At 42.3% G+C, this 72,089-nt stretch overlaps 2 pseudogenes; both read left to right on the top strand.

Annotated features, from left to right (window-relative positions):
* The first annotated feature begins 46,412 nt into the window (after positions 1-46,412).
* On the top strand, positions 46,413-47,178 carry LOC131752547 (ribose-5-phosphate isomerase pseudogene; annotated as a pseudogene).
* Positions 47,179-56,448: 9,270 nt separating this feature from the next.
* LOC131752915 (diacylglycerol kinase zeta-like) lies at positions 56,449-58,422 on the top strand (annotated as a pseudogene).
* The last annotated feature ends 13,667 nt before the right edge of the window (positions 58,423-72,089 follow it).

Below are 72,089 nucleotides of genomic sequence, written 5' to 3'. Positions count from 1 at the left end.
AAGTCATTCCTCCTAGGGGGTTCCGTTTCTCTTGGTAAGAATTGACCAAGTGTGAACTAAGATTAGTGGCTCTACAGATATCTAGGGCAGATAGAAACAGAGAGTACAAATGTAATGAGATGCTTGAGAATTTCTTCACAAACACTATTCCAATCTTTATGATCCGACAAAATTTCTCCTGAGTCACCTAAGGCAGTGGAACAGTTGATGTTGGAGAGTCATGGCCTGGAGTCTCAACTGCTTTCTTGGTGAATCCTATGAGTAATCATAAGGGTAATGCCCCTTTTCTACTTCACAAAGATGTTTTGCAGATTAACTAATTAATGATTGTGAAGTGTTACATCTTATTAAGTTTCTTATGATCATTAAGTTCTCATGATGAAGAGATAGATTTTGAAATTTGAATTTCAGTAAGTAGTATGCTTCCCTCTGGATCTGTCATGAATCCCAGCTATGTTCTAGGGACCATCTCTGACACCTTTTCACTCTCAATTGTTAAAACAACACTATCCACTAGCACTTTCTCCAGGCACAAGGAAGAGTTAAGGAAGATGTAGGTCTATTTGATGAATATCATCTGCACAAGCTTTGACACTAGTTCCCTAAATAATATAGTATGTCATCAATATACATTTTCTAGTATACTTTAAAAATATAATATAAATACTATATTAAATATATATAAAACAAATACGTAAAATAAATGTATATTTATTGTATAAAATAAAATACGTAAATAAAATATATTTCTATAAACATATAAATATAACAAATATAAGATTAGCCAACATTCACAGAGCATTTAGTTAGGTACTGTTTACTTGCATAAGTTATTTCACAAAATCTATTCAAAAATCCCCCCCTTTTTTACTGATAGAAATTCATTTAGTACTTTTATTCTATCTGGTAGCATCAGGTGGGTTGAGTTCACCTATCCTTTTACCTACTTTGGACCCGTAGGAACTCAAAACTGTGCTACCAGATCCCATAAATAATTTGTTCATTATACCTTTCACTTCATCAGAATCACCTGAATGGATCTGCTGAAATCATTTGTCTAAAGTTGCATCTCCCTCAACTTCTCATAACCTCTTCATTGAATTTGCCAATCAATTTACCCTAATTTCTTGTATTAAGATACTAGATATATGTTCTTTGCTTCTGTAATGAATTGTTCTGGCTTAGGCACATCTCTACCTGAAGGACATTTTAAAATGTTATTTTACACATGAGAAACTGAGGAACAGAGATATTAAGTAATTTTCCCCAGGTCACACAACACATAAACTGTGGAGCCATATATATGAACCCAGGTAGTCTGAATCCAAACTCCCACCTCAACTGCTAAGTCTTCCTCCTTCCTGACTGCCTTCACATACCTCGTCACCACCGGAAAATGCTTATGATCATTTTATTTTGCACACAGAAATACAATTTACATTTCTTCTATAAAAAATGGAAAATTTTGATTGAATATAGGCCAAAATTTGTTATGATGGTGATATTTTAGAATTACTTTCTTTAAAAAAAAACTCCAGTTAATGTTGTTTGTGTAATAAGCTTTTTGTTTGTTTACACACAAAAGTATATCTTCCGCTATTGCTAAACTTCTGAATGATATTATTGTCTTCTTTCCTTATTAATTCGGGGAGTGTCTGTGTGTGAACACTTTGGGATGGGGAGGAGAGCAGTGAGGGATGGATTGTTGGCTGTAGAACCTGTGGATGAAGTTTCCTGGCGATAATGACAACAAAATTTTGGCCTCGGGACATTGTTTAGGTGATGGAACTTACTGGCAAATGAACAGAGGAAAATAAGAGAGATGATCTCAGAATGCCGAACACCTCCACTGTACTATTTAAAGGATTTTTGGGCTTCCCTGGTGGCGCAGTGGTTGAGAATCCGCCTGCCGATGCAGGGGACACGGGTTCGTGGCCCGGTCCGGGAGGATCCCACATGCCGCGGAGTGGCTGGGCCCGTGAGCCATGGCCGCTGAGCCTGCGCATCCGGAGCCTGTGCTCCGCAACGGGAGAGGCCACAACAGTGAGAGGCCCGCGTATAGCAAAAAAAAAAAAAAAAAAAGAAATAAAGGATTTTTAATCCTTGATATCACTAGTGATCTCTTTAATATACCATGACGGTCGTGTGTGTGTGTGTGTATTAATTATTCTGTCACCTCCTCTGAAAAGACTAGAGCACAAATATTGATTTAGATTTTGAGGTTTTCTTCCAATGCAGAATATGATCAGTAACTAAGAAAAATAATCCAAAATATATGGATCTGACCTGTCATTAAAAAATATTGGAATCACCATCAACTGTTTTTTAAAGATAATTTTTTAGCTAGACGGCAGGCAAAAAAAAAAGTCCATATAGAAAACAAACTAATGGTTACCAAAGGGGACAGCAGGTTGGAGGGAGATAAATTAGGAGCTTAGGATCTTGGGATTAACATATAGATATTACTATACATAAACTAGGTAAACATAACAAGGACTAACTGTATAGCACAGGGACCTCTGCTCAATGTTATGTGGCAGCCTGGATGGGAGGGGAGTTTGGGGGAGAATAGATACACGTATATGTATGGCTGAGTCACTTTGCTGTGCCCCTGAAACTATCATGACATTGTTAATTGGCTATACTCCAATATAAAATAAAAAGTTTTTAAAAAAATAGGTAAACAAGGACCCACTGTATAACACAGGAAACTAAACTCAATACCTTGTACTAACCTAAAAGGGAAAAGAATCTGAAAACAATATAGATATATATGTATAACTGAATCACTTTGCTGTATACTTGAAACTAACATAACATTATAAATTAACTATACCTCAATTTTTTAAAAGTATGTTTTATTTTTTTAAAAGTCCATAAAAGTGCTAGACTTCATAAAACATGCATCAGGAAAACAAATGCTTTTAGAACTTGTATAAAATTCAATGCAGACTCTACTTAAGAAAACTGGAAGAGTAACACCTTTTTTTTTTAAGATTTTTTTGATGTGGACCATTTTAAAGTTTGTTGAATTTGTTACAATATTGCTTCTGTTTTATGTTTTGTTTTTTTGGCGGCGAGGCACGTGGGATCTTAGTTCCTCAGCCAGGGATCAAACCCACACCCCCTGTACTGAAAGGCGAAGTCTTAACCACTGGACCGCCAGGGAAGATCACTAGAGTAGCACCTATTTTAAAGAAAGCAGGGAGAGTTTCTTGCTGTGACATCTGGTTCTGCTGCTGTCATTTCTGTGATGATGAATGGAATGTTTGCCTTCTGAAACTGAAGAGTCTAGAGGAAATCTGCCTAAAGTCAAGCTTGTTCAGCAGCTCCGAGATGAACCTCAAGCCCGGTATCTTTCTGTCTCTCTTTGCCTTTTGCTGGCTGACTGCACAGCTCCAGTGTGCTGCTACGTACCTCCTTATTTACCCCAGCTAGAAAGGGTTCGCTTTTACTCTAGAAATAAAAATAAATAGGACTCTAGGCCAAAGAGGTGAAAGATGGGGAAGAAAAGAAAGATATAACTGAAATACATAAAAATCACAAATTATATAGATAAGCAAAATGTGTTGCTTTTCATAATATAGCCCCAGATACCCTGAGGTCCACAGTTACAGATAACAGGGCTGTAATGAGTGACTCTGGAAAAATCAGAGATGTTAGGAGTAGTTGCTGAGTCTGTGGGAGTTGATTTTGCAAACACAATGTCTCAGGTAAGACCCCTTTGGTGGCTGTAATCCAGCATGGGGATCCTTACCATACCTATGACTGGTGTCATGGTCTCTGGATGCGTTCCTTGTGGTGAGGGGGAAAAAATGTGGCTGGGCTTTAAAATAATAGGCCTAATATTATTTTTTAAAGTGCATAGTAAATGAACTGTGACAATTAATACTACAGGTGACGCAGGTAAAATAAATCTTAACATTATATACCTTTTAACTTTGTTTTTCCAAATGAGCTATATGTCATACCACTATAGGTTTATAAATAAAGTTTCTCCAACTTATGTCAGATTTACAATCTTCACATATGAACTTGATAAAGCATCCTTAAAAGATTGCAAAGGGGGGCTTCCCTGGTGGCGCAGTGGTTGAGAGTCCGCCTGCCAATGCAGCAGGGGACACGGGTTCGTGCCCCGGTCCGGGAAGATCCCACATGCCGCAGAGCGGCTGGGCCTGTGAGCCATGGCCATTGAGCCTGCGCCTCCGGAGCAAAAAAGATTGCAAAGGGACAAACTTTCAACCGTCAAAGTAACTCTTAAATGGTCATTTTGCATTGAAATTATAGAATCTCATGACAAAAACTTAAGCGGTTTCACCTATATTTGTCACATATACAAATCACTTGTCTCTAAATCACTGATATAAAAACATTTATACTTGGATTGACTTGGGAGAAACATCATGAAATCTCAGTTATCTCGTCTATAAAGTGGAGATAAGAGGAGCTCTAGCAAAGTCATCAGGATTAGGAGAGTTTAGTTGGAAATTCACACAGAAAAGAAAAATCTGTTCAAACAGTCTTGATCCAAATTCGTCTCTTTCGAATTTGATGAGACTGTCATCCTCAAGACACGGTTGCTGGAGGATTACACCTGGTATGGGGGAGAAGGAATTGAAATGCCTAGAATAGGGCAAAGTCAGGCAGATACATTCTGGCCATTAACACGAGACAGACACTGAAGTCAGCTTGCTTTCACATGCACCTGCCTCCTACAGCTATCCCTTTGAAAAGTGTCAAAGTACCACACACATGCAAAACATTGGAGAGAAACATCCGCATTCTCAAAAGGCAAAGTTTAGCTCATAGAGCCAGGGATGTTTTATGTACCACCCATGGCAGATGGTCCTTCCCCTCTCCAAGAGCCAGGAAATAGTCTGACATTCTCTCAATGATCCCTAAGCCTCTACTTTAATAGGCCAAGTGCATTCCTACCTCAGGACATTTGCACTTGCTGTCCCCTCATCTCAATGGCTGTTCCCCAGGTCTTTGCACAGCTTGCACCTTCACTTCCTAGAGAGGTTAGGCAATCTGCTCTAGATCACAGGGCAAAACCAGGTAATCTATCACCAACCAACACTAATCAACTGAGCATCTCCAATGTGGGAGGGCATTTTGCTGGCTGAGGATATATAAATTGACCATACCTCACCTCTGCTCTCAAGGAACTTCCAATCCAGAAGAAAAGCCGGAACAAGGTTGTTTACAACATAGGATAAGTGAAAGAAACAGACAAAAACTGTAAGGACTCAAAGGAGGAAGGAGTCACTGTAAAACAGAAGCAGGAAGATTTCACAATTGTTACAGACTGAGTGTGTGGGTCCCCAAATTCGTGTGTTGAAGCTCTAAGCCCCTGTGTGATAGAATGAGGAGGTGGGAATTTGGGGAGGTAATTAGGTTTAGATGAGGTCATAAAGGTGGGGTCCTCAAGATGGAATTAGGGCCCTGATAAGAAGAGACCAGAGGGCTTGCTCTCTCTCCCCCTCTGTCCATCATGTGAGGACACTGAGAAGGCGAGAAGGTGACTGCCTACAAGCCAAGAAGAGACCCCTTACCAGGAACTGAATCAGCCAGCGCCTTGATCGTGGACTCCCCGGTCTCCAGAGCAGCGAGAAATAAATAAATGTCTGCTACTGAAGCAGCCCAGTCCAGGGTATTCTGTCATAACAGCCTGAGCTAAGACAACACAAGAGCTGTGATCTGAGCAAACCATAAGGAAAAGTAAGTAGCATTTTACTCAAGGAAGATGCATTCCAGGCAGGGGGAGAATTTCCTTTCACAACACAGTGATTCATAGATTGATAGCATATTAAATAAGCTCCAGGTAAAGCTAGATTTAAGAAAAAACAACTTAAGAAAAACAAATATCTGTGTTGCTTTTAAAAGATATTCAGAATAAATCTAGAACAAATATACATTCAGGGAGGTGGAAATAATATACCTGCATAAACTAGAAAAATGAATGGGTGAGATGGTGTCACGTGTAACCCACTGGAAAAGAATATTGGCTAATGTAATATTGGAGGAGAATCTTTGTTAAATCCCACATTTTCCTGTGGTAAACTGGAGTCCCTGATTATGATTTTCAGATGTATACATTTCATTTTGTCACAGAGTTTTAGAAAGAGGTTTTTTTATTCCCCCAAGAGAAGCACCCATAAGTGACATTTATTGTCTCTGTGATTTTAGCTCAAAACCAGTTCAAGTTATGACATGAACTTTCCAGCTGCCAACAGTGCAAAGTCAACTTGGGATCTGAAAACCTGAGTGAGGTTTTTCTTCCTCTTACATCATTATTACCAGCAAGAAAAACTGGGATCAAAAGTTAGCTGACAATTGAGTTCATTATGCCTACGGCAAAAATATCAAGCGCATTCTCCCACAGCTGTACCAGTTCTGCTCTCCTGGACGAGTGTAAAAACTTGCTTGAGAAAGCGAAGTTGGAAAGTGTGCCTTAAGACAACCAGGGACTGACTCCGTGCTTCTGAGTTTGGGCTGCACCATATCACCTGGGATCACCTGGGAACCTTTTAAAACTTCTGATGCTCAGATCGCTGGGAGTACGATGCAAACATCTACATATTTTTTAAAGCTCCCAAGGTGATGCCAATGTGCACTTAAGGTTCAGAATCACTGCTTCCATTTGTCTGGTTAGTTTCAGCCCTGCATGAACATTAGAATTACCTGGGGAGCTTTTACAAAGCAACGACGTCCAGACACCACCCTCAGAGACACTGATTCCGAGGGTCTGGGATCAGCAATATTTAAACACTCCCCAGAGGCTTCTAATAGGTACCAAGGGTTGTTGGTACTGATTCCACATCTGTCACTATATCATGCAGCTCTTTGTCAGGAAAATGTTGATTGAAAAATTATAAGCAGGACAAAACGTTGATTGAAAAATTATAAGCAGGCCCCTCCGTAAGACAAAACCCCAAAATGAGAGGGCTAAAATTTCCCCCAGGATTGCAAAGGAGAAGAGGAGTTTGTCCCTGGCTCTGAGTCAAACGTGTTCTTAGACCAATTAGACAAGTTTTACTACATCAGCTAAGACTGAGCAGAAATCAGATAGTGATGGAGAAAATCTGATAAGGGTAAGTTCTTTGTTACACAGAATTTTCAGGTTCTGAAATATCAAAGCTTCAAAAAGTTTTTCCTTAGAACCCTCTTCAGGTTAGAGGGAAAACAGGACTTTCTGATCCTCTTTATACTTTTTGCCTCCTTTTTCTTCTCCGTGTAGATGGCTTTGGATTATTGAACAGTCTGCTGATGCTGACATTCTGAGGGTCCATCAAACCCTAACCTTCAGGGCTTCCCCTGGTGGCGCAGTGGTTGGGAGTCCACCTGCCGATGCAGGGGACACGGGTTCGTGCCCCGGTCCGGGAGGATCCCACATGCCGCAGAGCGGCTGGGCCCGTGAGCCATGGCCGCTGAGCCTGCGCGTCCGGAGCCTGTGCTCCACAACGGGAGAGGCCACAACAGTGAGAGGCCCGCGTACAGGAAAAAAAAAAAAAAAAAAAAAAACCCTAACCTTCAGCATGTCCAAAGCTGAATTGTCCTCTGCTCACACTAAATCGCTTCAACCTTCCAATGCCATCATCTCCAGGAGTGGCTCCACAATTTCTTTCTCTGCCCAAACTCAAAGCTTGGGGGTCCCTCTAGGTCACTTTCCTTCTTTCCCTGGATCAAGTGAGAAATCACATGACGTGAATTTTCCCCTCACAACTCTACTGTTGCCCTTTTCTCTCCATCTGTAATAGGCTCTTGTTCTCTTCCAGACCTGAATTATTGAATATTATCATCCTTTTCTCCCTCACTTCACTTTTCAGTATCTTTTATTCGTCACCAACACATGACCTTGCTTGAGCACACTTTCATCTTGTTACTTTCTTGTTCATGAACCCCCCCCCCATGACTCCCTATTTTCTACCATTCCTAAACTAAACCTTCTTTTCAAGACACATCGTCCATCAATTTTACACTACTTTTCAAATCTTAGATTCCCCACGACTCCCAAAAGCATTTCTTCCTTTATTTCTTCATTGATGTCTTAAATCGCTCCACTGCCCCCTCTACTTACCCAAATCCTACAGACGCTTAAATGCCCAATAAAGTAAATATAAAAGCCACTGTCACAAAGAGCCCTTGTCTTCAAGTTTAGTACAAGAATTGAAACAGGCTGAGCTTAATGTTTAGATGACTCATCCTGTCAAGGGAATTATACACTGCGTTTCATGTTCCAGACAGAATAAAGAACACCCATGGAGGTGAAGGAGAGCTGACACCCATTTCCACTGGAACTACCTTTGCATACCCAGTTCTGCTGATCCAGCTCTGGTGACTCTTGTTAACTTCAAAGGCTGCTCATGCCAAGGAAGTCCAGAAGAGCAGGGAACAGGAAAGAGCGATGCCCCAAAAGAATTGAGCCCTGGAATGGTGATACATCCTGAAAATATGGTTGTTTTTTTTTGAAAATATGGTTTTTTAAAAAAGCCAAACATTTTAATTTTTTTTTTTTTTTTTTGCGGTATGCGGGCCTCTCACTGTTGTGGCCTCTCCCGTCGCGGAGCACAGGCTCCGGACGCACAGGCTCAGCGGCCATGGCTCACGGGCTTAGTTGCTCCGCGGCATGTGGGATCTTCCCGGACCGGGGCACGAACCCGTGTCTCCTGCATCGGCAGGCGGATTCTCAACCACTGCGCCACCAGGGAAGCCCCAAACATTTTAATTTTTTTGGTTAAAATAATTAACCAAAGTGCTCTGCCACTCAGGGAGTGGACCTCCATCTCAGGGAAAGACAGTCGAGACCCATGAAACATACTATCATGAAGCACACCACTTGAGCACTTTGTGATTTGAACATTTATAGGGAAAACAGAAATTATGAGCTGTTGGGACTTCACTTCACAGATCACTAGCCTCACACAGAATCCTTCTGGACTGCTCCTCCTAGGATGAAGAAGTTTCCAGAATGGCAGTTGCCACTGAGTTTCTGCAGAAAGAAAAAGACTCCAGTGGGGATGGTACACCGCATGGCACGCGATGCCTAGCAATCTGAAATTACACCACGGCCCGGAGCCTTAGGAAAGGGATACAGATGGTTCTCCAGGGTGTGTGTCTGTGTTTTCATTTTCAGTTTGGGGCCTGTCAGGGTGTGCAGTGCAGGCAAATTATTATCTCCTAGTGATGTCAGATCTTTGTAGAAAGTTTGTTTCCTTTGGATATTAAATCACCCAGGGTTGTATATGGCTCTTTCTATTAATAAAATATGTTCTGCTGAGTTTGGGGATATATTTCTTTTCATTATTTTCAAAAGAAACATTGAATTGCTTTTCTGGAGCATGGTTTTCAATCCCTTCTGCACTTTTCTTGCGTCTACGCTATTGTCATGGAGGTTAGGGAGCTGGGGAGAAAAAAATAATTTCAAGAATAGAAGTGAGAGTCATGTTATGAATAAAATTTATGTGTTGAGTCTTTTTTTTTACCTGAAGAAATCAATTTTCCTGTTGCTTCCCACATTTTAGAGCCTCCCCTCTCAGCTGCTTTCATACCGTGCCTAGTCCAATTGTAGCATCTGTTACACTGCGTAGTCATTTTTGTCCTTACCTTGCTCTCTCCCATCAGACACGCATCTCCTTTAGGACAGGGACGGTGTCACTCATCCCTGTATTTTCATTGCCTAAGATCGTGTTTAATAAATACGTGGAATGAGCCAGAGATAACAATTACGTGCTTTTAGACATACAGGAATTGGAAGACATATTTATATAAAGACTAAAGAAAAAAATGAAACTATGTTAAAGTGGAAAGAAGATACTGGAAATAGTTATAGGAAATTTTGAGATTTCTTTTTAACATCTCAGAAGCATGGAAGGGTCCATGCAAGAAAAACTGACATAACAGGGCTCTTCTGTGGGACAGGGTCTGATCAGGGGCTGATGGATCTCTACACATGCTTAACGCCCTAACTCTGGTGACACTTTAGGGACAAAAAGAGACCTGCACTTCTCCAGTCATGGGAGGAGATTGCTATAAGGAGCGAGCCAGTAAAAATAATTTTAAAAGTTACAAGTGGAAGGGTTACGATTTTTTTGTTGGTTTTTTTTTTTTTTTTTTTTTTGCGGTACGCGGGCCTCTCACTGCTGTGGCCTCTCCCGTTGCGGAGCACAGGCTCCGGACGCGCAGGCTCCGCGGCCATGGCTCACGGGCCCAGCCGCTCCACGTGGGATCTTCCCGGACCGGGGCACGAACCCGTGTCCCCTGCATCGGCAGGCGGACTCTCAACCACTGCGCCACCAGGGAAGCCCCGGGGTTACGATTTTTATTAGAATATAATGTATGTGTTAAAGTTTGTCTATGGGCAAATTTGGGCTTTTACTGAGATGAATAAAGTAGACTAAATCTAATGAACTTTTTGGCAGCAGATATGAATACTGTGGAAGCATTTGAATATAGGTAAAGCTGGACCTACCCAAATGGGAACAGAGAAATTCTTTGTAAACAAGAATTAGTTTTACATCGTTTTTGAGGGGCACAAACTCTGGAGTCACACAACTGACATTCAAATCCCAGATCTGCTGTTTACTAGCTGTGTAATTTGGCAAATGTTTCTTAATCTCTCCTTAAGTTAATTCAAATGATAGACCTGGTCCTATCTCATTTATGAGATTTTGGTGAGGATTCAGCAAGATGACACATAGTAAGCAGTCAATAGATATTGGTTCTTATCATAACAACATTTTTATTTAGTGTTGTTGCAGTTTATGTTCTACAGGAGACTATGAGATACTATTTGATAGAGCCACAGTGAAACTCTTGAGGAAGGAGAAAATCTGGTCCTCTGTGGCCCTTTAAGACTGACACGGGGTTAGGAGGGTCAGATCTTCCCAAAGATGTCTTTGGTTGTTCAAAAGTTGAGAAGTCTGATGGAACATAAATCTGATTAATCTGACAACAAATTGATTTTGTTAACAACTCATATTGTTTTTAAGCAAAAAGTAAAATTTCAAAACAATAAAGACAGATAAAGAATTAAAAGGTAATAAACCAAATTAACTAAAGTTATCTCTGGGTGAAGAAATGATATGTGGTTTTTGCTTTCTTCTTTATGCTTTTTCTATGTTCGTCATTTTTTGTCAAAATGAGATCCTGACAAGGAAATGAATTAACTTCAGACTATCTGGCCTACCTCAATAGAAGTTGGATTATTTTTCTTCATTGACTATGTTTTTTCCATTACTTTCTAGATTCTAAGACCATTATCTCTATAGGAACAAATCCTTATACTTTCCGTGTCAGACATCAAAAATTCCCCAACAATAAAACTGCCAACTTGATAACCAAGACCTACTTAGAATATACCCAGGGAACATCCCCTAATGTGTTCACTTATTCACCTGGAAAAATCATTGAGTTTCTCTACAACCTTGGAGCAGGTTTTGATATTCTTTGTGGTATCCGGACGTGATCACATCTATGTGTAGCTGATGCTTTGCAGGAAGAAACCCATCTGAGACGGTCAATTAGAAAGAGAGAAATTCAGATTGCATATCTGAGACTCAAAAATGTCCCTGAGAACTCTTAAAGACCTGGTAAAACCTATTAAGTCTTTTTATAAAGCTCTGTGTCAGGTAAGGAACACTTGTTGGCTGCATAATCTTAGGTTCCCATGATCTGGAGAGTGAAGACCACTTTGATAGCTCTGTAACCCAAGTAATTTGATCTGTATAAGCGACAGTTCTCCGGTTATATGCCCTTTGACAGTCCTCCAATGTTCCTTGGTTTTGTCTCTAAGATGATTCACGTTTATAAAATGTGTCTGTATCATTTTGCTGATGTGAATCAATAACATACATTGAAACAATGAAAATTTAGGCATATTTCATTTCTAACTTAACATCTTTTGTTCTATTAATTCGAGGAATGTTTCCCCCCATGGAAAGTATGAATGCGTATATGTGAGTCCAGGATGAACTATAGGCAGAAAAAAACGCATGAGGACAACTGCTATACATAGAAACCCGACTTGAAGAGATCATTTTTCTGTGATGGTGTGGCTGTGAAGAATAAGCAAAGAGGAAATTTTGTGCTTGAACTAGTAGGTTCTCTCCATGAAGGATGGCAGGTACCAGCACTGGAAGCAGCCAATACCCAGAATTGAACACAATACCTGGGGTGGAGCAGCCACTGAGGAAGCAGAGCCAGAATCAGGTGCTGGAAGAAAGTCTGGTCCAACAGGCAGAACATGATGTGTGAAGAGAACTGGAAATAAGCACAGATGGGAATCTAGACTGTCATTCTTGGGGGTATAGAAGTAGGGAAAGAGGTGGCATACTAAGAGGGAGGGCAGGAAGGAAAGGATTAACACACAGGAAGGGGGAAAATGGACATGTAAATAGAGAACAGAAGCAAGGAAAAGATGAGAGATGATATTTGAGATGATATTTAGAGGCACCAGTTGAAAAACTATTGGAGTCAGGAGCAAGCAGCAGAAGCCATTAGTTTCACAGCTAAGATGCGTTATCGAAGAGTAACAATAACAGCAAACATTTCTTGCAGTGTGTATCAGGCATAAGTGCATCCCTTGTATTAGTTCACTGTACCCTGTGCAATAATGCTATTGAGTAGCTACTATTATCACCAGTTTGCAGTTTAGAAAACTGGAGGTTCAGAGGGATTAGGGGACCTGCCCCAGGTTAGCAGCAGGGCCAGGCTTCAAACTCAGCATTCTGGTTTCAGAGTCATGTTCTTGGCCATTACGCTGCATTAGCTGGCTGGGGCTTGAGTACTGCCTATTTATGGAATATTTTCAAGAGAAATATTTTCCTGAGAGCTGATGCCTCTTCTGCAGCCCTGCTCTGGTCTCAGCAGGAAACAATCAAGTAGGTTTTCCCTTTTTAGGCTGTATTGAAAGGCACATCACAGTTCCAGAATTACATTTTGTTTCCAATATTTCAGGCATATAGAAGATAGAAGCACAAGAAAAGGAAGGGATGGGGAGAAACATCATCTTGCTTTCAGTATTTCCTCTATGAATAAGATATTTTGTTTAATTAAAAAAGAAAAAAAGACTGAAAGAAGGCAATGAAAACAATCATACGTGGTGTGAAAATGCCAGTTTTGCTAAGCAAAGCTAAAATGAAAACAAAGAAGCCAAGGTAATGCAAGGAGAGAAGAGGCAGGGATGAGCCCTAAGAACAGAGCCACCAACCCAAGTAACCACCAGCTTCAACCTCTGAAGAGACTTCCCCTTTGCTAGTAGGGAAAAAGAAAACTGCCAAACCCAGAAGTGAGAGAGAGGGGTGGGAAACAAAAGCAAAAACAACTCCTGGCTTAAAAAAAAAAAAAAGAAAGGGAGGGAGGGAAAGGTGAAGAGCAGTCTTTGAGTAGGTCAAGTTAAAGTAAAAGACACGGCTTCACTGACTCCAAAGAAAATTGGGACAAGAGAAAGATGCTGAACTGGCTGCATGTATGTCCAAGCCACCACAACACCAGTCATCACTTTGCCATAGGAAAACCACAGGTTAGGTTCAGATGTGCAATATGAATTTCAGTTTTACCAGGTTGGGAAAAAAATAATCATCTTCTTTAAAACGTGCATATTTGCTTTTTTCTTTTTCCTGTTTTTTCTTTCCTTTTTTTTTTTTTTTTTTAACTGGTGAAAGTGTTACTTCCTATGTAGAATTTGGGATTGAAATCTGTGGAATAACTTTCTAATTTTCCCAGCTAAGCTATTTTACTGTTTATAAAATTTGCTTTCCTTGGTAAAAATGTACCAAGAGCGCAAATATATTTATTATTATTATATATAACATATCTTATATATTTCAATGTATATATAATATATTTTATTGTGTATATATATATATATATATATATATATATATATATATATATATATATAAAATCCAGAGGTTTGAAACTATAACTGAAGTTTTGAAAATGACCAGGACGGTGTCTCAGTTGCACCAGCAATTTCAGCCATTTTAGGAATCCATATAGATCCCCACAGATCAATTCTACAATGGTAATCAGCATCGAGACAAGTGACCGTATCCGTTGTGCAGCAATCTGCTATGGAAATAAAATATATTGACAGGGTATTGACCAAAGAACTGTATATTGGCTCAGTTATCATTTAGAAAAATATGGAGCATGGCGATAAACTTAGAGTTCACAAGAATATACAAAGCACCAAGACCAGCATTTGCCCACGTTCTAAACCATGTTGGGGGATGCGCGCTCCCTCCAAACGCCACCGGTAACTAGCTGCGTGCTCCGCCATATACTCCCGCCCCTCCCGTCTGGGGGCTCCATAAATCAGGCTGACACGCGTCTCCAAGTTACGGCAGCAGTGTTGTATAGCATCGGGCCTCTCAGCACACTGAGCACGGAGACTCGTACTTAGTCGTGCTAAATAGCTATTTGGCTAATAACTGAGTGAGGGCTGCTTTTCAGGATCTCTTATGGATTCTTGTATAATAAGAGACTCGAGTTCCCAAAGTTTCCCCAGCCTAGTCGGGAAAATAGCCAGTTCTTATTTTTCATAATAGCAATAGATTTTTTTTTTTCATTTTGAGATCAGCAAGTGCACCAAGACAAGCTTCAAACAAAGAACCGTTTCCCACAGCCTATGATCATCCCCCAGCCCAGTTTGCAGAAAGACAGCCTGAGGCACATAGAGGTCGTACAAACCCAAAGGTCACAAATCTGAGCTCCCGTTTAAAGCTGTTCAAATATAATCTATGATATGCTTGGCCATCAATTTTCATTTGAAAAAAGAATTTAAAAGATCAGTATATAAAATACAAAATTGTTATAATTGGACCTCCCTAAAGAGAGAAATGACACTTTCCCCCAACATTGCTATACATATAGTATATTTACTTGTTTATACTCTGCCTCTTTCCACAAAGCCTTTGAGAAAGCTTATAGCTTGATATTTTCCACAGATGTAACAAAAAATATATATATAAGAAAGAAAGAAATAGTAAACACTTGCAAGTCCTGGAAATCCTCCCTAGGGCCCTGATGTCATGTACATTTGTCCAGTTTGCCCTATACATCCCACCCTGTTTACAATGATCAAAATCGCCCTTTTTACCTTTTCTCTGCAGAAGTAAAATTTCCATCTTTATTCTCCCCAAACAGGTGAAGAAAGAGGGTTGGGGGAATTACCATAGAAATACCAAGAGACATAATCAGAGCCAGAAGCCAAACTTTCTGAATCAAGTGGGCTTATATGCCATAAAAATGAGTGATTTCTTTATTATAGGCCTCTAATTAACAAAATATGGTTTTAACATACAGCCAACAGAGCATATTTCACTGTGTCCCTGTAAAACACTGCTGGCAAATTGGAAGTAACATAATAACTAAATCACTGCAGTTTTCACCACATGAAGAAGACCCAACTTGAATTTTACATGACATCTACCTGACATCAACCATAAAAGGAGCAAAGTCCAATATTTAGTCAATATTTAGTGCCTAATTCAGCGAATAAAAGCTTTCGAGTATATACTGTAGGCAAAACGAACATACATAAAATCATGGGAAATAAAAGCTGGATTCTATCTACAGCCCAAATTTCAGACATGCTTTTAAATCTTAACGACTTTGTTTAAAATTTTGTCAAATGACCATTTTGTAAATTGATTTACTAAAATGACTGTTTGGGGGCACAGGGTAGACAGGGCGTATGGTTCCTCCGTTGTCCCTTTAGGGAGTCGGTCTAATTCTAACCAAATGAAGCAGTTTAAATGTGGCTTCGGTACCCATCATCCCTTTCTTAATGCTGTTGTCATTGTATTACTGCTTAAACATGGTGATAATGGTTACGACGAGCATCATACATGGTAAAGTCCTTCATCTTCCAAGGGTCATTGATAATTGATTGAGGCGCAACCGAGCTATTTAGTTTTTTCACAATCGGCAAATGTATTTTCATAAAACCCAGGTCTAAAGAGAGAGAAAGCCCTTAACTGGCCACTGAGCTCCACAGCCTCTCTACGCAGCATTAGAAGGATAGCCCTGGGACCTGGCAATGTTATCTCCTCTGTTTCTTAGGGAGGTAGCAGCTGCACCACCTACAAGCACAGTGGTAAACAGCTGCCTGCGTCTGCCAACGAAGCTAATCTATGCTAAGGGAGAATGAAAGGGCATTGCCATTCAGCGCAATGACTGCTGTGCAGAGGGCTGGCTCTCAGCATTAGAAATGCCTGCAGCCTGAGGAGAAATGAGGATGAAGAACAGGTCAAATAAAGTGGTGTTTCTGGGGTCACACTTGGTTTTGAACCAAGAAGGTGTCCTGATTATATCCAGTTAACCACATGCAGGGCTGCTGTGTTTTCTCTGCAATAAAAATGCAGGTGTTACCACACCAGGAAGTTGGTTGCATGAGGAGGTTGCCTCAAAGCCCTGCCTCTAGGACCAAGGTCCTGCTTCTTTGCAGTCCTGTGCCCCCAGCAACCCCTCCCATTGTCTCTCAAGCCCCTTGTGGCATATGGAGTTTAATAAACAAGGCTTGATTCAGAGAAGACCAAGTCCTCCTTACACACATTCATTCCTGGAGAGCCATGAGCATTTCTCCTGAGGTGAGCACTGAGAATACTCTTTAAAAATCCATCACACCCGCAGAGCACAGCCTCTAGAAGGAGCTTCCTGGTGCTAAAGGCAACAAGGGTATGATTTCTCTTAATCTGCTAAAATGCAGTCATTCATTTGGAGCAGTGGATGGATACAAAACTCATCAGGGTATGCTAATGCCACGATCCTATTCATTTAGGTACTGTCTTGTAGGTTCCAACCAACAACAGGATATGAACACTAAGTATCAGTCACTCAGATTATAAGTACCAACTGATCGATACTTCTTAAGTATCTATTCTGCACCCAGAATATTACTTGGTGCTAGAAAGGGCTGAAAGATAAATATGAGACATTTCCCCTACCCTTTCTATAGTTAAAGAATACATAATTCACTTCATAAAAACTCTTGAGTATATACTGTAGGCAAAACTAACACATGCACAATCATTGGAAACAAAAGCTGGACTCTATCTATAGACCAAATTTCAGACATACTTCTAAATCATCCTTTAAATCTCCAAATAAATGTAATCCTTTTTTCCCCATATGAAACACATTCAAATATTTAAACATAATATGTGTATGTCTTATTTTTCCAGGCTAAAATTTCTTTAACCCCTTCTCACAAGACAAGATTTTAAAATTATTCCCCATCTTAATTGGCTCTTTCTAAATAGATGCTTGTTAAGCATCTCTCTCAATATGCTATGGTTCTGCACACGCACTCTATGAAATTCCGTCTTCCTATCTGCAAAATGGCAGAGCTGGGCTAGAATAATATGATCGTATCCTCCCACCATTAAAGGAGCTGATTTGAACTTCCTCACCCATAGCTCTGTTCATCTAGGGGACTTCCAGGGAATATCCACAGAAAGCACTGTCATCAGATCAAACGTGTTGAAAAGGGACCAGGGTTGTGTGGTAACCGCTGTAAAGGATGTGGTTTCCAGGGGATTTGTCAGGAACCAAGGTCTCAGGTTATAGAGTGTGACAGGTGGGCTGGCTCATTTACGAGGCCACCAAGTATATGATCTATGGAGCCTCTTAGAGCTCGGTCTCTTCGCAGAGTAGAAAATAGAGACCAAGGGCCAAGGAATGTGCTGAGGAGCTACTCTGAGCAGCAGATTGCATTTTCCAAAAATGTTAGCAGAGCATTTCTGACCCCAGCTGGTCGTTCAGGACCTTGTCACATCTCCATCAAGAAGTGGGGCTTATTTCCTATCCCCTAGTGATAGCTTTGAGGCCAAGAATGCTCTAATGCTTTTGTATGTTTCTCTCTCTGTCTGTCTGTCTCTCGCTGTCTCTGTCTCTAGCCATCTATTTATTTATCTGTCTATCCATCCATCTAGCCATCACATCTATCTATCTATCTATCTATCTATCTATCTATCTATCTATCTATCTATATCTATCATCTATCTATCTATCTATCTAGCCATCCATCCATCCAGCCAACCAGCCAGCCAACCATCCATCACATCTATCTCTCTGTCTCTCATCTATCTACCTATCTGTCTATCTATCTATCATCTATCTATCTAGCCATCCAGCCATCCAGCCATCCAGCCAGCCATCCAGCCAGCCAGCCATCGTGTCTCATCTATCTCTATCTATCTATCTATCTATCTATCTATCTATCTATCTATCTACCTATCTAGCATCCATCCATCCATCCAGCCATCCATCACATCTATCTCTCTATCTGTCTCTCATCTATCTCTATCTATCTATCATCTATCTATCTATCTATCTATTTATCCATCCATCCATCACATCTATCTATCTGTCTGTCTGTCCATCTATTCATCTATCCATCACATCTATATCTATCTCTATCTCTACCTCTATCTCTCTGCACATCTTTGGAGCCCTGAACCACCACGTAGTAATTCTGGTTTTCCCAAAGCCAACAACCTGGAAAGACCACAAAGAGTCATCTGAGATGCCCTGCTGTTCAGCCCCCAGCTGTCTGTGTCGTCCCAGCTCAAACACATAAGTGACAGAGCTTTCCCGAGAGATTCCCTGAGGGAGAGCCACCTTGCTGAGCCCAGAACCATCAGAGATAATAACATGTAGTTGTTTTACACCACTAAGTTTGGAGCTGGTTTGTCACCCGGTGACAGATAACTGGGACACTTCGTTCTTCAAGGAGGCAGGGATACCTTTTCTTCCAAGTCCCTCCATTCTATAGAACCCCATTTTCCTTCCCTAGAGTTGCCTCGACGTGTGATGATAACAGAATTTGGTCAGGCTGAGACTCCAAAGGAGAAATTCACTTTGGGAAGTGATGAGATCAAGTCCAAAATCCGGGTCCTTCATCACATGTGCCTTCCCCTTCCCTGACTATGTTTACACGGAGTTCTGCTTCAGTGGACCTTAGGAATAAGTGCCCCACACCGTAAAGAAAGGCACACGTCATTGGCCCAACTGGGTCCTTCATGGTAAATGTGGGGGATGGCCGCTGAGAACAGTGGACTCTTGAACCCAGCACAGAGATTTAGGTATCGGTGAACCTGGGGTCCACTGGGGGCTCTCCTTCTAGATGGATGGTCTTGGGAAACTGTGTAAACCTTTCAGAGTCTCAGTCTTTTCACCTCTCAGCGTGGCTATAAAAATGAGTGTGAATAATAGATGTAAACACCTGCCACCACGTAGAGGCTCAACAAACGTACTTGTCAATGTTGTTGCTGTAGCCTATTTATGTTATTGTGATACTTTAATTCATTTCCAATAATAAAATAAGAGTATTACAAAAAATGGAACCGGACATAATCCCCACACATTGAACATTGACCTCATAATTTCGGTAGGAAGGGGTGGGTAGAGTAATCATGAAGTGTTTATACCAAAAAAAAAAAAAAAAAAAAAAATGGGATACTCTGAAGAAATTATCTTCTGTAGTCCTTCACGATGAAATTAAGTCTGGGGTTTCTGGGGAAACATATTCAAGACTGCAGAGCTAGAAATTTTACAGATTTGCTGAAATAACCTTGCCTTCCTGTTGTTTATGGAAACCTAGATGAAATCAAGCAAAATATCTGAAGGAACTTGAGCAAAAATTAGGCTCTGGGATTTTTGTTTTCTTTCATCTTTCTTAGATTTTCTGGGAATTTTTGTTAGTGGGGAAATTGAGACACCGGCATTGATTACAGATGGAATATTCTCAGCAGCCCAAGTGGGTGTTGATAGCTGTACACAGTCATCTGAGAGCAGAGGAAAAGGGCAGAAAATGAGAATGTAGTCTCCAGAGAAAATTATTATGGTCCTGACAATCCTCAGTGGGTAAATGCCTGGGGAGAAAGGGTAAAAAAATAATACTGGGAAAATAGGAGCTTAACAATGGAGCTTATTAAAAGTTAATTTTTAACTGATTGCCAATACATTCTATACTGAAAAATTGTGGGAGATAATTTCTATTTAATTAGATGAAAAGATCTCCTTGCCCCCTAAAATCTGGCGCTAAGAAGATAATATTCTGGTGAGTAGTGGTTCTTCCAGGACTAGAAAAGAGAGTCCTTCAAAAGCAGCCCCGGGCTTTAGGCACCAGGCCGCGTGGTCCCTCTGTTGAAAGATGACTTGCAGTTTTTTATATCTCTTCAAAGGGAAATGAGCTGCAGGGACTTACCAGGGGACTTATTCCCAGGCTACCAGACATACCAGTCTTCTGTTTCTCATTGAGAAAAAGACTGAGGTTATGGAAAAAAAAAAAAAAAAAAAAATGTCAGGAGACCTAGTTCTAGTCTGTGCCCTGACAAAACCAGCTGTGTGACTCTGGGCTACTTTCTCTGAATTCTTCATCTGAAAAGGTCCTCATGGGCTCAAAGACTCTCCAGTCATGTCCAGCTCCTTCCATGACACACATGCAAGATGCCTTTCGTTATTCTTTCAGCACCAGTTTTCCTGAAATGTGAAATTTGCTTAGGACCCCCCCAAATCTCAAAGGAATATCCCTTTTAAATCTAAAAGGAGTGCTTGCTGGTTACTGCTCTTTGGCAGCTCGGGGTCCCTTCCCCACACACAATCTGAAGGCACCCTGGGCAGCCTCCCAGCACGGCCCCTGACGCTGAAGAATGCCACAGCCTTGGCCAAGCGGGCTGCCCTGTGTGCACTTGAGCCCCTCAGCGACCCAGCCAGCCTGGTCCTCACCCCACAGCAGGCCGAGCAGAATGGCAGGTGAGAGTCTGACGTGGGATTGGGATTCACTCCAGGACTGGGGAGTTAACCAGCTCAGGAGTGGGTGACTCTCCCCAAGAGGAAGCCACACTCAGGCCCCAGCGTTGTCACAACACCACCAAACTCCAGGACAGAGGAGGAGGGGGGCTTGAGGCTGAAGAGAGAGAGGCAGGGGCTGTCACAGTGAGGAGAGGGAGGCTTATGAGAGTATTTTTAGAAGGAGGCAAAGAAGATTTGAGTGTGGTGAGGAGTGGATGGGAAGGAAGCCATCAGAAAAGGCAAAGTCAGAAAGTGAGAATGAGGCAGAAAATTAAGAGATTAAAGACTTGACCCTGATCAGGGAAGTGAAACTAAAATAGTAAAAGGAAGAATGGATCTGATGGAGAGAGAGAGAGAGAGAAAGAGAGGAGGGAAAGAGACAGAGAGAGGCAGATACAGTCTAGACTGGTGTTTGGCCAAACAGCTGGGCTCCATAGCGAGTCAAGCTGACACATAAAATTAACCATCAAATGGGCTGTGTGGGAAGATGTCTTACACAGAGCGGGGCCCCCACAGAGCGCTCACCCCCTCTACCCCCTCACTCACGTTCTCTCTCTCTCTCTCTCTCTCTCAATGTAATTAACATTTACATCAGTAGATTTTCAGTAAAGCTGATTATCCTCCCAAATGTGGGTGAGCTAATCAGTCAAAAGCCTGAAGAGCCAAGACTGAGTTTGTCCTGGAAAGAAGGAATTCTGCCTCCAGAGGGCAAGATGGAAAGCCTGCCCGAGGTTCCATTTCCAGCCTCCAGTCCTACCAGCTTCCCACTTGCCAGCCTCTGCTATCACATGAGCCAATATCTTAAAATAAATCTCTCTATATGTGCATATACCACCTATTGGTTCTGTTTCTCTGGAGAATCCTGACTAATCTGGTACCCAAAGTACTGTTCACAACTGACCATTAAGAAAGGTATCTCAGGGCTTCCCTGGTGGCGCAGTGGTTGAGGTTCCGCCTGCCGATGCAGGGGATGCGGGTTCATGCCCCGGTCCGGGAGGATCCCACAGGCCGCAGAGCGGCTGGGCCCGTGAGCCATGGCCGCTGAGCCTGCGCGTCCGGAGCCTGTGCTCCGCAAAGGGAGAGGGAGAGGCCACAGCAGTGAGAGGCCCGCGTACCGCAAAAAAAAAAAAAAAGAAAGGTATCTTGGACCTATCTGACAGAGAAGAAAGCTTCAGAGACTCTACCTTCCCCCAAGACCCCCACCCCCACCCCAGCTACTACCTACCTCGATAACTCCCCCAAGGACTTTCATCTGGAAAGGAATGGACACTTATTTAAATCTAGGTCATCTTTACCTCCAGACCCACTGTGTCCTAAGCCTGGCAGAGGCTTTTGGAAGCCATTTTGACCCCTTAGAAGCATTTGAAGCTTTTTAGGAATGCATTTGGCAATATCAGACCAGAGGCGCCAACAGAATTCCTTTCCACAATTCTGTGGCTCTGGCATTTACGTGGTCCTGTTTCTAAAGTGGCCTGGCCCGTGGGGTGTAGCAAGGAGCATTGGACACACAGGATCTTAATCACAAATGCCAAGACCTAGAAAAAAAATAGCATTTCTAACGATGGCTTACCCACACTCAGGCTGTGCTGTAGCTAAAAGCCCATTTTCTCCTCATTATTTCCTACTCCAACTGGTATGAATTCCTTCATTTGGTCCGTCTTCAGCATCTCATATTCAGGGCCAAGGCTTATTCATATGTGTAGTTGAATTCTAAATTATACAAGAATGCAAAACCATCTCACTGTGAATTTTGCTCTTTTCTTAACTCACTGGTTTATCCCAGACTCTATGCACCATGCACGGTATTAATGAACTTGAACACGTTTGCAGCCCATAGTATCAGTCAGGTGTCTCACAGGAACCAGGAGAAGGGCAGGGGGTTAACCACCAACGGAAGCTCAAGTTCAGCCTTTATTAAGCCCACAAGTGAGTCTAACCACTGCCTTCAGAATACAGCAAGGGACCCGGTTTCCCTCACCACGTGAGTACCGCAGAGCTGATATTTAGGAAGGAAAAACTGTTAGGACACCTGTAGATGTCTCATGTGGCTTTTGCTACCTACCAATGTAATCAAAGTAATCACTTTTTCTCTTGATTTTGTTTTTCTGCCAGAGGTAAGTGATTTCTCCTACTCAGAGCTTTTTCTTAGGCTTTCATGAGTCAATACTGAATCTTTTAACTATCAGATTATCAATCAGCCTTTTCCTTAGACCTTGAGGATGAGAATTATAGAAATCTGATGAGGTAAACCAGCCTGGTGCCCTGAAATGATGCTGGGCACGGGAAACAGAAGATGCAACGTAATAAGTCAATCATTTAACCTCTTTAAGTTCCATCCAGTGTAGTTGATATTTATCAACTCTTCTGCATGCACTGGGCATTGTGTTGAGTGCTACAGACATAAGGACAAATAAACTACCGTCTTGCCTACGAGGGAACCTAAGGCTCCTGCGGGAGATGGCCATGTACAAAAACCACTGCAGTCCTGGGTGAGCCATACCTCAGCAGAGGGGCCGACAGTGCAGTAGGAAAAACTAGATGGAATGATTCATCCATTCAGGATGAGTTTTAGGGAATGATTCTCAAAGAAGGGGACACCTCAGCAGAACCTCATGTGAGGAACAAAACGGCTGAAGTAAAATATTTCCATGTCTCCCCCAGCCTTCTTGCAGCTCTGAAATTCAGTAATTATATGGTTAAATCCAAGAAATCCAGAAAACCAGGAACATCCAGGGGCAGGAGTTTTCTGAGGGGACTGGGGGTTCATGGGACTGAGGAGCTGCACAAGCCAATGCCTGCTGACAGCCAAGCTGCAGGGCAGAGCCCCCAAGACAGGGAGCTGCCTCCCACCCCCATCTCTCCCCAAACACAGGAGTCCAGGTCCTCCTCTGACCAGGGTACAGAGCCAATCCAAGAGGCTTCCCTGCAGACTCCAGGCAGGAGGAGAAAGCAGCATAATTTGTCTGTGCCGCTGATGAGCCCAGAGCCTGATAAAGAAGAAAGGGCAAAGGAGGGGAGGTGGAAGCTCTGACTACAAGCCCAGATGCAAAAGAGGGGCAGAGACAGGGGCAAACAAGGGGTTATTAAAGGGAGGGAAATGTTTGCTTCCAGAAGAATCAAAAAAAGTCTTCATGACATACAAACTTCCAACTTAAAAGACTATCAAGGGGCAGAGAGAGGAAGAATATTCTACACAGAACATGCCATATAAGCAAAGGTGGGAAATAAAGGCATTTTAGGAAGTCATAAGCCAAATCAGCTTGCAGCAATGGAATACAATAATACTTGTTATTAATATTATTGTAAACATTACTTGCTGAGTGCCAGTGTGCCGAGAATCCAAACATCCTAGCCCACCCTTTACTGCCAAATGGGATATGACCAGCATCCCCATTTTTCAGATGAGAAAACTGAGGCTTAACTGGCCAAGCTGGGATTTTTAATACAAGTGTTTCAGATTCCAGAGGCCACATTCTTAACAACTATGTTTGTTTAGGATGTGGTATTTGACACCCTGTTTGGAAACAGATGCTTAATCTAAGAGGCAATAGAAATGGTGTCACTGTTAAGGAGAGGACTAATAGAATACAGCAGATAAGTCTGGTAGCCATATGCAAAATGATCTGGAGCAGGGAGAGACTGGATAAAAGGAGATCTTTGACCTGAATGCCATTGTAATGATATTTATGCAAGAGTCATAAAGGGTTCTGGAGTGAAGCAGTAGCCGTCAAAAAAGAAAGGAAGGAAAGGTATATATGAAAAACATAATGGAGATAGAGTGACCAGGACATGGTAGATATGGTAAGAGAGAGGAGAATAAGGAGCTTGGAGAAAGTCCACTCCCAGGACAGAGTCCATCCAGCCTCCCAGATCCATAAGAAAGGGAGAGTGAGTTTTCTTAGTATACCAACATCAATCAGTTACTCTTTCGGTAAGGTCCAAGACATTTTGTGTAAGAAAGTTTATTATCTGGAATGTGGATAGGCAAAATTTTCCTTTATAGAAAGTCTGCCCCAATCTCCTATTTCTGGAGAACATCGCATATAATAGGTGTTTAATTAATATGCTTTAAATAAATAAGTAAATAAACCAGAAGGGCTTTCAACGTTTTTCCTTGTGAGGATTTTCCTCATACTTTTCTTTCAAATCAGAGCTCCTGAATCAGGAGTTAAGAAAAGCAATAAAGGACCTGAGCACACAGGAAGGGAGAAATGCACGATGTGGGCTCAGAGACCTCGGAAGAGGGGTCTTGGCTGGGTCTGTCTTCTGACATTTGCAGAGGCTCCTGACACACAGTAAGACTTCAGTCAGCCTTTGTTGAATGAGTAAATGAATGAGTGAATCAGATCATCTAAACTGGAAGATCTTTGTAGCACATATTTGAATGGGAGAGTTTGTGCAGCCACCAGTCCCATCAACCTTACATACCTATGTGATTTATGTTGCCTTTTCCAAAAGTCTTGGCCTGAAAAACTCAATACTGAACACCTGAAGAAAAAAAAAAAAAAAAAAAAGCCCATTGGCAAAGCTTTCTTTTCACAGTGGGAGACTCCCAGCAACGTTGCCAATATCCCGGAGGCTCAATACCTTCCTGACTTTGCAATAACTCCCAAGTCAAACAAATTGCCAAAGAGTTATAAGCTTCTTATTAGTTGGATGGATTCCTCCAATTGCTCTCTTGGCTTCACTTTCCCCGCACACATGTTGGTGAGTTGCACCGATCATTCGTGTGCCTGCAAGTTTGCTCTGTGACGGAGGAGCGCTGGCATTGCTGGGTTAGCATCTGCTCTGTGATCTATGATCTACGATCTCCACTCCCTCCTGCCTTCACTTTGAACCAAAGTGCTGTGTGAAGCAACCCCGCTACCCACCACCGAACAAGCCGAGACCTGAGTCTTGATGAGTGTTACAACACTTGCATTGTATCCCAGGCTAACCAGTAGCACCAGTATTCAAACTGCAGCATGAACTGAATGAAATGACCATGGTGGCCAGAGTCGGGCTGGGCACTGGAGATTGCCAGAACATGGATCACAGAGGCTTTGAACAGGAGAGGCCCTGGGGAACCCCACGCAAAGCTAAAATAGAGAATTAGCATTCTCATGTGGCCCTGAACTTACACAGGAGAGACTAAAATGGAGAACTGGTAGAGAAACAGTACACGTCACCCAAGTAAAGATCAGTTTGATCCTTTAGGGTAAAAATCCACTTTAGGAATGAAATTGTTCATTTCAGTTAACAGCCTTAAATTCATAAGTTGATGTCCAATCTTCTATCTCATTTTGAGTTGAGAAAAATTTTGCTACCATACCAATTTTTGTTTCTGCATGGATTTCTGTAGGATGTGAGATAGGTGTGATGATTTCATTATACGACGTGAAATGAGAACGTTCTGTCAAAATTTATTCTTCACTGAAAGCTCCTTGAAAGGAATGATAAGCTAAGTTTTCTGTTTTGTTTTTCTTTGAACAGCACACATTCTACAGTACACTGGTTCCATTCTTCCCCTTGGGTGAGACAAAGTTTATGACAGGGACCACAAGGTTGATTTCTATACACTTTTCCTATTGATTTAAGCCTCCTACCTGGGATTAGAAGAAACAATCATTTTATTAACTACAGTCAGGAGTTATGGAGAAAATGTGAGTCCACTAGATATCCATAATTCCATCTTTCCTCCTTAGTGGCATTCTCTTATTTCACCTAGAGTTTTTCCTAGATGTACAAACAAGATTTCAGGAAGTTGGCTGAGGAGTGGAAAGACAGAAGAGCAGGAGAGAAAGAGGAAGGGCAAAGTACCTGCACAAGGTGTGAATAAGCCAGCAAATTCCACACAAAGGTCTCTGATACTCAGGACCTGAATCTGAAACAGAGAATGACCTCAAATTGAAATGGAACAAGGTCATGACCCAAATGCTTCCTGAGAATCTCCCTCGCCTTGTCCTAAAAAGCACTATCACGTGGTGAGAGAGGACATTTCCTTGATAACTGCCTTCTCTCATCCGTGCCCTTATTTCAGCAACTCCAAGAAGACAAAGAGACACACATGACCTTCTTGGAGTCTATTCATAGCAGAGAGGCCTTTCCCAGTTCAGTCTTTCCTAATTCCTTGTAATTACTTTATTTTGTTAGTAGAATAAATCTGCCACCCAGAGTTTTCTAGAGGCTTCATTATTTATACTTCCACATCCAGAAATAGATCTTGATAAAGCAATATTATTTATAACTACTGTGACATTAGCCAAAGCTTTACCCATTTTATAGAAAGGATCGTTATTAATTCCAATCATATTAGTCTTAGTGGTGCATATATGAAGTAAAGAAAACTGCCAGATGACCAAGTAAAGAAAACTGCCAGATGACCAAGTAAATAGGAAGAATAAAATGTGTAGATTTTCATTTTCTATACTATAGTAAAATCCATCAGATTTACCCCTTTGTCATAAATGTTTGAGAATAATAATAATAGAAGAAAATAATTTTTAAAAGAAAGCTACCAGAAATAATCTGCTGGGGTCACACTGAAGAAAATCGTTACGATTTTTCGGAATGTAGAGATGGCCTAATCCATCAATATTACTCCTAAAAGCAGGAGAAGCAAATGAGGAATGGTCTAATTCTTGCTCACATTTCCTTAAGAAAATCATTTAACTCTTATACATCAGTTTGCCCACGTGAGAATAAACTTGAATACAGAGTTTTACTCTTAAAATGATAAAAAGAGCAAACTCCAGTTGGAGTTGGTTAAACAATTGGTGAAATACTAAGCATCTTATTTATTCTCAGCATTACTGGGATCAGAAAGCAATTATGTGGTTTCCCTTGGAGTAGAAAGGAAAATAAGCTCTGAAAATGGGATGGGGGTTCCAAAGTAATGTAAGATTTATAATGGGGGGAATTGGGTGCGGAGTAGACCAGATCCCTGCATTATCTGTTCAACTTCTCTCTAAATCTAAAATATTTTCACAGTAATAATGTATTGAAAAGAAATGGGGTGGGTATGAGAGATGAAAAGACTAAACCCAGAGCTGCAGATGCATCAAAGAGCTGATGCATAAATTCTGGCCTTCACTTGCAGATAATAACCAGAGGAGGCCCCACCTGAGATGCACAGAGCACCCACCCCTTTGGTAACATAGATCACCCATCTCTAGATTGTTCTGATCTCTAGAGAACAGTCCTCAACACCTCTGCTGGACAAAGAAGACCTCAATCATTTTGCGCCTAGTAGCCATGTCTCCACCTCTGCAATTTGTTCTCTCGGTGCATCATTTTATTCAGGTATTTTCCCGAGCTCTTTCTCTCCATATATACACGATGCTTTGACAAACCATTTCTTCCTTCGACAAACACAGCTTGTGTGTGGAATCAAGTCCCAGAAGTTACAGTGAACACATACATGGTATCTGTGAATCTCTTCTGTGTATGTTTGTGTATTTTAATCTGTTATTTAAATTGTAAGGCTCACGGGGGAGATGAAAAAAGAGTATAGAAGAGGGAAAGGCAATGATATCAGTTCTATGCAAACAAAGTAAATGTGGTTGGTGCACGCCAAGATTAAATGTGATCAAGTGCTTCTGTACAAGGGAAAAAAATCCCTGACTGAAAAATAGAAAACTGCCTCAGTCCTTCCTTTGCCAACCTTCTTAAAATAACTACCATCATGTTGGATTAAAAGGCATTTGCTGAAGATTTTGTGAAGAATTAAGCGTATTTGTTATTCTTTTAAAACAGAAACAAGAATAAAAGGAAAGCTGTTAGCCAACATTCTCTTAGAAGATAAAGCTTTCAAGATAGCAGAGTATCTGGGTCAGTGGAGAGCCTCTGCGAATGTTCTCTTGATTGGCAGCTCTTCAGAGTTTCAGCTGCAAACTTAACACTTCCTTCCCCACCCCCAGTTCAGAAGCTCATCAGACTTGATCACTGAGAAGTGGTCTGTTCCAGTGTCCTGTGGATGGGTGGTGTCAACCCGGCCCAAGGGTTAAACCCTTATCTTGCAAGTATAGAACTTGGGGACCAGGGAGAAAAAGAGAATAGTCAAATTTGACAGAGAGAAAAGAATTCCAGAATATCATAAGTGCTCTTAATTGCTTTGCAGCTGTGTCTGATGGTTCTTCTTCCATACCTCCATGACAAAAGAAAACAAAATCATTCCAGGATGCTTTCCCATACATGAGCCCCTGACAAGAAACCCAATGTCAGGTGTGGAGAAAGCAGCCTGTTCTAGAACAAGCCAGAGCTTCTGCAGCCAGGGAAGCCCTGGGAAAGCAGCTTGGACAACGTACAGGTCGTGTTGGTTCAGCACGTAGCCCTCGACAGCGTCCCCATGAGACCGACAGCAGGGAGGAGGGCAGTGTAGAGACAGCAACACTTCTACCGGTTGTTCGTTCTGCCCTATGATTGGGATTCATGTAGGCTTGGAGGGCTTTCCTCAAATACCAGAAAGACTTAATTTGACACCAAGTCTCTCTGTGCTTTCAGCTGGCCCTTTATATCAAAATGATTCCAGCGTGGACATCACTCTTGAACAGTGGTTCTCAAGTGAAGTGATTTTGCCCCCCAGAGACATGTGGCAAGGTCTGCAAACAGTTCTCGTTGTCACATCTGTTATTGGCACCTAGTGGATGAACTCCTACGATACACAGACCACTCTCCACCAGGAATGATCTGGACTGAAGGGCAATTTTGCAGAGGTTGAGAAACTCTGCCCTAGAGGATGGAATGAAGATTAGTTTCTACTTTTTTTTCCACGCAAAAGAATGTTGTGTAAATTTTTAAAACTCCACAAGAGAACGTCCCAGTGTTTAAACTCCTCTGTTTCTGTTATCCTATCATGTACACCTAGACCTTCACAACCTGCTCAAACAAAACGACTAACAAATAATCGCTGGTGGCAGGAAAAAGATTCTGAATATATACCACAACGTGTTTCTCTAGATACACTCATCAATGAACCCAACACACACATTGGATGCCTACCACATTTCAGGCCATTGCTGGTTACAATAGGTATTATAGAATGTAAAGGGGTATAGGAAGCAATTAGAATCAAAATAGAAGGAGGAACACACTTGTGGAAAATTAAAATACAATACAGAAAGCATTAATAAGAAAATCTAATAAAGCATACGTTCAGCTAAATATTAAAATTAGGAAGTTAATAGTGATGTTTTATCTAACCATTTCAAGGAAATTAAAACTTTAATGACAAGTAACAAGTTTAATACCTGCTGATTAATTTGCTTTGGGGGGCGGATTATTAAACCAGTGAATGTCTATCAGCATTATTTTTAATTTTCCAGTTCAATAAATGGGATTCTTTCTTCAAAACTACTAGAAGGTCACTGAGAGACTGAATTGGCCCAGCATTCCTTAAAAATAAAGTGACTGTTCCAGGGCAAAACTCAGAAAAAGAACTGATCAAGCTTAGGTTAAATCAACATAAATCGTTCTTCATGAAATCAAAGATTTGTAATTATACTAGAAAGCAGTATAGAATTAGGTGACAAAAGGGAAGTCTTTCAAAATAGACACACAAAACCCTCTTTTTAGCTTAACTTTGCTCGAAAATGAAAAAGAAACTTTGGATCACTTGAATTTAAAGTAGTAAATTCAAGAGAGAAGTCAAAAATAAAAATTAGATTAAGAGGAGAAAATTCATTTGAGTGAAAAAGAATTTTCCATGGCCTAACAAACGTACCGAACATACTCAACTAGAACAACACTTAGCAATTTGCACCTGACTCTTTTCCTCTTGGCATTATTACATCTAGACCATATAATGGCTCTACATGGTCAGAGGCAAGAATTTTACAGCAGATGGAGCCTCCAGTGAGGTGGAATGGAGCTGTTCCCCTTCCCCTGGAAAAGTCTCTGACCTGGCAAAGCCAAGCCAGGCTGCCCCACAGAAGCCCTCAGATGTGACATAGCAGGACTGGATGGGGGCACTGGTTTGTGGCTCCCGTTTTGTCCCAACACTTGGCAGTTGAGTGAAAAATTATGTGCTACATCCAAGAAGTTCTAGGAGCCACACAACAATGTTGGACTAATGAAAGGGTTTTTTTAGTGCATCATTCATGTTTCCCCATCCATCAGGCAGAAGAGGAATAAAAACTTGACAGCTCTGTGGGGAGTAAGCCCTGTGTCTGAAGTTGGCTGCCATCCTTTTGCTTCTCTAATTGTCTGCAGCTGGTTCAAGATGGGAGGGTCTTCATATTCCATTCCTACCAAAGTGGCATCTCACAGGTTCATGCCAGCATCTCAGTGCTGCCTGGCACACAGTTCGTTCTTGTTTGCACGCTTATACTTTACTTGAAATCTAGAATGATACCTGGCATGACAACAGACACTTTGAATAGCAGCACTCAGCAATTAGCATCTCTGTGCTAGATGTGAAAAACAAAGAGCCACGGAAGACGGACATCTGGTATACCGTGCGTCTGTCTAGGTCTGTCCCGGACAACACCAGTCTTATAAGAAAGACAGCTGTCACAAGAGATTAGAACCTCAGAGCTTCTCCTAATGGTCACGATATGGTCAGCTTTAACCACCATGTCTCATAGGAGTGAGCAAACTCAAATAAAATTAGTAGAGTCCTGGTTTTTAAAATTACAAGTATACAGAGGGATAAAGCCATTGACTTTGATTTTAAAACAAAACAAAATACCTATATATATTTATTTATGTATATATAATCCTTTTTACAATTTGACAGTTGCCAAAATAACTGCAAAAAATTACGTTCTGATTTTTTAAGGTAATTACAACCAGGTGACTTCTCAGACTAGCAATAAAATAAATAAACATTTCATGACCAAATGGGTACCCTAGACTATCTGGAAGTCAGAGAAGATTCCAACTTCGTGAAGGCATGGCTTAGGAACAGTTCAAGGAAAAAGCTGAACTTGAGGTAACTTTGAAAAATTGATAGCCGCAAAGTACACTTTTCGTTGCTTTTTATTGATTGTGGTGATCTCAAAAGCCACCAACGTTTCTGTCCTTCAGCGGAGAGTTTTGGCAAAGTGTCTGGCCTCAGTTTTCCCAAGTATCTCATGTCACCCTTAATATACCACCTCCTACCCCTGCGCCACTCCCACCAGCCTATTGCCTGATTTGTTTGTTTGTTTGTTTTGGCTGTAAGGCTGCATTTGCACTGTTGATACTCCTATCTTGTCAATTTTGATACCCACAGCTGCATGCTTTCCACAAAATCACTCATCAGTTGGAAGGGACACAGGTCGTGCCCTTAAAAAAAATACCTTTAGGGGCTTCCCTGGTGGTGCAGTGGTTGAGAGTCCGCCTGCCGATGCAGGGGACACGGGTTCGTGCCCTGGTCTGGGAGGATCCCACATGCCGCGGAGCGGCTGGGCCCGTGAGCCATGGCCACTGAGCCTGCGTGTCCGGAGCCTGTGCTCCGCAACGGGAGAGGCCACAACAGTGAGAGGCTCGCGTACCGCAAAAAAACAAACAAACAAACAAACAAACAAAAAAACCCTTTAACTACTATAATGTTCCACTTACCAAAATTTTTATCGTGTAAATCAGTTAATCGGCACAGAGAAGAGCAAAATGCTTTGACCCACATAGAGAATCAGATATGTAAACCCTGATCTCCTGAACTTGAAACTCTAGCCCTCAAAGCCAACCTGCTAAAAACTCCAGACAACTATTACCCCTTCGTTAAGATGATGCATACCATAATATTCCTTGTAGCATGTCGAAATGTGCTGACTAGAAGGTACACTGCATTTTTGTCCTTGAAGGACGCTGAGTGGTCCTAAGATCAAAACTGTGACATGACCACAGAGACAAACTAAGACACTACAACCTACTTAGGAACATTAAGCCTTAGAAAGGGAGTCACTTATGAGGCTGTTGAATATCGGCCTCCATGGATATGTTGTAAATTCCCTTCATAACACCGCAAAGTAGTGGCCTGACAGTTTGCTAGAATACCTGCAAATGATGGGGACCTCACCATCTCACACTGTCACCTAATCTGTATGCAGACACAGCTAATATTTACAAAGTTATTTCTATGATCAAGCTAAAATAGGCCTCCCCAATAGTTCTTTGTATTAGTCATAGTTTTAGCCTCTAGATACACTCGGGGTGCTGAGCTGCAGGCAAAAGTTCTGGCGATTCCATCTCCACATGCTGCTACCCCTGCTATCAAGACATGGGCACTGGGGACAAGGAATTTATTTGTATCCCAGCCCTACCAGGAGCAAACTCTTGTTGAAACCTGTAAAGACTTACTCTTCAAAGCAAATCAGAGTCCTTAACAACTTATAAGCAATAGTTTGTTAACGATAAGAACAAAATTGATTGGTGAGTCACAACATTTTTAAAAGAGCAAGAAAAAAAATAGACTGATTACATATAATCACATATGTTGAACTATTTCTTGCCTAGATATAATCTGAATATAATGAATATTGTTTCAAGAGATAAAGATAACAATGATAACAATAATTTTATTTATAAACCATTTTCTAGCCAATGTGCTTTGGGCATTGCATGATCATTTACAATGATTAAAACACTATTAAAAACATCAGATGAATGAAGCACAAGCTCTTCTTCAGATATAAAGTGAAGTAATGCTAAAAGAATAAGAGTGTAATACTAGAAGTACAGAAGAATTACACCAGGTAATAGGAAACATCACAGAAGGAACTTTTCTTTGTGTTTTTCCACTCTAGTTACTCTGAAAAAAAAAAAAAAATCTTTTAAATCCTTTTCACCATGTCTTCTAATGTGTTTATTTCCTAAATACTTCCTTCCTCTTTAGTTCCGGTTCTTTATATTAAATTTTTTCTCTTTCCTTAGGTCAAGATCTAATTTCTAGGTCCAGTCAACCAAATTTACATAACAAATGGGTTTATTTTAAAAAACGAAAACAAAGATATTAGAGTGATTAGCCATTGTTTTTAATAGTGGGATTTTCTTGTATTCATGATGTATTTTGGCTATATAACCAATGACATTTAAAAATAAAACATGGTCAATGACTGAGAGTAAAGTCCATACAACTGTAATTTCCAACCTTTTAGCCATCATGACATTCTTTCACTCTGAGTTTTGCAATAACCACTAACTCCCTCCTCCCTTTAAAAAAGATGAGGATGGTGTGAAAAGCACTGTTGGTTACCTACACCACAACCATTTCCTCCCTGCCTCTTCCTTGCCAACAGAACACTATTTTTGTCCAAGTATCAGGGGGTCATATACTCATGGAAATTGGGCGCCTCCCCACCCTCAGGAAGAAAATGTTGACTCTAAGTTCAATGCCAACTTCAGCCCCCCTTTGCCAGCAGCACGCTCGGTCCCAGCTACTCCATGCAACTCTGGCCAAAAAGACATACCAGAAAGCCTGATAGGAGTTTCCCAGGGAACATCTTTCCTCCCTACGTGCCTCAGACTCTGTAGGTGTGATCTTTGGAACCAGAGCAGCTACTGTGGGACCACAGGATGCAGAACCAAAGGCCCAAGCTAGCACACTGTCTTCAGTGGAGGGAAAAGATAGAAAGATACTGGGTCCCCGAGAAATTTATGAAGCCAAACTGAGGAATTTATGAAGTCAAACATTGCATTTCTTCTTATATAAGATAATTTTTCCTCCTTGTTTAAATCAATTTATTTGAGCATTCCCCCACTTGCAGCTAAACATCCTAACCAACTCAAAAGGCGTGTCTTTTTATATAACTGAAGTGTATCACATACTTTGGGGATTCATATTTTTAGGAAACACTCTCATACAACTGAAAGCACCTGGAATCTTTTAAACCAATTTGAATATCAGCCAGGTAAACTTTGCATGCCATTGGGTAGATATTAACCTACAGAGCATATTCACATACATCATATTTTTTAATTCCTATAATTCCATGTAATATAGGTATCATTCCTTTTTATAGATAAGAAGAACCAGAGAGGTCAAGGAATTTGCTGAAGATCACACGGTTTGGAAGTGTTAGAGCCAGGATTTGAAGTCAGATTTTCGGAGTCAAAGTCCAGATCTGTTTCTACGACATTTTCTGCTACATTGACCTGATTCTTATTCCTGGCTATGTTCCTAGACTGAATATTGACAATGATCTTAATCAACTTTAGGTTACTGTTGACTGACCATGGAGTTATATTAGAACTTTGGTTGAAATACTTTACTTACGTAAAGTTTTTTCACTTAGTAGGGTCTCAAAAAAAAAATTCTTGTTCAACATAATCAATATCACATTGGATGAACTTAATGGTCCTATAAGAATTTGGGTTCAACTGTTAATGACAAAAGCTAAAAATATATTGCCCACAATGGATAGAGTTTTCATTAACCAATAAAATTTAAAAGACAACTAAAAAAGATGCTGAGGGTCAACAAGACATGTAGATCCATGCTCTCATGAAACTTTTATGATTCTAAGGTGAGCAGACAATGAACAAGTAAGTAGGTAAATAAATAACTGTTCCAGATAGGAATGACATGATTAAGAAAAAAAAAAACAAGAGAAACAACATTGTAAATCAACTATACTTCAATGAAAGAAAGAAAGAAAGAAAAAGAAAGGAAGGAAAGAAGAGAAAACAGGAGAAAGAAGGACCAACCTTAGATAGGGTCATTGGGAAAGACCCCTTACTTCAAAAAGCTGATATTTGAACTGTTATATTCATGAAGGAGGTGCCTGTGAAGATATGGAAGAAAAACGTTTGACTCAGAGGGAACAAAAGGGCAAAAGGTCCGAAGCAGCAATAAGGTACGCATCTTCTAGGATGAGTGTTGACGTCATTAGTCCTTGACTCCAGCCTGCTGCATCTAGCTGCCCCTCAGCATCTCCACTAGATGTCTAAGGTATTTCAAACCTGAACTTCTCCCCTCCACACCTGACCCTGGAATCTGCTCCCCTGTGGTCACCTCTCCCCCAGGTCATGGCAACCCCATTCCTGCTTGCGCCAAAGCCCTGAAAGTCATCCTTGATTCCTCTCCTTCTCCTTCTCCTGCCTGATCACAGAAGCCTGTGACTCTGTTCTCCCAGTAAGTCCAGATCGGTTCTCACCACCTCCAGGGCTGCCACCCAGTGCAAACAACTGTTATCTGTAACCCAGATTATTACAAAGGGCTAAGAGGAAGATGAGGCCAATTCTGCCCGCAGGGTACAAAATTTAAGGAAGTACTTAGTCTCAGGGTCATTTTCCTGTTACAGGACTGGATAAGAGAGAAAAGTAGGTGTTGAAGAGATTAGTGCCTTAGTCCAGGTAATGTGTGATATACTTGGATCAGAGTGATAGCAGGAAAAATTGGGAGAGATGGATGGCTATTTTAAAAGTCAAGCCAACAGAATTGCTGGTGAATTATAGATAGGAATTACCTTAAAGAGAGGAAGGCTGATATGGTGGAAAATGGTATCAGGTCTGTGGGAGGCTGAGGTAGACAAGTTTTCAAGGAAGATGGAAGAAAAAGATCTATTTTTTTAAATGTTAAGATGCTTATTAGATATCCAAGTGGAAATAGAAGAAAGTGATTGAAGAAGCATGGTATACAGGAAAGAGAAGAGACCAAGCTGGAGGTAAAAAGTCATGAGTCCTCAGCACATGGAAGCCATGAGCCTAGGTGAGATCACCTGAGAAAGTTACACATGGGTAAGAGAAACACAGAGAGCCCAGTAGTAAAGGTATAAAATGTAAATGACAGGGCTTCCCTGGTGGCGCAGTGGTTGAGAATCTGCCTGCTGATGCAGGAGACACAGGTTCGTGCCCCGGTCCGGGAGGATCCCACATGCCGCGGAGCGACTGGGCCCGTGAGCCATGGCCGCTGGGCCTGCGCGTCCGGAGCCTGTGCTCCGCAACGGGAGAGGCCACAACAGTGAGAGGCCCGCATACCGCAAAAAAAAAAAAAAAAAAAAAAAAAAAAGTACTTAAAATGTAAATGACAACATCTGGGAGACTTCCCTCATGGAGAAGGTTTCCCTCTCCTTGAAATCTTTGGATTTCACCTATCTCCAGAAATCTGCATTTCTCTGGCCTCTTTCTGTATATTTGCATTCATTTTAAATTTCCTTCCTTGTCAATTATTTCCTTTGGTGCATTCACTAATCCTCCGACTTGGCTTTATAGACCTAAAACCATTCTCAAAAGTCTTTAAACTCAGACAATTTGTCAGTTAATTCATTATGACATATACATGAAAACAATTACATAAATGAAAATAGGATTTATTTCCTAAACTAAAAATTATTTTTTACCTCCTTTTCTTTCTGACTGAAGACAATGGTATCTGGGCCAATGAGAGACAAGGAAAATCATCACTAGTTTACACTTTTCAAAAATATTCTGGGGGCTTCCCTGGTGGCGCAGCGGTTGGGAGTCCGCCTGCCGATGCAGGGGACGCGGGTTCGTGCCCCGGTCCGGGAGGATCCCGCGTGCCGCGGAGCGGCTGGGCCCGTGAGCCATGGCGGCCGGGCCTGCGCGTCCGGAGCCTGTGCTCCGCAATGGGAGAGGCCGCAGCAGTGAGAGGCCTGCGTACCGAAAAGAAAAAAAAAAAAAAAAAAAAAAAAAAAAAAAAAAAAAAAATTCTGGGTGCTTGATATTTCACTGGCACACCCAGTCTGCTGTATCTTTTTTTTTTTTTTTTTGCGGTATGCTGGCCTCTCACTGCTGTGGCCTCTCCGGTTGCGGAGCACAGGCTCCGGATGCGCAGGCGCAGCGGCCATGGCTCACGGGCCCAGCCGCTCCGCGGCACGTGGGATCCTCCCGGACCGGTGCACGAACCTGCGTCCCCCGCATCGGCAGGCGGATTCTCAACCACTGCGCCACCAGGGAAGCTCTGCTGTATCTTTTTTTAATTGAAGTATAGTTGATTTACAATATTGTGTTAGTTTGAGGTATACAACAAAGTGATTCAGTTATATATATATATATTCTTTTTTCAGATTCTTTTCCATTATAGATTATTACAAAGTATTTAACATAGTCCCCTGTGCTATACAGTAGGTCCTTGTTTGTCTATTTTATACGTAGTAGTATGTATCTGCTAATCCCAATCTCTTAATTTATCCCTCCTCTCCCTTTCCCTTTGGTAACCGTGAGATTATTTTCTATGTCTGTGAGTCTGTTTCCATTTTGTAAATAAGTTCATTTGTACCATTTTTTGAGATTCCACAAATAAGTGATATCATATGATATTTGTCTTTCTCTGCACAGTCTGTATTTTAACCTCACATCACAGAGGTGGCCCAAAATCCTATTCCTAGAACAACCAAGCAGTGTTTTGATGACCTTCTAGTAGTTTGTTTCTACAAAACAGAAACAGACTCACAGACATAGAGAACAGACTTGTGGCTGCCAAGGGGAAGAGCGGGTCAGGGAGGGAAGGATTGGGAGTTTGGAATTAGCAGAGCCAAGCTATTATATATAGGATGGATAAAAAACAAGGTCCTACTATATAGCACAGGGAACTATATTCACTATCCTATGATAAACTGTAATGGAAAGGAATTTGAAAAAGAATGTATATATATATATATATATATATATATATATATATATAAAACAATCACTTTGCTGTACAGCAGAAATTAACACAACATTGTAAATCAACTATATTTCAGTAAAATATAGTAAAAAGAGAAAAGAAAAAGAAGACGGAGGAGGAGAGGAGGAAGGTGAGTGACTCCAAGGGGAAGGTAGACTTGTTAACTGAGGAATCCCTGGAGGCTCTTTCTAATGACTTGATCTGCTATCCAGCTGAGGTCCCTGATGCTAGACAGAATACAGAATTTATGGTTTGAATCTGAATTGCAGGCTAAGAAATTACGTTTCACTTTATTTATCCATTAACGATATCACACACCACCTGTGTGTGGCCAGAGGAAGCTAGAACTCTGCTCCAAAATTCTAAACCCCTGAGTCCAAATGCCGTCACCTCCCTAATCTTGTGACAAGCCCTCGGTGGGCATCCCCAGACCCCTCTCCGGTAGTATGGCTCCTCCAGCCAACAGCAGGTCATCTGTTCCTAAAGGGTCTTTCCACTGTTTGTTTTCTCTTGCCCTTATCACAGAGGTGGATGGTATTAGATATGTTTCTTTTTAGCAAGTATGAGGTAAGCAGAGGTCAACCCAGTGTCAAACAGAGATGTAGAAAAGCAGATATCGTTACAGTGCAAACCCGCCAGCTTGAAGTACAAACAAAAGAATTCTTTCAGCGACACTTCAAAACCAATTGAAACCATAGTGAGGCTCTGGGGGCCACTTTCTAGATAGAAGTCAAGCCAAATCTTCAGGCTCAAGGGCTCTTCTGTCCTGAGCTGACGGAGAGAAACAGGCTTCTCAAGCAACCCTTCATTTTCTCTCCAGCTCAGACCCAGCTATGGGGGTCACTCTAGGGCCTGTTTCAAAAGGCAGTTGAATGTGACAGAGATTGGAAACCAAACCTAGAAAACCATATGGTGTCCAGCCTGTCATCCTCTAGTGCTGAGTCTATGCCAACCCCTAAGGTGGGAGAGAGGCAGCCCACTTCCTCAGAGCTGCCGTTGACTCAAGCCAAGAGAGGAACGCGAGCACGTAGGATGTTACTCTGCATTTATCACCTCAGCTCTGAGCTCCAAGGTGGCAATTATCTTACCTCTCTTTTCATCATCATTCAAACTTTCAGGGTTTTGCACAGAGTAAGAACTCAATAGATCCTTCGGGAACAAATTCCGTCTTTTAAATCTCAGTTATCTAATATCCTTATATTTTCAAATTACAGTTAACGAGGCCCCTAGACCCAAAAGAAACTCTCATTTTGTTCTCATTCTACTTGCCATGCTATTTCATTTGGTTAAACTTAATCTCACTAGTTCTTTTCCTTTTCTTATTTTTTTTTCTATTTTTTTCACAAGCCCTGAGTCCTTTTAATTATCCTTTTTCTCTGGCTCAGCATGCTCTTTTCTTCCTCCTGTGCACCCACCATCTTTTTCCCTGGTGATTCCTCCTCTTCTGCCATATATTTTATTTTGCTATCACCCCCACTGGCTGTTGTCAGGCTCCTGCTCTCTGCCTCAGCAAGGTGACCTGTGAAGAAATCAAATTGTCCATCAGCCTTTGAGTCATAACATGATAAAAGGTGCTATATTAGCTACTCAAAGAAACAATATAATCCAACCATTGCTCAGGGGCTGCTTCCAGCTTGCCGCAAGTTTTTACTGGTCTGTAACACTTTACCACCAAAACCACTTATGCCCTGTACTCTAAGAAGTTAATAAACTCAGTGTCGGCAGATTTAATTACAGCCTCACTCAGTGCAAACGGTACGATTTGTTCTTCTTTTATACATATAAATTTATTTGTTTATTTATTTTTGGCTGCCTGGGGTCTTCGCTGCTGCGCGCAGGCTTTTCTCTAGTTGCGACGAGCGGGGACTATTATTTGTTGCGGTGCGCGGGCTTCTCGTTGCAGTGGCTTCTCTTGTTACGGATCACGGGCTCTAGGTGCGCAGGCTCAGTAGTTGTGGCGCTTAGTTGCTCCGCGGCGTGTGGGATCTTCCCGGACCAGGGCTCGAACCCATGTGCCCTGAATTGGCAGGCGGATTCTTAACCGCTGAGCCACCAGGAAAGTCCCACGATTTGTTCTTTACTTCACTTTTACAATAAGTGGATGAAAATATATAAAGAAAAATTATTACTAGCTGAATTAGTTCATAAATACCCTTTATAAATGCGCTTTAGAAATTTTAGGTACTTTACTGTTAGAGTTGAGTGGTACTGGTTCAATGGATAGAGCATTAACTAGCTATGCAACTTTGGGCACATCATTTAATGTCCTGGGTCTTAGGTAGTAGATGCAAAAAAAAAAAAAAAAAGTCATGATAACAATGCTTTCACCCGAGACTCCTGTGTGTCTTTCTAATTTGGTCTTAAGTGAAATCACTTCCAAGACAAAAGCATCAATCTGGTAAGCAGCCTGCAAACCCAGCCCACTGCCTGGCCCATAAATGTTAACTAGATAAATAAATCCCAACATCTCATTATTTTTGTGAAGATGCAATGCAGTAAGAAGTGTAAAAACACTTTGAAAACTATAAAACAATATGTAAATGTAATGGATTATTATTACAGAATACAAAGTACTCCTTCAATGTGCTGTCTGATTACATAAAGAATTAAGTAAGATTCAAACAAAAAGTGCTATAGAAGTTCAGCAGAGGCAAACATGGATCAAAATTGAGGCTAGAGGGCTTCCCTGGTGGCACAGTGGTTGAGAGTCCACCTGCCGCTGGAGGGGACACGGGTTCGTGCCCCAGTCCGGGAGGATCCCACATGCCGCAGAGCGGCTGGGCCCGTGAGCCATGGCCGCTGCGCCTGCGCGTCCAGAGCCTGGGCTCTGCAACGGGAGAGGCCACAGCAGTGAGAGGCCCGCGTACCGCAAAAAAAAAAAAAAAAAAAAAAAAATTGAGACTAGAATGTGGATTTGTTCATGTAAAGATCTAATCTGCCATAACAAAGTTTTCCAGACTATAACATCTGTTACACCACCACCAGCTTCAATGACATATATATTTGATTTTTGTTACAGCATTCCACTTCCAGTATACATTTTTATAGAGACAGAATAAAAGTCTTAGCTACTCTGGAAAAAAATCAATAATGCAGTGGTTTAAATAACAGAGAGGCTGATGTTTCTCTCATATTATAACCCAGAGCAGGTAGGAGAACTGTTCTATTGAACATGGTCATTCATAGACCCAACTTTCTTCTAGATTGTGTCTTTGCCATCTTGAAGGGGAATGTCTTCATCTCTAGGATCAAAGTTGGTCATCAGCTTATCAATGCTCCGGTTCAAAGGAAGAAGAGCACGAAAAGCGTGTGTGCACTATTTTCAGGCTTAAGCCTGAGGTGGTACACATCACGTGTAATTATAGTCTGCCAGCCAGAACTTAGTCCTATGACCTTCAATAGCTCCTGGAAAATGCAGTTCCCTATAAGGCAGCCACATTCCCAGACACAATTCTATGGCTCAACAGATTTTGGCGGAATATAAGCCACCAGACTAGAAGACTTGGTGAAGAGTACAGGACTTGAGATAAGCATTGAAAGATCTCTAAGATAATAGCAGAAAGTCTAGAAAGAGCTATAATTATAAACTGTAAATTCCTGGGTCCCTCCTTTGCTGCTACTCAAGATCCTATTTCTTACCTTAATCCATGAATTCTTTTTAAACAAATTCTGGAGAAGGAATAATAACACACTGTTCCAAAACAAAAAAATAAAAAAAATTTTAGACCTTTGAAATAATGTTTAAGATCTTTATAATAATGTTTAAAACAATAATGAGCACAGCACAACAATTTCCCCCACAACAATTATTCCCCAGAATAATCAGGCATATAAGAACGTGCCTATGAGCAAAATTTACCAATATTTCAAGTGTTTATAGAGATAAACATTCATTTATGGGAAAAAAATAGCAATGGTTTTTCACTGTAAAATTCTAAACAAGGCTCTCTAAATAGCACATACAATTCAGGTTACAAAATCAACACCAATAAAAAGAAATCAACAAAGTGAATTTAAAAAATTACAACCAGGGCTGGAAGGGATGCAGCAATATCTCTAAATATTCTGTGATTAGAGAAGGTATCACAGAGGACATAACGAGCTAGCTATGAAGGATTGCTTGGAGCTTTCCAGATGGATAAGAGGAGAAAGGTCTTCTAAAGAAGAAGGAAATATCTGTTCTGGGAGAGCACTGTATGAATTTCTTTACAGGCATTTACGCAATTTAACCTCCACACAACCCATGATTGTTTTTGTTACTCTAAAACTGAGTTCCATTCGAGTTACTCACGTTGGTAATTTGTCCAGGCAACCACCAAGAAGCAGTCGCAGAACCTGGCTTCCAGCTCAGTTCCTCAGACCTTTCCTCCGATGTTCTATTTCACAGCCACCAATCATGCCACCATGTTTGTTCGTAGCTCACAGGAGAAGCGTGGGAGGAAGTATTTTGTCACAGCCTCCTGTGTGGTCTTCCTTCTCCTATTCTTGCTCATTTCCAGTTTGTCCTCTACACTGTAGCCAAGGAATATTTTAAAAATTATTTCCCAATGAATTAGATGGGGTTGATCACCAATGCAAACCCACCAGAATGTCCCATTTCACCTGGCCCTCAGGCCCCTCCTGGACACCCCATTTTGCTCCTCCAGCCTCATTTTACACCTCTCACCCCCACCACTCCTTTTGTCCTGTGATCCAGTCACACTGGCTCTCTTTCAGTCCCAAGTGCCCCAAACTCTGTCCTGTCTCGGTTCTTCTGACACATTCCTCCTGGTGCCGGGACTACCCTTTCTCCTCTCCTTCCTTTGCCTTCCCTCATTCTTAAGGCTTCAACTGAAATGTCACTCCTTCAAGGGCTTCCCCTGAATCTCCAAACCTGAAGTGTGTCCCTGCTGCCCCCATATCCTATTATTTTCTCTTATAGCATGTTCTCCTGTTCTCGGCCTTCGTAGAACTCCTCACAATTTTTAATTATATTTTCAGATACAGTGTAATGCCAGTTCCCACCACTACACTCTAGCAATATGAAGGGCAGGGAACTTGTCTATTTTGTTCTCCACTGTGCACCCATCACACACCACAGAACAGAGCACATAGTACATGCTCCAAAAATGTTGGAGTGAGGTTAAATTGACTTAAAACAAGAAATAAATTTCTAATAAAAATATTTCAATGTTTGAAGATGAAGGAGTCTCGATAGGCTATTACAAGCCCAAAGAAAGGAATTATCTAAAATTTTATTGTCAATTCATTTATACAAACAGTGTTAAATGAGCACCCATTATGGGGTCTAATTCCTGCCCTCTACTATTTGGATCAACCCTCTTTCAAGACGTGTATAACTTGGGAATTCCCTGGTGGTCCAGTGGTTAGGATTCCATACTTCCACTGCAGGGGGCACAGGTTCTATCCCTAGTCAGAGAACTAAGATTCCACATGCTGTGGAGTGGCCAAAAAAAATGTTCTTGTCGATACATGTAACTATCTTGAGCACACAATCCCATTTAAGAGATGTTTACTTTCTTTCCCAGTGGCTTTCATACTGTAGGACTCACGTGAGTCATTTTCTAAATCAAATGAGAATTTCAAGACAGATATGGAATTCAATTCTACCCCTCCACTGAAATTCTACTTCTCCACTAGCGATTAGTTGAACACCGCTACTCGGAGAAGGATTAGAATCAGAGTAATAGAATCTTGGAGTGTAGGAGAAACCTTCTGAGTACAATCATGATAAAAACTTACTGGACTACATGACCTTGGATAAACGAAAACCAAGACCAGGACCTGGGAAAGTGATGGTGGAAAGCCTGAAAGAGATAAAACATGCCCCACTTGTGTCTATTCCGTTCCATTCTGGTTTGTGTTTTACAAGATTATTTTGAAAATGGGGGATGCAAGTAAGCAATAATTGACTGCCCTGGGCTGGTCAGAGGCTAAAGTACCATAATCCACCGTGCAAATATAGCAGAAATGGGTCAAATGCTACAATGAAGAGGTTAAGGAAAAGATCAACCCTTCAAGATTTGTGGCTCTGGACCACCATTTGTAACACCCATCTCATCTCATTCCATAGATATTCATTCGTCAACTCCTTTGTTCATTAATTCCTTTATTCATGTATTCATTTAACAATTATTTTATTCCATACCCAAACTTTTCTGAAGGATATGACAAAAATTAACGTATTTGACTTTCCCAATGGGAATAACTTTCTTAACATCTTGGAAAGTGTGGCTTAAAAAAAGTTGGCTCTGATGGGTATTAACTAGACTTAGTGTGGTGACCTTTTTGCAGTATATGCAAATATCGAATCTTTATGTCATACACCTAAAACTAATGCAATATTATACGTCAATTATATCTCAATTTTTTTTTGTAAGTTGGGTAAATCCTCAAGCAAATGTCCATTCACAACTGGCTCAGCTCTGAGTCTCATTCCCTTTAGAACAATCTCCTACAGGAGATCTGTTGTACCCAGGTTTTTGACCCAAGAAAATAGAATATGTAACTCAATCATTGCTGTTAAAGCAGAGATGAGAAATCCCCTTTCTTCCATTAAGATACAAATACCTGCAGGCATTCACTTCTTAGGGGCCACAATGCTCTTCAGATGGAATTCACGGGCAGCCAACCACAATGGCTCCAGAATGCCTGCTTTGTCTTAAGGCTTCTGTTTGTAAACTCGGCCTCCCTTGAAGGAACAAACAGTCCTCATTTACATGAGCCTTTGCCTGGCATTTATTTTCAGGGCTGCAGGACAAACAAAACATCACACAGCGAAAGAGGGGAAAAAAAATAAAACTCCTTATAGTATCTCCCAAGATTTAGCCCTATTTTGACAGAAGATGTCATCCTTGATTCCCACAGCAAGATGCAAACACATGCTCTGTTCTAACACCAGGATTGGGGTTAGATCTTGGGTTTAGATGGACAATCGAAACTGATAGCATTTGGCTGTGTCTGCCTTTGGGGCAGTTTAGAAAAAGTACCTGGTAGGTTGTTAACTTGTTGACATTTTCACTTCTAACTGTGCTGTTGACTAAACAAGGAGTAATTACTCCAGCTACTTGGAGCAGTTGTTAAAAATCACCCAGTTTGGCGGCAGCTATCACGGTTTGGGGATGGGGCTTTGAGTTCCAAATGAACACATGCCATTCTGGAAATTAAAAATCACCGCAGAGAAAATAGTGAGCACTTCACAAACAGTAACAATTCAGGACGGTAGAGTAATAATCTAAAGCTTTGTCTCAAGTCATTCGGCGCCAAAATCTTTGTTCTAGAACATTGAAATGATCTATTCCAAGCCCTCATGTTATAAAGAAGCAGAAATGTTACTCAGAGAAGAAGCAAGTGCCAGAGAAATAAAACACAGCTTGGGAATGATGAGACGGAGTTTCCTGATTCTTTCATGGGGGTTGTAAGTGATCATGGTCTTAATTTAAGCTCAAGATGTCAGTCTAATACAGTCAAGAGTGCACATAGAGCTGATGGAGCACAATATTTGCAACTGGGATTGTCCCAGAAATCCTATGGCACCAAAACTAGACTTTACACTTTGCTCTGCAATCACTCTGAACCGAGCCTGGGAGAGGAAGCCCTTTGGGAAGTTTCTCACTGGGACACACGTGGTCGTGTTCCATGCCCACCCCTCTCTTGGAAGCACCCCCCTACCCCCATGCTGATCTAGCCCCTTAGCCTCCCATTCCTCCCAAACCTAATCTTGGTTCAGGGCTTGTTTTCCCACACACAGCTCTTGTCCTAAACCTTTCCGGATAAAGAAGTGTCCTGACTTGGAGGACAAAGGCACTTCCATTGTTTCTGTGCTGGTTTTGTTCTTGAGCCCACGGCCTCCAAGGAACTGGATTTTAGAAACTATTAAACAGCAAGAAGGCACCGCTACGCTTCTGCATGTATACACATTAGTCACATCAGAACACTTGACGCACAAGAAACAGTGACTCCTTTATTATAATGACTATAACGCTTGGTAACATTTTCCCCTGATCAGTGCACAGGGTTAATAAAGAGAGCCACATATTTAGTTAGCCTCATCGGCGATCTAAAGACCTCTGCCTGGCAGTTTGGTGCTGGCAGCACAAGTACCAGGAGCGGGGACTCTAACAGCATCTGCCTGGCCCCCTCCACGATGTCCAAGGCCGAGAAGGCCAGGAAGCCGGCAGGCTGCGCGGCCGTGGAGAACCACTGGAGAAATAACCAAGTGCTGGGGATTGGGAGTGGTTCTGCAATTGTCCACGCCGTGCAGCGAGTAGCTGAAAGGGTGAAACAAGAGAATCTGAATCTCGTCTGTATTCCCACTTTCTTCCAGGCCTGTCAGCTCATCCTGCAGTAGGGCTGAACTCTCAGTGACCTGGACTGACAACCAGAGATTGACCTTGCCATCGACGGTGCTGATGAAGTAGATGCTGATCTCAATCTCATCAAGGGTGGTGGAGGCTGCCTGACCCAGGAGAAAATTGTGGCTGGCCGTGCCAGTCGCTTCCTCGTGATTGCCAATTTCAGGAAAGATTCAAAGAACCTCGAGAATCAGAGGCACAAGGGGAACCCCATCAAGGTCATCCCGATGGCCTGTGAGCCGAGCTGTGACCCAGAAGTTTGGGGGTGTGATTGAACTTCGAATGGCTGTCAACAAGGCACGTCCTATGGTGATGGATAACGGGAATTTTATCCTGGACTGGAAGTTTCACCGGGTCCACCAATGGAGTGAAGTGAACACAACTATCAAAACGATCCCAGGCGTGGTGGACACGGGCCTATTCATCAACATGGCGGAGGGAGTCTACTTCGGGTTGCAGGATGGCTCGGTGAACATGAGGGAGAAGCCTTTCTAAACTGACCCTGCAGGAGCGGAGCATACTCCTGTCGCATCCCCAGCCCAGCACCGAGGTGGACATGCCTCTCCAGGAGCCTTTGCCTTAATGTATCTGTGCCAGGTGGACAGCTTGGCAGGGTGGGGGGTCGAGGGTTATATCCAGTCTTCTGAAATATTGTTATTAAATGTCTTTTTTTTTTTTTTTTTTTTTTTTTTTTTTGTGGTACGCGGGCTTCTCACTGCTGTGGCCTCTCCGGTTGCGGAGCACAGGCTCCGGACGCGCAGGCGCAGCGGCCATGGCTCACGGTCCCAGCTGCTATGCGGCACGTGGGATCTTCCCGGACCGGGGCACGAACCCGTGTCCCCTGCATCAGCAGGCGGACTCTCAACCACTGCGCCACCAGGGAAGCCCTAAATGTCTTTTTAAAAAGAGAAATATAAACATATATATTTTACTATTAAAAATACTCAGTTGTTTTTTTTATAAAGTAGAACTTGATTTCATGTTTTATATGAAACATTTACCATAAAAAAGGAAGACTGTCTTTTAAACTTTTAACTTGAGCCTGCTGGTTAAGCTTCTGAATATTGGGTTTCCTGAGAAATATAAATCAAACTTTTCCTTAAACTGGTGAAATGAAGGGCCCAGCCAGCAGTGATTCCCTGATGCCTTACTGGAAACACTCAAGTTTGTTTACTTTTCTACCTCCCTGTTTTATTTTTAGGTTTTGTTGTGTACAGACACACAATGTGTAGTTACGTGTTGTAAGATGTGAATTACCAAAGTCCGGTGAGAGTAGGGGTGTGGTGTGTGTGACTCAGAATGTGTAAACCACCAGGGAGAAAATGTGGGGTCTCTTTTGCTGAGAACAGGGGGTTCGTTCAGACCCCTCTTATTGGAAGCCATTGGCTAGAAGTACTTGCCAGTACCGCCAAAGCACTGCTGTGAAGCACATTTAAATGATTGTCTTTTCGTCGTTAATATTTTTTTGTTCCTTTATTGTTATTTGCATGGTTCAGCATCAGAAATTGTTACCTCTTTATATTGTTTGAAGGTTGAAATAAGACAGTATGGTGCCAAACAAAAAAATAAATAAAAATAAAAAAGACCTCTGCCTCTACCGTGAAGGGCACCTTGTTTCTACAGTTTAATTTGAATTTCCACAGTACTTGACTTGGCAATAGGTCAGATCGATGTGCAAAAATTGGGTAAGAATTAGATATTCACCTTAGGCATATTTGGTCTATAATAAACGGATAATTTTACAAGGAGGAAGAGGAAAAAATGTTCAAACTCATCACAGTACCAGATGGTCTTCAAGGCATGGCCCCTTGTGTTTCTCAAGGTGACAAAAGTTTTGGTGTAAATTGTGGGATTTATCTATTACACGCCTATGTAATCAACTCTGCAGAAGATTAGTACAAACTTTGGTAATTATTGGGGGAGGTGGTTAAAAATCCCACTGGCTGAGGATTTCCCCAAGTGTGCTGCAAGGAACGCTAATAAAGAGAGGGTTTCGATAGACAAGTAATTTGGGTAAATACTGAATCAAATCAAATAAATAGGTTTCTTAACCCTTCTTCTCAGAGCCTTTATCATGTGAGTGTCATTATCATGTGCACCAAGAGGTGAACCAACATCCACCCTTTTCCCACCTTAGCTGACCGCAGCTTTCTTTTTCAGAGACTATCTCATGGGACTAATGCTCTTCAGATTAATAACAATAACAACATTTCTGACCACATTTGAGTTCTCACTCTGTACCAGGCATTGTGCTAAGCTCTTCATATTGCATCTCGTTTAACCTTTCCAGGGACCCTAGGTCATAGGTCCCATTAAATCACCCTTTTACAGAAGAAGAAACAGGCTCAGAGAAGTCAAACAACAAGTCTACAATCACACAGCTGGCAAGTTGCAGAACCAGAATTCAAGTCATTCTGACTCCAGAATTTATACTCTAAACTCTCTATTGTATATCTGTCCTCATGAATCAAATGAGGAAGATAACCCCTGCCCCTGCCGATTCTGGCTGAGCTAGGTTGAGAATAACTGCTTTGGGGGAGGAAAGGGAAAGAGAAAAGGAGAGAAGTCAGGGAAGAGGGGCATGATTTGGTTGAGATTAGAATAAAGTGATCAGATAGGTCATTGCTATTATTCTGAGTGTTTTGAGGAGGTGGAAACCTGGACAGGACAGCCCGTTCCTCATTGACAGGATGGGGAAAAGAACGGGTTTGTGGTTTTGACAGGTACTAAATTCATCCTTTTCCAACAAGGTGCAAAGAAAAACAAGAGGCTTGTTTTATTTTTTGCAAATATTTCACATTGCCAAGGTGACCGGCGTAACATCCCAGCCACAAAACTAGTACAAACCACAGGTAGCCAAGGGAAACCAACGCAGCTCAAAAGGTAGATTCCAAAGCGAAACTAAAAATTTGAAAATTACACTAGACGGGGAGAAGGCCACATCACAGATAAAAAGGAATGACATTTTCTTTAAAAAGTGTTTAACTGCAAATGAAGCACAAGTTTTTTATAGGATCCATATTCCTATAGGGCCAGTCCTTCTACTACAAGCCCACAAATGAAACAGGTGAAAAATGGGGGGGGGGGGGGGAAGAAATGGCCTGGTACAATTTAATTGAGTTTCCTGGAGGGACAAGCTGAAACCAACCAACGTTTCCAGACTCTGGGAAGGAAATTGAATCTCACACGCCCAGTGGGGGGAAAAATAAAAAGAGGGGGCAAGTCTTCTTCCACATTTTAAGATCCCTGGGGTTTGGGTTTCCCTGATGGCACGTTGGTTAAGAATCCATCTGCCAATGCAGGGGACATGGGTTCAAGCCCCGGTCCAGGAAGATCCCACATGCTGTGGAGCAACTAAGCCTGTGCGCCACAACTACTGAGACTTTGTGCTGCAACTACTGAAGCCCACGTGCCTAGAGCCCATGCTCCTCAACAAGAGAAGACACCACAATGAGAAGCCCGCGTACTGCAACAAAGAGTAACCCCCTGCTCGCCGCAACTAGAGAAAGGCCAGGCACAGCAATGAAGACCCAATGCAGCCGAACATAAAATAAATAAATTCATTTTAAAAAAATATCCCTGTGGTTTCTCGAAAGCTTTGGAAGTTTCTTCAGGATGCCAGGAGCATTCAGAAATTTAAAAATTGGGAATTTTATGGTTCATGAAAAGTTCAGAATCCATGGCCCAGAAAATAAATTTAGTTAGGATGTCCTTTAAAGGACAGGGATAGACAAGGAAAGAGGAAACCACCCAAGGCCAAAGCCCCAAGGACTCCCTGAGGACCAGAACCTCTCCCCACCCTTCTACTTCCCACCTCCACCCACACGTTATGGCCCTTTGACGGAGCACAGCTGCCCTTCTGGGCGGCCAGGAAAGACCCAACTACTCGAGGCTCTGGAGTCATTTGTGGCATGAGCAAAGTTTCTCAAAGGGATTTTCTGCCTGCTGATTTTGTGGTCAAAAGCCCATTTGACTCTCATCACTGCAGTCCCTGACTCAGTGAGACCAGAGAAAGGCCAAACTTCTTAGCCATTAACGGTCAGGAAAACCAAGAAAAGCTACCTCCAGAGTGAGAGTGTCCCACAGACAAACTGCCAGCTGGCCATACCTGGCGAATGCAGGCTGGCTGACAGACTGAACTAGAAAGTCTGGTGTGGATCTTGGGGGGAGGGAAGTTGGGGCTTCTAGAAAAACCTGGAATGCTCTATCTGAACTCACATCCATGACAGGACCAATTTGGTGGGGCCCAGGGTGCCTCGGTTCAAATGAGAAATGGAACTCATCTTGAAAGAGGCCTAAACATCCAACTTGTTAAAAACTTTAACTCTGAGTATAACCCTCTAAAAATTCACCCCAGCTGTACCAGTAGCATCAAGATGGAAAGGTCCCATTCTGGACCTATATCCCCAAACCTTTGCTGAGACAGAGTTAGAAAGGCTGAAGTTAAATTACAATAACTGAGGGTCTCTTGCTGCTGTGTTTCACCATGTTTACACACATAACCAGTTATACGTTTAGCTAAAAGTCACTGAAGCCTATCTTGGGAAAGATGTTGCGCTGGGTACTAGGAGATATAGAAAGTAAAACCACCACCATTTCTCCACCTCCCAGAGCTCACGATACAGTCAAAGAGGTAGTAGGCAGAGGTGTTGGAAAGAAAGGGCCTTCAGTGGAAACACGGAACCTGGATGCACAAAATCACAAAAAGATTTGCTCATAAATATTGGGTTTTAGGATGCAATAGACCATTTTTTGGAGGTTAGAGATATTTCCATGCAAGTATTCCAGGATAAAGGAAGCCCAGCGCTGAAACCCTAAGAAGCTCATAATCTGTCAAAAATGTATCTCTTTCTTTCAGACATCAGATGTTTCAGACATCTGATCAAAAAGACTGGAGGAGATGAGAGAGAGTTCAGCGTGAAGACTCTAGAAATGGACTCAAAAACCTTTGGTGACTTTCTTGAACAGCCCCAAATCATCATCACTTTCTGAGAAGTGACTTGGTCCCATTTCCGAATCTATAAAGTGATGACAAATGACCCCTGGCACCACCTTCCTCTCTAGGATGTTGAAAGAATTAATGAGATAGTGTCTATAAAATGCTTTGAGTTCATTGGAAGATGTCAAGGAAGCAAAATAAGAAATACTGTTATCACTGAAGCTCTTCTAATCCAGCGAGCTTCAGTGGAGCTTAGAAATACCTCCATTCTCTCTTCAAATCTTTCTCTCCCTAACTTTTAAAGGTTGGTGTGACTGATTCATCGAACATGACTGAAAGCAACCAACAAAATGGAAAAGAAAAGCTTCATGCAAATCCCTCTGTGTTTCTGCACAGGGGGTTAAGCAGAGCAAAGAACACAACCTACTTCCTGTCCTCCCAATAGCTCAGGGCTCTATCTGGTTATGTGGCTGTAACTTATCCTCACTCATACAAAAATTATTCATTTTCCACTCTGAGTCAGAACCTTTTGGTCTCCAAACCTACTGACAAAAATGCATCCACTCAAGTCATTTTATGTTTGGGATGTTTTTCCCTTAAGCGTACATTTTATCTCCTTTGCTCCGTGTCCCTTCAGAAATTACACACTTCATTTGCATTTCATTGATTTGTGTATATTTGTATATTGCTCCATTAGAAACATGAATTGTTTTTCCCCTTGTGCAGACGAGGTATACTGGATCCTCAGTTAATTAAAAGCTCCGCGGTACTTTCCCTTGATCCTGATTTTTGGTTTGTCATGTGCATTTGTCTATTTTATTGTACTCTTAGAATAGCTTCTGTGTCTAGGGAGATGGAGGAGGATGCTGAGACTTGCTGGGAGTGCTTTTTGGAGATGCTCCTGGTATCAATCCTAGGCTTATAGTGGGCACCTGGGAGAAGTGGGTTTGCCCCTTCCATTATCTATGTCCATGTTGCAAATTCACACATTTTACATGGGAGGTGAAGACTGCTCCAAGATGGTTTCACAACTTAAAGATGTGGAAAATACCCACATCCTATCGCAAACACTGACCAAATGAACTCTTCAGCTGAGTCAACCATTCAACGACAGCAACAGCAAAAAGACTAACAAGAAGCCAAACAGAAGGAAATATGCTTAAATATTTTAATAAAACACTTCAAAGGAATGAGCACAACATCCTTCAAGGAGAAGACGTTACCATTCTCACCTTCAGTGGAGCAGGGACTTCTAGCCTCTCTAGCAACGGTCGTGACCTCCATTAAACCATGCAGGTACTCTGCACCCTTCAGACCAGACCTAGAATCATACCAGCTCCATACAGTAAATAAGATGGCAATGGCAACTGATCTCATCCCACTGTAGACCTTCAACAAAAAGAGAAAAATAGACATTGCAATTTGGCTGAGCTAAATGGCACTTACAATTCAGGGAGTTTCCTTTGTTCTTGTTTAATCCCCCTCTCCCCAGCACAAACTGTCTCAAGCTCAGACTGGTCCATTCTCAGCTTGTCCATCATTTCTCAGCCCCAGAGAACATGCCTTTCAATCTTTTCTTCCTGCAAGAACTAGGTCAGGTACTCTGGAAAGCCTTGCCTGGCCAGTCACCCCACAGGGATTGCTTCCTTTTTCTGGAGCATGTCTAGAAGGCATCCCTTATTGGGCACTGAGCATACACGGTTCTCCTACTACGTTTGCCGTTTCTTCAGTCAGTCACTCTGTATTGAAATGCTTAGCAGGCGCCAGGCATGGTGAGGTGCCGGGAACGCAAAGCTATGTACACACAGACCCTGTCTTTGAGTGGCCCCCGGTCTGCTGGGGTAAACAGCTTGGCTCTTCAGAGTCTGAAAACTCCTGAGGGCAGAGGTCTCTGTGATTCTTTTTGTTTCCCTCCCAGCAGCTCGCATGCTCCCTGACTCAGGTAAGAAGCACTCAGTGAAGAAGGGTTGATTCAAATATGCAACCAAAAAATCCAGAAGAGACTTTCCCCCAAACTGATGCATGAAAATGCTTCATTTTCAACTCAGAGTTTCCAACAAATGCCATAGTGTAACCCTCAGAACAAGAGCAATACAGCTCAATTCCTTTAGGCATTTTCTAATTACCATTTACCTGCTCGCTACTTTAGGAAATCTGGAGGGGGTTGCGAGAGGCAGAGGCGTGGGGGTTGACAGTGCATTTGCATAACAAAATATGTTTATAGTAAGAGATTCCAGTCCCTCAAAATTAAAAAAGAAACCCAAACAAATTTGCAAGGATGAAGGCACAGTTTTTTACCTTCCTCTTACCTCTAGCAAACAGCTCAGTCATTCTGAATGTCTTTAGAGGGTCCCTTTCTTCCACTGGAGGGTACATTAGCTAATCACATCATGTATCGCTAAGCAAAGGCCCAAAAATCACAGAAGAGGGAAGTTGATCCCTGCCCCCAAGACTGTGGAACAAAAGCCATACATTTTCCTGAGGAGACAGCATGGCTCTGCAGCTCTGTCATTCCTTCAGGGACACTGGAATTCACCTCCAGGACAGTCTCAGACAAAGCAGTGCCTGTCACAGCCAAGTGACCCACCCTGGATGCCTTTGTGTACAAGCCCCGCCCTCTTCGCTCATTCCAGCCCCTCCCAAGCCCTTCCTGTACCTGCCACACCTCACACCTAGGACAGCAAAGCACGGGGACCCAAGGCCATATATTTTGACCAGTGCTCCTTCCCTCCAAAGCAGATTTCCATCCGACAGTCTCATCAAGATAAAAAGAATCAGAAAATAAGCGGGCTTGGAGAAAAGGGAAGAGAGGGGATGGGTAGGATCATTTTAATTATGAATTGATAGCATAAAAGTCCCGTGGAGACTCAATATTTGTTAATCAGATTTGGTTCAGAGTAAAAATTTTTTTAAAAAAATTTTTAAATGCATGGTCTGTGTTTTCCTAGAGTTTATTGACAAGAGTGAGTTGGTCTCAGGTGCATTCAGCTTCCTGATATGAGACCCAAGACTTATTCTGTGACAACACATCCTGCTGGTCATGGGTTTCACTATCTATTTCCAGGTGAAAGGAAAGAAGAAGAAGGCGGGGGGGGGGGGCGGGGGGGGAGGAGAAGAGGAAGAAAATGGCATCCATAATGTAATTATTTTCAAGTGGGATTTTTACAAGCAGTTTAATGTAAAAGCTCATACAAATTAGGAAGGCTTGTTTAGAGTCAGAAGGACCTGTATTTCAATCCAGCTCTGCAAATTACTAGCTGTGTGACCAAGCAAACTACTTTGGTATTCTAAACCTTAAAATGTGAGGATTAAATACATGTGATCAATGTGATAAAATAGTGTATATACAATAGTGGAATGCATATAAGGGACTGAGCAGAATGCCTGGCATTTAATTAGCCCTCAATATATGGAAAATAGAGAGAGTGAGAGAAAGAGAGAAGGAGATGAAAAGACATATTAAGCTGTCTCTCTGTCTGCCCAAACTCTACCCCCATGTCTCTCTGTTTACAGCTCTCTCTTTACACACACACACACACACACACACACACACACACACACACACACACACACATACACACAGCCCTAGATCTGAACCTAGACGGACGTCCCACATAATGACAGTTGAATAGATCTGGGCATTCCTGAACCATAGTCCTCGGTTGATCAGTCCTCGGTTGATCCTGGAGGAAGAGGGTTATATCAGGACAAAGTTGAGAAAGAGAATTCAGCCCGGAGTGGACTCCCAGAGAATCAGAAATAATTGGACCTTCAGTCCACCCAGAATAATATAGGATGACTTCACAAACCAAGTCATTCCCTTTAACTATCCTCTAGCCAAGGCAGAACCCAGGACTGGATGTCAACGTGCTTTTAAAGGATTTTGCAGAAGAGAGGCAGAGAGCCCTTCTCAAATTTCTAATCAGTGCAAAAGAGGGGATTTGGTTATTTTTCTCAGATCCCTTCCCCACGTCATTTCCCTGTACCAGAAGTCTTCCTCGGCCACCACGGACTGCTTGAGTAAACCCTTACTGACCACTTATTACGTGTCTTGTGCTGCCATGATGGTACTGAAGATGCAGGGATTGATTGGACCGTTGGATCGAGAAGCCTGAGAAGCAAAGAGATACTTATCATTGGATCATTGGTCAAAACAAAAATTCTGGCTTGTGTTTATGTACAGTGCCGTGAGAACACAGAGGAGAGACGGACGGGAGCACCAAACTCAAGGCAAGAGAGTCAGGGAAGACTTCCCAGAGACAATGACTCCAGAGAGGAATTTTAAAGAAAGGGTAGGAGTACTTTATGCCAAAGCTGGGGCTGCAGGTGGGAGTCGTACTGAAAGCACAGAGTCAAGAGAAAGATCCGAATGAGAGCTCTAGATGCTTCCCAGGGCGGGGGAGGAGAATTTGAATCTCAAAGATGAGACCAAAGAGGTAAGCAAGACTGGGCCAGTTTATGAAGTACCAGTTAAGGAGTTTGGGTTATTTCCTGAAAGCCATAAGCCTTTAAGCAATGGAATGATAGAATCAAATTTCAGTTTCAGAAACTACACTCTGATGACAGTGTGACGAGATTGAAGGTGGAAAGTGGAAGGTGAGGGGTGAGATAAAGTTGAGATGCAGGCGTGAAAATGCCTCACTTTTACTCAGAAACAGTCACATGTAATACAGGTCAATGCCTTTAGGTGTTTTCCAACTATTCTTTACCTGCTTCCTAATTTAGGGATTTTTAAGCGGAGAGGGATTAGCAAAATTGCTAACTGAATTCACGTTGGAAATAATGGAGACATTAAGAAAGACTCCTGCTTGGAAAATGAGTGGAACATGACGCCATTCACGAAGTAAGGATGAGAAGGAAAGAAGATCGGGAAGGAATGGAAGTGAGATGACTTCAGCTTGACCTTCTGAATTTGGGGTCCTGGGGTATCCGGAAGCACACATACCCAGTGGGCAGTTATATATATTCATCTGGAACTCAGGAGAGGAATCTGAGCTAGAAACAGAGTCGGGACACATCCGTTCCTGAGGAAAGCTCACCTGGGAAGTGTGTGCAGTGACAAGACCAAGGTCAGAACCGGGCCAACGCCAACACGTAAGCATGGTCTGTGCTTCCACAGTAGGAGCAGCCAGAGATGAGGAAGGTAAATTGTGTCAAATGCAAGAGGAGAGTCAAGCAGGTAATGGAAAAAGCCCAGGGGATTTAGTAACTTAGATGACCTCAAGGAATTTAGTTCAGGGTGTGGTTGTATGGCATTCTCCTTCTATTTCACTGTGGCATTTGACTCACTGCTACTTCAACCTACAACTTTTCTGATGGTATAAAAAGCAGATCAGGAGCTGCTTGGGCCCTGTTGCAGAGTGTCTTGACTCAGCAGAGGTAAAAAGTCAACCACCAGCTGCTTAGAAGGTCAGCGGTGGTAACCAGGAGACACATGAGGAGGCGTGGGCTAAAGAGCCTTCAGAAAAACTTTCTGATCATGGCCAGAAACACGCTTCTATTACCCTAGTATCGTTTAGCAAGGAAATAAAAATGTTCATTTTCGTTAGAATTCCTTAGAATTGCAAAGTTCCATCCAATAGTTGGGTTTTAATCGTCTTTCTATTTACCGGGCTCAGCACATCCAAAACCAAGTGAGGCCGTGTATGCTTATTCTTTGTCCAGGTGGGGTCTTTCAGAAGAATTCGGTGCTTCAGACCTGAAACCACAGGGCATCGCTGTCCTGAACACCCCCGGGTACGGCGCAGGCACCATGCCTGGGGCCACCCCGGGGGTCCCCACGACTCCGAACCCTAGCGGCAGGAGGATGGCCGCGGCGAGGTCGATGGCTTCACCGGGTGGCGGGGGGGGGTCCCGGGCAGCCCCATAGGTGCGGGCACGCAAGGTTGACGCAGCGCCACGAGGCAGTGCTCGCCACGGCCAAGGCCATCCGGGTGCAGGTGGATGGGATGCCCCGCCAGCTCGCAGCCTAATACGCTCTCAACTTCCTGCGCAGCCCGGCCACCCTGCAGAGCGAAGCTGCCAGTGCCCAAGCAGCTGCGGGCGGATCCAGGCGAGCAGCCGGCACGCACGGCCACGACGCCCAGCTTTACAAGGTGTCGCTCAAGGAGGCCTCCGTGCCACTGGGCAAGGTGGTGGTCCCGGGTGACAGTGACCTAGAGCATCTGCCGGGCCCACATCAAGAGGCTCCGGCAGGAGCCCAGAGGGGCGGGAGTCACATCCCTGACGTGCCTGAACTGGAGGTCACCACTGTCAGCGGCTTCTACACGATAGACCCAGGCCAGGAACCCCTCAACTATGTGACTGAGATCGCATGCAGTGAAATTTATATCCTGGACCCAGAGCTGCTGGGGCCATCGCCCGTCCTGACCTCCCACATCCCCTCTCCCCACCTCACCTTGCTCCCATGCCTCGGTCACTGCCGGGGACACCGCACCTCTGCAGGGGCGCTGCATGAGGCTGCCGAGATAGGAAGGACTTCTGTAAGATCCAGACGCCGCGCCAAGCTGTGGGGACCAGCAGTTCCTGCACCCCGTGGTCAGTACCGGCAGCAGGGAAGGGGTCTGCTACGTTCTGGGCCACCGCCGACCCCGCACCCTGCCTTGATGCTGTGGAGGAAGACGGGGAGACCTGTCTGCACCAGGTGGCGGCCCTGGACTATTGCACCACTTGCCACTACATCCTGGAGACGGGCACCATCGTTATGAAGACAGAGCAGGAGGGCCACGTGCCCTCGGCAGGCTGAGAAGTCTCAGGACGCCAAGCTGGCCGCCTACCTAGAAATGGGCAGTGTGACCTGACGATCCAGTCAGAGGACCAGGAGATGTGGCTGTGTAGCTGTGAGGCCAACACTCAGCGGCAGGGGGGGACCAGCCAGATGATGACCACCCCCTCCTGGCCCGCCTTACTGCCATGCGCCAGCTGGAGAGCTCCAAGGGAACCCGTTCCCCAGGAAAGGAGCCGCCCAGACCGAGGGCTGGACTCAGGACCTAGAGGGTCTCAGCTGTCCCCCTGAGGCCCCAGCATGAGCCACAGGCTCACAGGGGAACAGGAAACGGAAGGGGGGCTATGGACTTCTGAATACGGATATTGTGTCAAAAGGAACAAATCGGTATTTGGGATTTCTTGAGATTTCATAATGAATAAAAAATTAACTGGATGGGTTACTTATTGCCAACATAATGACAAATTAGATATGGGAACTAAGGTGTATGTCAACTTCATTTTTTTTAATTGACAAAGTAATTAGTTATGTATCAAATATAAAGGTCACAGAATAAATGTACTCATTTCTAGTCAGTATCTGGGAAGTAGAGAATTACTTAGAAAAAGATGTCAACCGACTCCCACACGTTAAAAGACACAGAGCTCATCTGTCCCCTTCCCCAGCATCCCCCATTCCAGCCGTAATTATTACAACAGTGATGAGCTTGTAATTCTTCCATTTCCCTTTTTGACATTGTGACCTTATTGTTATTTCTTTTCCTCTGAGTTGTTTCAGCAAATGTTGGCAAGAGAGATTCTGTACCTAATTAAGACATAATCATCTTATTTCAATTTCATTGACAAAACGTGTTGGACAAGATTAGCTATCTCACATCGATTCAAAGTATTTGAAGGTGTGGCTGCTGTGACCTATGGTTACATAGCTTTGCTGCCTCATATAAACACATCCTAAAAGACCATCCTAATCCCAGGAAAGAAACTTTTCCAGCACCATCTAGAACAGCACTGTCCAAAAGAAATACAATGTGAAACTTCTATGCAATTTAAAATTTTCTAATTTAGGAATAATAACACATCTCTTAGCTACCTCTGAAGTGGTCATCAATTAAACAGTGGTAATGAAATTGTCATTCTATAAAGACTACCTATTATTATTACCAATTCAACTTAAGTCTCAACTGACATTTATTATCTATTGTGTTGCAAGCCTTCTTAGGGACTTTTGTGTCCATTATCCTTCCCTGTATCCCAAACTATCCCCCAATCCAGCATAATATCTCCTCTCCTATAAACTCATCTACGTCAGCCTTGTGTTTTCCTCACCATCCCAAGAACTGCTTACCTTCACCAATGGTTTCCAAATGCTGGTACATTGGTGAGTACCAGGCCGTGAAAAAGTTTTCACAGGTCCAAGTCAAAATAATAATAGTCATAATAATAGTCACAGCCATGTAGATTTTCTTCATAAAGCCAAATCGGTTAAATCTAAATAATTTCTGTTATTCTGAGATTGTCCTTCCTTTTTTTTTTTTCCTAAAGTGTCTCCTTTTTTTTAAACGAAAGGAAGATGGTAGTGGTGGTGGTGGTGGTGATTCTGGTGATTATGATGATGACAGACTTTTTTGTTAACGCCCCTTTTGGGCAAAAATGTTTATCTCCACCATTTGAAAAAGTATCATATTAGATCCATGAAGTCCACATTCCATGCCTCCACCTCCTCAGGTGACAGTGAGTTGAGGAGACGGTCCTATCTTACTATTGTTTAGCCAAATTCCCTGCTGAAGACCCTTCATTGGCTACTCATTGCTGTTGGGTTAATATCAAAATCCTGAAAATATTCATGCAAGCAGCTTCTTATCTGGTTTCTGTCTCCGTTGTCTGCTTCAGCCTTGCTGGTCACCGGCCCTGCCCCATGTCCCCACCCAAGGTCTAGGTACGAAGACCTTTCTTTTTTTCCATCCAAACTCAGAACTCCTTTCTCTTCAGACCGTCACATACATGCTGTCTGCCTGGAATGCCCTCTCCTTGCCCACGGTCTCATTCCTCCCCCTCCAGCCCGTCCAGCGCCCACGGTCCTTCAGGGCCGGCTGAAACAGCACACCACCACCTCCCCAGAACTCTCTTGGGTCCTTCCAAGAGATCTCTTTCCTACTTCACAGAGCGGAGGTGTTGCCACCCACAGGAGAAGGTAAATGGATTTCCCAAAGGTAGAGCCAGAACTGGGTCCCAAACCTAGGTTTCCTGGTGACAGAATAGAGAGGTCTTGACAGAATCTTTTTGCCCCAATGAGGTCTTGATATTGGTGGAGTGGGGTGAGGTAGGGTGTCATGTGAGAAAATAAGGGGGGAGGGATTGAAATGGAAGGGCCCAAGACAGAACTAGCTGTTCCCACCTCAACTCGAAACCCAACCCCATCGGGAGACAAGGTCATTAACAATTCTGTGTTACCCTTGGTGGCTTAAATGTCAATCTGGATAAATCCTTTGTACCCTTAAAAACAAACAAAAGAGAAAGCTTTTCTGAAAGTGACATATGTCTCTTCTTTATACATATTACAATGCCTGTAAAATGTCCATTTTTCTCATTCCCTTCCACCTCTGCTTTCTGGAGAAGAATCCCCCTTGCACAGCAGCAAGGCCGACAGGTTCTGGGACAGTTAGCTGCGGGTCCCCTTCCCGCCAGCTGACCTGGGCCGGCTCACCTTTGTGTGACACCAGCGATGCCATCTCTGGGAGCTCCTCAGCCACTCTGTCAGCAGGTCCTCTGTTCAAACCCACCGCCTCTCAGGAATGGAGGTATCCAGGGAGCTGGGACACTCAGGGGCCCCAGGGGAACCCTCTGGGGAAGCTGCCTAAACAACACCTTCCACCCTCCTGGCTGTTTACAGCACTTACCTAAAGGATGCTTAAGAGCCATTTTTCACAATGGATGTTTTGTGAGGACTCGCCCCACAAGCAGTGTAAACTAAAGATCCCCAAATACGTTGCTTGGAGTCTGGAGCAACCTGGGTGTTTGGTTCAGTAGTTCTGAGTCCTTTGCCACCAAAAAAGCAAAAAAAAAAAAAAGACCCCTGTAGGCCTTTCAGACACTTCCCTATAAGAAATTATAGAACAAAGCCCAGCCTATAGAAGAAAATCCCAAACAAAACTCTTGTCCCAGCTGCTGTGCAAATCTCGAATGGGGCTCCTTCTGGAATGACCCTCAGGAGGGAAGTTGCTCAAGCAAGTGACATGACTCATTGGTTTATGAAAGTTGGGACAAACAAAAGGAAGCAAGTTCCTGGAGAAACAATAGGAAATATGAAGTTTGTCTTCTGGAGATCATGAGAACAGGGCCTCTTCTTGGCAGTCGGCGGAATCCTGCTGGATGGCAGGACCTTGTCTTCCCCGACTGGGTCCTCTGCAAGCACTCAGCATGACATCACACACCCTCCATGTCCTGTTCTGCCCGGGGAGCCCCCTGCATTTCTTGACCTTTCCTCCTGTGAACCAGCATGACGGGAACCATGAGAATGACAAGGGGGAAAGCCAAAGAGGTACCACTCTGACCCGATTCCTTTTCATTTAACCAGGGTTAAAGCAGAGAGAAATCCCATGCTGAAATAGAATCGGTGGGGCCACCCATTCCTTTACCTGTGCCATGACCATACATGGCAACAAAACGGAGCAAGGATGAGAGGCTCATGGTTATCTTAGTGAACAGGAAAACAATGAGGGTGGAGGCTGTGAAAATAGGCCACTGGTTGAGAAATGACTCTACAGTATTTTTCTACAGGTAAAAATTGGGAATGTCAACGGAGAATAAAGTACTTAGGACTTAGAGCTGGCCCTCCTTTGCCCACCTAGAAGAAGAGCCACGCAGGGGTGATAAACTCTTTGAACTGTGTCTAAGTACCAGTACTGTTTACTTTGAGGAAGGAAACTGTCAGTTCTGTTTCTTCACAAAGAGCCAACCACAATGTGCCTGATGGATTTGGGACGAGTGAAAGAGGGAGCCCGTCAAGTGTAGGAAACAAGGTTTATCTTGGGATTAGATTTAGGAAGACAAAAGTCATCAGGAGACGGCTGGGCAGGCATTGTTTGCTGTGAAACTCCAAGCATGGAGCTGTTTTTCTTGAGGGTTCCCCTCACATCCTGGGTGGGAATAGGAGGCAAGACCCGAAAGTACTCTTTCTATGATTCACCATTTTTAAGAAAAGTAGATTCTCCCCCCCCCACTCCAATAGTTTAGATGGTGATTTCTTCCTCCTTCCCACGATACTATTCTCTCTTATCGGAGAGTAACACCAAAACGTCATGATCAGAGGGTTATTAATAATCAGCATGGGGAGAGTTCCACTTCATCAAGGAAATTCCACCTGAAATGTCTTGAATGTTGATAACTACCGGGGCAGGAGGTGGATTTTGAAAGTCTACCCTTTCTGTTTCTGAAAGCAAATGTGAAGTAAAGTATATATGCCCAGGGATAAAACAAAGAAAACTCTCATGGGCAAAGTCGAAACGTGTGTGGACTCGAGATCTGGGAAAGTTCTTTCCAGAGCGTTCCATGACACAAGCATATGCAATTTGAAAAATGAAGAGTTTCACTTAAGGTTAAGCACACTTTGAGTCACTGGCAAGCGCTGCTACCAAAGGAAAAAAAAAAAATCAGAATTCAAGGAAGAGACCAAAATGTCCTCTATTTGCAAAACACTTTTTCTACTAGTCCATAAAGTAAATCTTACGCTCTCGAAAGAATTCAGAGGCTTCAAAGTTGCTGACAAATTGACCAAGTATGTCTGCTGTAATGGCTTTTACTCTACTCTCAGAAAACGTTCAGACTTTGATATTGCCATTTTTCTGAACACTACAGACTGGCCTGCTTGCACTTCATCTTGCCAGTAAGCAAGACAGACTACTCTTTTTTTTTTTTTTTTTTTTTTTTAACAGATTTAAATATTCTGTTGGGAAACTTTGTTATGTCTTAGATCCATTTTGCTCAGCATTTCTTTTAACTTCTTCCTTCTTTTCCATTAAGATGAAAATCTCATACGTTTCCTCCTAAAATAGCTAATAGTCCCCTCTGTTGAGATTATGTCTTCAAGGTGGAAACCAGTTGTTCAACCCTCACAGCCAGTTTTGTAAAGGTTTATTTTGTGTTCTTTGTACTGTGAAAACAATATTTTCCCCACTCTTTTCAAATAAGAGATCATGGACAAAGAGAAAATGTTTTCCACATCATCTCCAAATAGAATATTCTGATATGACAACCATTATCTAGCCCACGACCCAATCCGAGTTGGGAAATCTTCCTTGGATTGTTGCTTTTCCAAAAGCACCCACACTTGGTAAGGATAATCTTTAGGTTCTAACCATACTTCTTAAATATTCGAATTCATGGTGGGTCGCAAGGAAGCACAAATGATTGATCTTGGTGACAAACTGAGGGATACTGAACAAAAGAACCGTATTTCTTTTCTGTTGGAGTGTTTTATTTATGTATTTTAATTATACCACGGAGATTCCCTAACTGGGCTCTTTGAATCCCAAAAATCTTAATGGGTATTTGATGAGTTCAAAGAGCTTATCAGAAACAGTGGGTTTGCCTTTGAAGAAGACACACGATGTAATGCAAGCCATCCACCATGTTATTAAATAAATCCATTTATTTCTTCTTGTCATTTGCTGTTTGCTCTCATTATGGCCCCTTCAATTTTATTTGTTTTGAATAATATAAAAGAGGAAATGAATCATAACTTCCTGCAAACGAATTTTAAAAGCTTACACGCGGTTTCGGCCACTTAGAGATCCTTGAACGAAGAATGGTCCTCTGGCCTCTGGGAACTTGGTTCTGTAGGACAAAGTCTTGGAGGTAACACCACTGTTGAGGTAAGAGAGGTAGGTGGTTCCCCAAGCCCTACCTCTGACCCAGGCTGTCAGATCAGATCACTCAGCTCTGGAGTTCCGGGGGGCAAAAGATGCTGCTTATTTAATTGGATAAACAAAATTCTTTCCAAAATCGAAACTAATTTAGATGTCATCTAAAGAGTGCTTCTAATACAACGGTGGGAAAATCTGTTCTGGGCCATTTAAGACACTGTGATGGGGTCTGGACTCGGACCAGCTCGCCTTCTTCATCTTAGTGCGTTCCCCACCCAGCTGGACCCAGGAACCCGACGTGTGCTCAAAGCTGGGGGCAGGAATGACTGACCCACTGCAGGCCTATGGACACACAGAGGATGAAAGAACAAGCATCTGCCTAAAAGCTGAAAGTAAGAGAATCCCCATGCAAGCTAGTGTGGGCAGGAGTCAAGAGAATGTCCCTGGGCTAAGGCAAGTCTTGCTTCCTTCAGGACTCCAGTCTCCATCTAAAGGAATTGCGGGGAGTCAGGTGAAAACCTCAGAAACCTCCATGTTCCCTGGGAAGACGGAGGAAGGACGTTTGTGAAAGTTTGCTCTGAGTCCCGCAGCGTAAGTCTGATGACAAGCCTCCATGTCTCGCAGAAAAAGGTCAAGAGTTGAGGGTTTTGTATGTTTGGACATACAGAAGGCAAAGGAAGTCAATGCAATGATGCACAAATCTGGACCGAACTTAGAGACAGAGTCTGTCCGACTCGCACAGACTATGTACCAGGTATGCTCTAAGGGAAGAGTGAAGGAGTGCCTTCTGGGGCTTCCAGCAGATTTTGAAGGATTTAAAGCATATATTTTATTCTCATAAACTGTTATATATTTTCCCTGTTGGGCCATTACTTCTCTTTCTGTGTCTGTCTATCTCTCTCTCTGTATGTTTTGAGAAACACACGCACAACAGATCCTGCTAAAACAGTGCCCGCTGACTTGATTAAGGATGTGTTTTGACAAAACACTTTAATACTGGTTCATCTCTTTGGGGATACAGTCCATAATTTTTCTCCCGAGGGTGGCGGTAACTCTAAAACCTTCTACCTACAAGAACCGTACTCTGCTCTATGGATATCTCATTTCTTTCTTCAGTCACTTTTGTATACAGGTTCCCTCCCTGGTTCCGAATTGGGAATTCTGACTAAGGTAAATTCTAGAATTTAATCAATAAACACAATGACATTTAGTCTTTAGTCGCTTGTATGTGTAAAGCTATAGAGGAAGTATGATAAGGCAGTGAAAAACAAAACTCCGACGTTAGACCCTTTGGGTTTGAATCCCAAGTCCAAGAGCGTGGGTATTGTGTGACCTTGGGCAGCTTGCCTCTCCCGAAGCTGACAGTTGGGCAACTAAACCTCCCTGGGGCTTAAAGATGATGGAATGAGGATGTATGTTATAACCAGAAAGCCCTCGGAAAAGGGCCTGGCATGCAGCAAGCACTGCACAAGTGTTTGCTATTCTTATTTAATCTATTAATGATGCCAAATTGCCAGGGAATGAACTAACTCTCCATCTAGAAGCCTAGTGATTCCGTTATTCTTTCAGCCACCCTTTGCATAAATATGGGTGTGTACACACACGTGTATCCTTGTACGTATATATGGGTGCACGCATGCACACACATAAAGTTTTTTCTAAGTTTCAGACGACGTTAGGACACATTGCCTAAGAGTAAGGATAAACTACTTAACCGCAATATAATCTCCCAGGAAATTCTATAATAATTCCATACTATAATCTATTAAAATATCTAATCCGTATTGAAATGTCCCCAATTACACCGAGAATTTTTTTTTTTATAGCTGTTATTTTCCAAACAGGATTCAGTCGGAGTCCAGGCATTGGATTTGGTTCTTATGATAACCGCTGAAGCCCCCTCCCCCCAAAAGTTTTCCTATACCTTCCCCAATCAAATTCCTTAACCAAAGAAATTAGGGAACCCCTGGCTCAGAACCATTTCTGTTTACTGCTGTTGCTGTTCACACAGCTCAGAGGGACGTCTGTTGTGGTTTCCAACGGTTGTATTTCCATTAAATGAAACCCCGACTGAGAGCAGTAACCTCTGGAGACCGGTCACCACCGCTCTCCGCGCTGAAGTTTCCTGGGAGTTTTATATTCCTTTGTGTCTTCAGCATACCTGCTTTCTTGGTTTAATTGTTATTTTAGAAATCTTCACCCGCTCTTCCTTTCCTCTGCCCTTCTTACCATCAGGCCTGACACCCAGCATCTCAAAGGTGAGAACTGAACTCCTGCTACGTTGGCCTCTGTCTCATGTTCCCACACTGACTGCCAACCCTTCCAACAGAGAGCCAAAGAGACAGGGACAGGAAGCTTTTACTTTGACTTGCAGATTATTCGAAGCTAGACAGTTAAGCTATCTGATGGCTTTATTCACTTCTCTGTCATTTGGCCTGTACCCTTTTTGTTTGTTTGTTTGTTTTATTGAAGTACAGTTGATTTACGTTGTGTTAATTTCTTCTGTACAGCAAAGTGACTCCGTTATACACATATACATATATTCTTTTTAATATTAAGTGGTGTGTTCTCCAAACTCTTCTGAGCCATTTTGCAAGCTAAGCTGGCATTTCCTCTTCCGACTGAAAATCTCTAGGAGCAAACTGGATGAGGCTTCCCAGAGGAAAGGCTTTGGTTTGCCCCTTCCCAGAGGGTCACCGTGCTATCTATTGACACATTCCAAAGCCTCATAAAAGCTGTCAGAGACTACTCGAGAGAAACACCCATTAAGTATTATGGGTCTTGATCTTTACAGCTCCTAATAACTTTTCCCTTTGAGTTTGCCCAGAGCTCTGCACATAATTAAAACAAATAAACAAACCAACCTTATTTCTGCCTTGCCTATGAGTTTGCTGTGTGACCTCAGGAAAGTCACTTAACCTTTCTGGTCCATATTTTCTTCTTCTGTTAGGACAAAAAAATAGTATGGACAGAGAAATCACTAAAGAATAAATTATCATAATAATTGAGTAGTTTTTTTAAAAAATCTTTAATTCATCACTTCAAAAATATATCTAAAATCAGAGAAAACTTAGTTACTTCTAAATGACTAAGTTTTAAAAGACTGAATTTCCAAAACATAGTCACTCATCTAAGCATATAAAACTTTCCTTAAGAGTCAAAGATCACATGAAGGGCTTCTGTATTTTTGCTGAAAGCAAACCGAAATAAAGTAGGAGGAATTTGAAAGGGAAAGGAAATTTCTCTTTAAATGTCCTGGAATCATCGTTGTGTGGTCAAAGCAAATGTTTTCATGTGACTCTTATTTTTTGCATTAAGTATATCAATAACACTTAAGCCCTGATCCAAAAGTTTCCATCATTTTCCCAAAGGGACCTTGTTTACTCAGGATGAATTTATATAAATTTTGTCCAATAGAAATATTACCAGCTAAAATGTTTTTGTCCTGGGCTTCTAACATTGCAAAGCTGTCTCAGCTGAGTACCCATTTAGCCTCATTCTTCATAGCTCTTTGGCAAATGCTTTCTCACTGTTTTTTGTTTTTAGCGAAATATGAATATTTCACCTTAGTTCACAGAGATCTGTCACCCCTTCTTTTGTGCTCTTAGAGTTGCCATGAAATTCACAGTGTTATGAATTATTTTGAGGGTGTCACCATGCGGTGATTATATTCTGATCTTACTTCATTCCTATGGGCCTTTCCTCCCCCATTTCCCAATGGTGGTCCTATTTCTACTGTTTGGGAAAAGCTCAAAGAATCTAAACAGACTCTAGGAGTCTAAAAATTTAAAAATATGCACAGGGTGTATCTTCTAAATAGAGAACTTGAAACCCTAAATTCTAAATGCCTAGCTTACTTCCATCTATTTTCAAAAGCAAAGAACAATATTTTATCTTGAAATTAAAGTTAACATAAATAACAATGTTTGGAGAAAACTTTATGCCAATGTCTAAAGCCAAAGGGACAGGCTGGGTCCTTGCTGAGGCCTGAAAGAGAATTAGGGGAAAGTCAGAGATTTCCTGTCTTTGTAATGAGTTTACTAATTAAATCTTAATTGTAAACCAAGCTGAGCAAAATTTAAATGAACCCCTGGTGCCAGCAGCCAGGTTATTACGGTGGAATTGTTTATAAGGACAGGAAAGCAACTTTCTAAACATCAGATTCCTGTGCGCTAGCCAAGGCTTGGAGAAAGTTCCCAAGAGGGGAAACACAGAAAAAGGCAGGATAAGTGACTTGGACCTGAAGATAATTAAATGACACTGAGATGTCTCCAGTCCCCTGAATTCAGTCATTGCCGGGGGCCGCCATCTTTCTGTTTGGAGGGACTGGAAGCCGCCACATCTGCAACAACTGATGTGTTTTCCCCCCATTTTACAGCCATTTCAGCAGTAACTAACAGTGATGGAAATGGAAATTCCTTTACTTTGTAAACCCTGACTGTTCTATTGAAAAATAAGCCTTGCAAATACACAGAAGTCCAAGCACTGGAGAGAAACCAAGCTGCCATAATAAGAGAGTGAAAAAGAAAGTTGATTTTATTTTGTCCTGGTATGATGGGAGAGAAATAAAAGGCAGGGTGTAAAATAAATAAAAAGAGTCTCGTGGCTATGTACGTGGTTCAACATTATTTATTAGAAGATTAAGAAAGTGAATTATCCAAATGCTCCTATTTTGCTTTGATTGTGGACATGCACTCATTTAAAGTGAATTCACTCATTAAAGTGAATAAACTTCCTTATAGCCTTTCTTTTTCGAGGCAATTTTTACAGCCAACTTTTCTTTTCCTTATAAATGTATTTTGCCATTAAAACCCTCCATTTGTGAAAAAGAATATATATATATATGTATGTATGTATAACTGAATCACTTTGTTGTACACTTGAAACTAATACAACATTGTAAATTAACTATATTTCAATTTTAAAAAACCTCCATTTGCCTCATTTTCCACTGGAAATGGGCCTATGTGCTGAGTACCCAGCAAAGTACCCTCCCAAACTAGTAGCACATCACAGAGCAGGGACCACGTGGGAAATATTCCATCGCAATCCTAAAGGCAATTTGGTTGATAGAAGTAGTGTTGGCTGATACCTGTGTTCCGAAGGTGGGCGACTGGTAGACATGTTCATTAGCATAATTCCATCCTTTATCTTTCCCTGCTCTCCAAGGAAACCAATGATAGGAATGCTGGGATAGATATTCTATAGAGTAAAGGGTTAAAATAAAAGAGGCAATATAATTTGAAAATATATTAATATTATATATAATTATGATATAATGTAGTCCAGTCATTTATGTAATTTCTGAAATGCAAAATGATCTGGCTATTCCACCAAAATGTTTTTATTTTTTCCTTTAGGCCTGCTCTTGCGTCAGAGTAAGAGAAGTTGCCTTCGGAGCAAATTATGGGACTAGGCTCCTTCTATTTGGTCAAGTGTCATAATCTATACTCTTGGGTCCTCACATCAGATATAGGTGGCTTGGAGGAAGTCATAATTCCAACAGGAGCCACACTGAACATAAATGCGACATGTCCCTACTCTTCACAAGGCTATTAAAAGGTTTAAGAGAAGGACTGGGAGTGTATAATTTATTATTAGTGTTATTGCCATTTTGACCTTTTAATCCAGAAGGAAAGAACTCAAGGAAAATGGCCCCTGGAAGGCTGTATGTTTTAAAAAAAATCTCTTCCGGACTTCCCTAGTGGCGCAGTGGTTAAGAACCACCTGTCAGTGCAGGGGACACAGTTGTGAGCCCTGGTCCAGGAAGATCACACATGCCGTGGAGCAACTAAGCCCGTGCACCACAACTACTGAGCCCGTGTGCCACAACTACTGAAACCCACGAACATAAAGCCCGTGCTCTGCAACAAGAGAAGCCACCGCAATGACAAGCCCAAGCACCACAATGAAGAGTAGCCCTTTCTCCCTGCAGCTAGAGAAAGCCTGTGCACAGCAACGAAGACCCAACACAGCCAAAACTAAAAAAAAAATAATAAATAAATTTATGAAAAAGAAAAAACCTCTTCCATCTCTAACTTTTTGGAGTCGCTTTCTCAGTTATCCCCAAAGAGAATTTTTAAACTACTATTTATTTACTCAGTAAACTTAAATTGTTTTTATGGATCTTTGCCAAAACTCCTAATTGTTGTTTCCTTTGTTTTGTTTTCAATAGGACCCAGAACCACATGGAGATTTACATAATAAAACCCCACTTCATCTTCGAAATCTTTTGAGACAATTTTAAGCTCTGGTAGAGCCCGTATTTCAGAAATACAACTTCTGCTTAGTGTTTTCCATCTACCAAGTAATCAAAAGATAGAAACTGGTGCTGTGACCATAGATAGCTCCAACAGAATAGTCTGCCTTGTCTCCATTGGTCTCTTGAGTGTTGTTCAAGAGAGAAAGAGGATAAACCATTTCAGGTTTAGTTATGGGGTCAGAATTTTGGAGATACATGGCATGGCTTTTGTTTGGAAGTTGCTGGTGTACTTTTTTATTTGTGCTTTAAAATCCTTCCCTTACTTTCGCCATCATTATCAATGCTATGGCAAGAACAAAACTGGTCTCCAGAAGCCTTTCTAGGGAATAAGGCTGTTCTAGGAACCCTTAGAGCCATAGATTCCTTCATTGTTACACATTCGTCTCCATCAGTTCTAAAAAGGTGAAAGAGGGGGCTTTCCTGGTGGCGCAGTGATTGAGAGTCCGCCTGCCGATGCGGGGGACGCGGGTTCGTGCACCGGTCCGGGAGGATCCCACGTGCCGCGGAGCGGCTGGGCCCGTGAGCCATGGCCGCTGCGCCTGCGCGTCCGGGGCCTGTGCTCCGCAACCGGAGAAGCCACAGCAGTGAGAGGCCCACGTACCGCAAAAAAAAAAAAAAAAAAAAAAAAAAAAAGGTGAAAGAGGGATTTAACTGGCAGATGGTCCAATTGCACCTGGACAGCAGAGTCCTATCCAGAATCTGAGCCTTGGTCTCACTCTACCAAAAGCCCAGTCCTTAGGCTTCTGCTAATTGTCTAGCTTTTGCAGGCTAAAGAGATCTTCACAGGACTAAAAGTCAGGGAGCCTGCTTTGTTAAAAATATATCTAGCATGGGACACAATCCAATTTCTTACAGCATGTAAATTGCCTGCACTGAAGTGCCTACAGATGTAAACATATACGGGCTTCCCTCACCTTTTGGTTAATTCAGAACTTAGTGAGGGTTAAGAGCTTAGATATTATTTAGTTTAATGCCTTAATTTTACAGATTAAAAAAAAGAGAGGCCAAAAGAAATATGTAGTCTATGGTAGAGACACTTTGGCACTGCCTTCATAATTCCTTATATGATTATGTCCAGAGAGCCCAGAAATTATAGGGAAGCCATATACATGTTTTACTTCAATAAGGTGGCTTAGCCCCCGTGGTAACATGGTGAATGGGGATGGCATAATAAAATCTGACGTCAAGCTTTGGGGGAACTTTGTTTCATTAAAATGGATTTTTCCCAATTAGACTTCCATTTCTAGATTTCTGGGATGTCAAGTGATCATCTAAACTGTACTGAAAAGCACGAGCAGTCTGGTGGGAGCAAAGATGGTAAGCAATTTGGGCAAAATTACCCGCCAAAGGTCAGATCAGTTCCAGTGACAAGTCTCACAGCTGAGTGTAAGCTCCAGCACCGACGGCCACAAGCCCCCAGATGCTGTGAGAGGCTATTCTCTCCCAGACTAAGTGGAAGTGTCCCACTGGGCCACCACGTCTGATTTGATTTCAGAGGAAATAATGAGAAGCTTTAGAAAGCCCCCCATTTTTTCCCTCTTTCTTACCTTCTTTTTGAACAAGGAAATCATTGCTTTGGAAAGCCAAATTTGGTTTGGCTTGTGGGTTCCCCCCGCAACCC

This window comes from Kogia breviceps, chromosome 3 (assembly GCF_026419965.1).
Source record: "Kogia breviceps isolate mKogBre1 chromosome 3, mKogBre1 haplotype 1, whole genome shotgun sequence".
NCBI lineage: Eukaryota > Metazoa > Chordata > Mammalia > Artiodactyla > Physeteridae > Kogia > Kogia breviceps.
This window is presented reverse-complemented; position numbering and strand designations above follow the sequence as displayed.